At 47.2% G+C, this 71,217-nt stretch overlaps 2 protein-coding genes and 1 long non-coding RNA gene across 4 annotated transcripts; 2 read left to right on the forward strand and 1 right to left on the reverse strand.

Annotated features, from left to right (window-relative positions):
• Positions 1 to 4,716: 4,716 nt before the first annotated feature.
• Positions 4,717 to 24,704, forward strand: SLC25A33 (solute carrier family 25 member 33). Its single transcript, XM_073584995.1, has 7 exons — positions 4,717 to 5,001; positions 19,369 to 19,551; positions 20,547 to 20,624; positions 21,359 to 21,459; positions 22,689 to 22,755; positions 22,837 to 23,120; positions 24,206 to 24,704. The coding sequence occupies exons 1-7, from the start codon at positions 4,958 to 4,960 to the stop codon at positions 24,406 to 24,408; spliced, it is 960 nt and encodes a 319-aa protein (XP_073441096.1). The 5' UTR covers positions 4,717 to 4,957; the 3' UTR covers positions 24,409 to 24,704.
• LOC141097654 (uncharacterized) lies at positions 13,815 to 14,386 on the reverse strand. The gene is made up of 2 exons (XR_012234020.1): positions 14,184 to 14,386; positions 13,815 to 14,084 (listed from the first exon to the last, which is right to left on the reverse strand). It is a non-coding gene; the product is annotated as an uncharacterized lncRNA (long non-coding RNA).
• Positions 24,705 to 38,268: 13,564 nt separating the features above from the next.
• TMEM201 (transmembrane protein 201) lies at positions 38,269 to 60,587 on the forward strand. 2 transcript variants are annotated; one of them, XM_073584996.1, is made up of 11 exons: positions 38,269 to 38,449; positions 39,354 to 39,474; positions 43,334 to 43,528; positions 44,789 to 44,965; positions 45,260 to 45,609; positions 45,982 to 46,185; positions 57,972 to 58,219; positions 58,941 to 59,012; positions 59,132 to 59,389; positions 59,583 to 59,717; positions 60,141 to 60,587. In XM_073584996.1, the coding sequence occupies exons 1-11, from the start codon at positions 38,355 to 38,357 to the stop codon at positions 60,227 to 60,229; spliced, it is 1,944 nt and encodes a 647-aa protein (XP_073441097.1). In that variant the 5' UTR covers positions 38,269 to 38,354; the 3' UTR covers positions 60,230 to 60,587. The 2 variants fall into 2 exon arrangements, with proteins under 2 accessions (XP_073441097.1, XP_073441098.1); XM_073584997.1 differs by having other exon boundaries at positions 38,272 to 38,449; positions 58,002 to 58,219.
• Positions 60,588 to 71,217: the final 10,630 nt, after the last annotated feature.

A 71,217-nucleotide genomic window follows, 5' to 3' on the forward strand; every position in this document is an offset into this window, starting at 1 on the left:
GGCAGGATCAAGGGTGGTCAAGTCAAAAGCAGGGATTTCCTAATAACTACAGGTAGGAAAAGTGGGCTACAACCCCTGGGGCCCCCACTGATGCTGAGAATAAGGGGGCCTTAGTCTTCAGGGGGAGAGCAGAGAACATATGGATCTTGTAAAATGTGCTTCCTCTTTATGCTGATTTCCAGGAACATAATGACTCTTGTGTAATTGAGGAAAATGACTTGTACGAGCATTCACCATTACATAGTTGTGGAACAACTCTGCAATGTGCGGCCCTCTGTTATTTTCCCTGGTATTGTGTGAATAAATTAAATGACAACCAGTATTACCCCTAAACTACTGACAAGGGTCCTAAAGAAGTTTAAAAAAAATAAAACAACTTTTTATAAAATTCCATGAGCCCAAGAGAACTACAGTGTGTACAGAGGGATTTTCTCCTAGAAGCATTGCGGAAGCTGGGGAAGCTGATATTACTTTTTGCCACAAAGTTCTCACCAAGCTTTCCGAGGTCCTGTTACTCACCTGTCCCAGGTCTGGGCTCTGCTCCCTTCACCTCAGTCTCCAATCCGCCTGCGGCTTCCAAGACCTCTGCTACCTGTTCCCGGTCTTGCAGGACCTCTGCTACCTGTTTCCCATCTTCCAGGACCTCTGTTACCTGTTTCTGGTCTTCCAGAACCTCTGTTACCTGTTCCTCATCTTCCAGGACCTCTGTTATCTTTTCCTGGTTTTCCAGGATCTCTGTTACGTGTTCACCGTCTTCCAGTAAATCTTATGTGTTCACCGTATTCTAGGACCTCTTCTACCTGTTTCGCATCTTCCAGGACCTCTGCTACTTGTTTCACGTCTTGTAGGATGCCTGCTACCTGTTTTCCGTCTTCCAGGACTTTTGCTACTAGAGTTGAGCGAATATCTTCGGCTCCCATCTTATTCGGAAAGCTATAGCGCTTGCCAAATAAGCTACAGCGGGAACCCGGCTTCCTGGATCCCGCCTGCTGTAGTGGGTCGCCCTCCCAGGGCTGAGGGGTACTCAGTACCGGGCCGGTCTCTCAGATGAGAATGTCACAGCAGCGGTGACCTGGTCCGTGGCCCTGGGCGCCCAAATAATAGGGGAGATTGAATGGTGGAATGTAGTGGATTAAATGAATAGTTCGTGACGCCACCTGTGGTGTTCGGCAATTGAGGTGTTAAGCCGACGCTGCATGCAGATCCTCTGGGACTGGTGGTGTGGTGCAGCAAAGATGTTAACGCTCCCCACAGGTGGAGCTGTAGTCCCAGGGCAATGTAGTGGTGGTTGGCACGGGGATGTAGCGGTGCCGGCAGGGTAGGAAGCAGACAAGACACAGCGGTGTGCAATTTCTGTACCTTTACTTGATAAATGCAGTCCAGGATCCTGGTTACAGATGGTACCGGAGCAGGTTAGCCTGGAAGCAACTCAGGGATTCTCTCTCAGCAGATGGGCTGTGCAGTCTCCTTCCTAGCGCTTACTTGAGGGATCTCCAATACCGAGTTACACTGGAGTTCCTCCTGTCATATGTTCCCAAGAACTATACTTGTACGGCAGACAGCTGTAGCCTGCTTCGGGGACTCCTTACTCCTAAGTCCCGGCTCGCTATCAAGGTTGCTGTTGTGCCCTCAAGTCTTAGATGGGAGTAGTGCATTTACAGCCTCCTACTCCTCTGGTGTCTGTTGCTGGACCATTAGTATCCATACAACCATGGAGACCAGGCTCCAGATCATGTGCTCTCGATGGAGATGAGCCTTCCCTCGTTGCTCGATCTCTGCGCTTCTTCCTCACGTCTGCACTCTTCACCCTCCTCACTCCTTCCTCTTGGCCCTCAGAGAGCACTCCTCCCCTCAATTCCGGTTCAGAGTCCCCCCTGCTGGCCTCCCAGGAGGAAGGCAATGCCATTGTGGCGACCATACTCCTGGAGGCACCACAGTAGCTTATTCAGCAAGCGCTATAGCTTGCCGAATAAGAGGGGAACTATAGATATTCTCTCACTCTATCTGCTACGTGTCTACAATCGCCGGAATCTCTGCTACCTAACTACAGTCTCGGGAACTCTGCTACCTGTTCCTGGTTTTCCAGGATCTCTGCTACCTGTCTAAGGGCTCCAGTACATCTGCTACCTGTTCACGGTCTTCCAGGACCTCTGCACCCTGCTTCCAGTCTTTCATGGCCTCTGCTACCTGTCTACTATCTTCAGGATCTCTGCTACCTATTCCCAGTCTTCCAGGACCTCTGCTACCTATTCCCAGGCTTCCAGAACCTCTTTTGCCTATTCCCTATGTTTCAGGACCTCTTCTACCTATTTACGGTCTTCCAGGACTTTTAGTATCTGTTCCCAGTCTTCCAGGACCTCTGCTACCTGTTCCCAGTCTCCTGTCCACCTGAGACTTCCAAGGCTTCTGTTACCTGTTCCTTATCTTTCAGGACCTCTGCTACCTATTTCAGTTCTCCTGTCTATCTGCGTTCAATGGTACCTCTGCCTGCTGCAGTGATTGCTGTGGCCTCCGGATTTTGAGCTTTCGAGGACCTAGTGAGCCCGACAGGTCCTGGACGATCCTACAGTAGTTATGTTTCCCCAGCTCCACTAACGTTATATAACTGGCCATGGTCACCCAGCTTTCCCAGAAACAGATCTATCAAGTTTACTCTGGAGGTGGACATGATGTGATGCAGGGTCTGCTGAGCAGTGATACCACAGACAAGGGACAGGAAGGTCCATGAAAACACACAATGTGGACTTGCACCGCGCAGAAGATTCTCTGTCGCTGATCAGTATGGAGTCATCACTACTATTCTAACCATATAACTATTTTATTGTCTCTGTAGAAGGGGAAAATGTGGAGAGAGGGATAAACCGATCAGATCAGCCATGACAATAAAACAGCTGACCGGGGGAGCGATAACACTGATTATATGCAGACTATGGTTGCAAAATGGCTTCTTCTTGCCAGTCTTCTGCAGTGGCCAGATTGGTGCAGTATATGACTAATAGTTTCCCTGTGGACAGATTCTCCCAGCTGAGCTGTGGATCTCTCCAGCTACCCAAGTGACTATAGGCCTCCTGGCTGCTTCTCTCATTAGTGCTCACCTTGCTTGGGATGTCAGGTTAGGTGGATGGCCATGTCTTGGTAGGTTTCAAGTTGTACCATACCCCTAATTCTGGATGATGGATTGAACAGTGCACTGTGAGATATTCAGAGCTTGGGCTATTTTTTATAACCTTGGTTTCCATGATGCTGTTTGATCCCAAATATACCCACACAAACCTCTGAGGCCTTCACAGAATGGCTGTAGTTATACTGAGGAGAGATTACACCCAGGTGGACTCAACTTACTAATCATTTGACTTCTGGAGGGAATTGGCCACTCAGGATTTTATTTAGGGGATCATACTACATGGAGCTCAGTACAAATGCACCTCACAATTATCAGATTGATAAAAATTTAGAGAACCTTGTATCATTTCCTTCAGGCCTCACTCACATCTGCGTGAAAAAAACACATGGCGCTCTGACCAATGTTATTCAATGAGACAGTGCTGATCGCACAGAGGGCAACGCGACTCGGTGACTCTGAGCGTTATCGTTACTGACATCACCGCGGCTCAGAGCTACCGGGTCTTGAGGAGCGCAGCGTGAGCCAGGAGTGGCTGCTGCTAAAAGCCTTTGGAGATTCAGAATAAATCTTCAGAGGCTTTTAACAACAGAATTGGGGAACGTTGTGGGAAGCTCTGGACTATGTTGGACCTGAGTGGGACCCTTAATTTCTTATAAATTGGTGAACGAGGGACAGAGTCTTGTTTTTCCTTCTCATTCTTTATATTTTTCAGGTTTCCATTTGTGGATTATATTGGATTCCCTGGACTATGGCGGACCTGCACAGGTTTTTTTTTAATAAATTAGTGAACCAGAGAAAGTGTTGGGGAATGTTTTTTTTAAATAAAGTATTTTTTTTGTGTGTGCATGTATTTCTATGTAGCTGAGTGCTCCAGTCCCAAGTGTCGGCGGCAGTGCTGGGTATTGATGCGAGAAACTTGCGAGAGTTTCTTGCATCACACTCGCAAGTGTGACCTTGGCCTTAGTAATGGGGGTGTCTGATAGGCATCTATCCATTGCTAACACCAGGGCTTGATGTTAGCTGTGTTTTCGGACAATTCACAGCTGTCATCAACCTCAAGCCTCATTACCCCGATTTGCCACTGCACCAGGGCAATTGGGAAGCACAAAGGCGAAGTGCCAGAATCGGTGCAACTAAGTTGATGCTCCACTTCTGCGGCGGCTACGGGCTGGTATTTTTAGGCTGGGAAGGGTCCAATGATAATATAAGCTCACAGCTATCTGTATATAACATTGCTTTATTAATTTGTAAACTACCTTTAAGTTGCATAGAGAATTACAGTATGTAAAAGATTATGTTAAAAATGCATGTGATACTGATGTCATACTGATGTGATAGGGATGGTAGGTGAGAAAAAAATCACGCACTCCCATAACATACGGAAAGTCTATTACAATGAATGAGATGTTTGAATGAATTCCAGCTCAGGTTCATTTGGACAGATGGATGAGTAGATGGACAGAGCAGACAGAAACTGGAACATGGCAGTAGGCAGCGCTCCTACCTCCCTGCCCCCATCATCTCACTCTCACCATGTGATCTCTCCCTCTTCCTTTTTCAGGATGGTGTAAACTTCTGCAATCGTCTACGTGACGTCACGGACAACGCCCCCGTCGCGCCCCCCAAGTCGCCCGCATTCCAGTGGACACGCCCCCATTACGTCACTATCAGCACACCTCTGCCCCGCCCCCGAGACGGCAACGTCATATCAGCAGCCGGCTGTGAGGAGAAAACCGGCTTTTACCGGCCATCCGGGACACAGAACGGAGAGCGAGCGGGGGGATGAGCGGCTGACCGGACATTACCGCCCCCAACCGTCCAGCTACCGGGGACATGACTCAGAGGAAGGACACGGTTCTGCACCTCCTGGCTGGGGGGTAAGAGCCGAGGGCTTCTGTCATTATACTTCTATTATGGGACGTGACAGCAGATATGACACAGTATTACTTCACAAGGGCATGTCTGTCCTTATAACTGTTGTGGGACTATAACTTCCAGCATGGCCGGTGTCTCTTGGGACTAGTAGTTCCACAGCAAGGAACAGGTGCATAATGTGCGGCGTGTGACAAGGAGCAGATGACCCTGTGGTTGTGTGTGGACCGTGGGGGATAATGTAATAAAGGAGAATGGTAATATAAAGTGTGTGAAGGGTGATGTAACAATCAGATTACTGGGCTGTGTAGTGTGTGTGTGTGTGTGTGTGTGTGTGTGTGTGTGTGTGGGGGGGGGGGGGAATTTGATGTATTAGTGTTGTGTGTGTGTGTGTGTGGGCATCTGATGTATTAGTGTTGTGTGGGGGGGCATCTGATGTAATAGTGTTGTGTGGGGGGGCATCTGATGTAATAGTGTTGTGTGGGGTGGGCATCTGATGTATTAGTGTTGTGTGTGTGTGTGTGTGTGTGTGGGGGGGGCATCTGATGTATTAGTGGTGGGTGTGTGTGTGGGGGGGCATCTGATGTAATAGTGTCATGTGTGGGGGGGGGCATCTGATGTAATAGTGTCATGTGTGGGGGGGGGGGCATCTGATGTAATAGTGTCATGTGTGGGGGGGGGCATCTGATGTAATAGTGTCATGTGTGGGGGGGGGGCATCTGATGTAATAGTGTCATGTGTGGGGGGGGGCATCTGATGTAATAGTGTCATGTGTGGGGGGGGGGGCATCTGATGTAATAGTGTCATGTGTGGGGGGGGGGCATCTGATGTAATAGTGTCATGTGTGGGGGGGGGGCATCTGATGTAATAGTGTCATGTGTGGGGGGGGGGCATCTGATGTAATAGTGTCATGTGTGGGGGGGGGGGGGGCATCTGATGTAATAGTGTCATGTGTGGGGGGGGGGGGCATCTGATGTAATAGTGTCATGTGTGGGGGGGGGGGGGGGCATCTGATGTAATAGTGTCATGTGTGGGGGGGGGGGGGCATCTGATGTAATAGTGTCATGTGTGGGGGGGGGGGGCATCTGATGTAATAGTGTCATGTGTGGGGGGGGGGGGCATCTGATGTAATAGTGTCATGTGTGTGGGGGGGGGCATCTGATGTAATAGTGTCATGTGTGGGGGGGGGGCATCTGATGTAATAGTGTCATGTGTGGGGGGGGGGCATCTGATGTAATAGTGTCATGTGTGGGGGGGGGGCATCTGATGTAATAGTGTCATGTGTGGGGGGGGGGGCATCTGATGTAATAGTGTCATGTGTGGGGGGGGGGGCATCTGATGTAATAGTGTCATGTGTGGGGGGGGGGGCATCTGATGTAATAGTGTCATGTGTGGGGGGGGGGCATCTGATGTAATAGTGTCATGTGTGGGGGGGGGGCATCTGATGTAATAGTGTCATGTGTGGGGGGGGGGGCATCTGATGTAATAGTGTCATGTGTGGGGGGGGGGGCATCTGATGTAATAGTGTCATGTGTGGGGGGGGGGGCATCTGATGTAATAGTGTCATGTGTGGGGGGGGGGGCATCTGATGTAATAGTGTCATGTGTGGGGGGGGGGCATCTGATGTAATAGTGTCATGTGGGGGGGGGCATCTGATGTAATAGTGTCATGTGTGGGGGGGGGGGGCATCTGATGTACAGTCATGGCCAAAAGTTTAGAGAATGACACAAATGTTAATTTTTACAAAGTCTACTGCTTCATTTTTTCTAATGGCAATTTGCATATACTCCAGAATGTTATAAAGAGTGATCAGCTTAAAAGCGATAACTTGCAAAGTCAATATTTGCCTAGAAAATGAACTTTATCCCCCAAAACACATTTCAACATCATTGCAGCCCTGCCTTAAAAGGACCAGCTAACATCGCTTCAGTGATTGCTCCATTAACACAGGTGTGGGTGTTGATGAGGACAGGGCTGGAGATCAATCTGTCATGATTAAGTAAGAATGACACCACTGGACACTTTAAAAGGAGGCTGGTGCTTGGCATCATTGTTTCTCTTCTGTTAACCATGGTTATCTCTAAAGAAACACGTGCAGTCATCATTGCACTGCACAAAAATGGCCCAACAGGGAAGAGTATCGCAGCTAGAAAGATTGCACCTCAGTCAACAATCTATCGCATCATCAAGAACTTCAAGGAGAGAGGTTCCCTTGTTGCCAAAAAGGCTCCAGGGCGCCCAAGAAAGACCAGCAAGCGCCAGGACCGTCTCTTAAAAGTGTTTCAGCTGCGGGATCGGGCTACCAGCAGTGCAGAGCTTGCTCAGGAATGGCAGCAGGCAGGTGTGAGTGCATCTGCACGCACTGTGAGGCGGAGACTCTTGGAGCAAGGCCTGGTCTCAAGGAGGGCAGCAAAGAAGCCACTTCTCTCCAGAAAAAACATCATGGACAGACTGATATTCTGCAAGAGGTACAGGGAGTGGACTGCTGAGGACTAGGGTAAAGTCATTTTCTCTGATGAATCCCCTTTTCGATTGTTTGGGACATCTGGAAAACGGCTTATTCGGAGAAGACCAGGTGAGCGCTACCACCAGTCTTGTCCCATGCCAACTGTCAAGCATCCTGAAACCATTCATGTGTGGGGTTGCTTCTCAGCCAAGGGAATGGGCTCTCTCAGTCTTGCCTAAAAACACAGCCATGAATCAAGAATGGTACCAGAATGTCCTCCAAGAGCAACTTCTCCCAACCGTCCAAGAGCAGTTTGGCGATCATCAATGCCTTTTTCAACATGATGGAGCACCTTGCCATAAAGCAAAGGTGATAACTAAATGGCTCAGGGAACAAAACATAGAGATTTTGGGACCATGGCCTGGAAACTCCCCAGATCTTAATCCCATTGAGAACTTGTGGTCAATCATCAAGAGACGGGTGGACAAACAAAAACCTTCAAATTCAGACAAAATAAAAGCATTGATTTTGCAAGAATGGACTGCTATCAGTCAGGATTTGATCCAGAAGTTGATTGAGAGCATGCCAGGGAGAATTTCTGAGGTCCTGAAGAAGGGTCAACACTGCAAATATTGACTTGCTGTCAATATAACCTTTTGTTACTCATAATATTGTTGCAATTATATTTCTGTATGTGATAAAAACATCTGACAAACACACATAAAAACCAGAGGGCAGCAGATCATGTGAAAATATAATATTTGTGTCATTCTCTAAACTTTTGGCCATGACTAAGTGTCATGTGTGTGTGGGGGGCATCTGATGTAATAGTGTCGTGTGTGTGGGGGGCATCTGGTGTCATGTGTAATAGTGTCATGTGTGTGGGGGGCATCTGGTGTCATGTGAGGTGATGATCGACCAGAGAAGAGCGGAGTATATTGTGTGTAGGACGGTGAGATGTAGTAATCCAGAGTGATGTCATGTTGCCTATAATATAACCTAACATATTTCCCATAAGGATGGGGGCATTGCTCTAGAATCACTGCGTTGAGAAACATGTGATGGTGTCTCCGCAGTGTTGGATGTTTATCTCCATGAGTTCATTCATCCTCATTTTTCACAGTCTTCTACTAGGCATTGCTCCTACTAGCCAGTTTCCTACTCCACACTGATGAGGGGCAATACCCCGAAACAGCTGTCTGTGGATGGATACCATGTTTTGGCATAGGTGGTTTCCTTCATTGGAGACTGCCCTTCCCGTGGTTGTTCCTTCCCGGGGAAAGACCTGGCTAGTCATTGCTTGCGTTGAGAAACGTGATGGTGTCTCCGCGGCTTGTGCTTTGCATATTTTTATAATATAATCTATATGACCTGACGTATTGTGTGTAAGATATATTGGGTAGATGTCATAATGTACTGCGTGTGTATGATAGATATATCTATCTCTCATGCGGTGTTCTGTGTACAGGGCCGGGTACATAAGTGATGTATAGTCTATATTGTCAGGTTGTCTGATATACTAATCCATATCGGATAACGTGTGTATAATATAAGGTGATGTACTGTGTGTGAAATATATATATATATATATTGTTTTTAGTAGATGATGTCATGTATATAGTGTTGGGTGGGTGATATAATAATCTGTGGTGTGTAAGGCTATATAATATACTGCATATGCTGTATAGTATAATAATGTATGATGCATAATATACTGTAGATATTGTCAGGTCGTCTGATATAATAGAACATAGTGTAATATAAAGTCATGTATTGTTATAAAACCAAGTGTGAGCAGTGTGATACAATAATGTGATTTCATGAGGTCTATAAGGCTGTGTACTGTGTGTATATATCTGATGTGTGTGTATATATGGTGTGTGCCATATGAAGTCCTGTATATACAGTGTTGGTAGATATAATCTGGTGTGTGATTATATAGTCAGTGTACATAGTGTCAGGGATCTGATGTATTCCAGCCTGGCTGGCGCACTCCCATGTAAGAGTTCCTGGTATAGCGCCCCCACATGGCTGTATTGGGCTGGCTGCGGTCAGGGGCATCAGGCTGCTGGTTTCTCTGTACCTCCACTTTACATGTTCTGACGTTTAACCCTTTGCTGCTGTCCCCTACACATTTCTTTACCATCAGGGCAGTCTCAGGGTGACAGGAAGGAAGTTGGATCCTCACAAGGTCACACAACATGGCTGGGGGATGGGGGTCTGCCATAGTAAGGCCTGGATGGGTGTAACATGGGGTATAACACTCCTGATATTCTGTTACTCTGTGTCCTCCATGGATTATTCATTAGTGGGCTTGCTGTGTGGATCTTGTTACCTGTTAGTTCTCTGATTGTGGTGGGTTTGCTGCATGGAAGTCAACAGCCAGTGAAGGGTTAAACAGCCACTTATTACTGTGGTGTAATAAGACCTTAGGTGAAGGCTTACAGGGGTCCTACAGCAGCTCCCGACTCTCCATATTGGTGGTCCCAGTCTGTGGCCCTCTGGTGCCGGCACAACCAAAGCTACCAGCACGTCAATGGTGACAACTGTAGCTCTGGAAACTCCTCAGGGCCACAAGTATGGAGAGTCTGGAGTTGCTGTAGGACCTCCCTAATACATGACCTGCCGCCCGACATCTAGCCATCTTATTGGGGGTGGTGGGGGATATTTTTGCTGTCCACGTTATTATGGAGGGAGGTTTTTCTTGGACCAAGTCATTGGGGGGGGGGGGGAGATTTTTCTTAGACCACGTTATTAGGGGATGGAGGGAGGGATGATTTTTGACCACATTATGGGGGGGGAGGTTTTTCTTAGACCACGTTGTTGGGAGTGGGAGGGAGGGATGATTTTTGACCACGTTAATGGGGTGGTGGGGGGGTGGAGTGAGGTTTTTCTTGGACCACGCTATTGGGGGGGAGGGGGGGTTCTTGGACCACGCTATTGAGGGGAGGCATTATTTTTGACCACGTTATTGAGGGGGGGGATGGAGGTTTTCTCTGGTGCATGCCCTCAGGGAAGACTCTGAAGAAACACCCAGTTGAACTACAAGTAGAGATTTCACATACCGCGCCTAAAACACAACAAAGGTGAATAGCTCTGCAAAGGGGCGACGCAGCACAAAACAGCAAAGAGCGGCAGGATCGGGGGAGCGCAAGTTTTTTTTAAAGTATTGAACGCTACTATTGGGCAGTATATAAATATTGCCGCCTGCTGCAAATTTGTAGTTTTGCAGCCACAAGTTGGGGATCAGTATGCTGGGCTCCCGTGCCAATGGGGTTGTCATCTGTGACTTTGATGCTCCTTTTTTTTTCCATTTGTTTTACTTTCCAGTGACTGGGGTGTAATATCCGGCTGTGCTGCACCTGGTGACCCTTTGTGTGCCGCACTGCTCAGTTATTGCTCTGTTATCTGGTCTTTGCTCTGTTTCCTACCCTGGAAATGGCTCTGCTATTATCTTCTCCTTTATCAGAGTAAATTGGCCCTTCTGTATCCATGGGTGACCTTGGATCTAACTTGTGTCAGCTCTGCCTCTGGTGCCACCTGGGAATCTAGTCCTGGAATGATGTGGGGATGATGATCGTCCAGCTGGCACCTCCATGATGGCATCTTCGATTGAACTCGGCCAAAACTGATTACGACTGAAAATTTTGCATGCCCCCTCTGACTTTCCAGCAAGACTCAATTATTTTTATTTTTTTTTTTTTTTGTCCTAAACAGCGCCACCCCAGTCCACAGGTTGTATGTGTTATTAAAACTGTTAGTTTAGGGCACTGCAATTCCAAACACTATCTGTAGACATGGATGGTACTGTTTTTGGAGGGGGGGGGGGGGGGGGCTGCCGTATTTTTGTAATCCTGGAGAACCCCTTTAAACATCCAGTAAAGTCCAGCCTGACCAATCTATTTTCCTCTTTGGTAACCCTTTGTACTGCTGTTCTCGCCCCTTGCTGGCCAGGGATGGGTGTTCCAGCTGTGCGAGAGGCTATAAATAGCAGCGGACCCTGGAACAGGAGAGTGAGGGGCTTTGGGATGCAGATGTGGCATCGGAGCCAGTGACCACTATGGTGCCTCACTGGGTACCAGTCTGTGATGGCATCCTCTGCACCCTTTACTGTGGCAGCCTTCTCTGTTTGTGCTCCTGGTTTGGTACAATCTTTTTCAGAACTAAAAGTCCCAGCTTGCTTTGACGGTGCAGCAGACACAGGTTGCATATGATGATGCCAGTATTATGTAACGTGCACAGCAATGCCATCCAGTGCCGACCTGCCCGAGCCCTTACGGAAAGGAAGCTTGAGGGTCTGGATGCGTCTCATGCACATTGGGTCCCCGTGATTATATAACCCCCACCCGTCCGGTGTGTGCAGATAGGGCTTACATAACCTGTCTGTGCAGATGATGGGCCATGCGCTGTGACTATTCTGGTCTACAGCCCCGGAGGATGAGCCTGGAACATTCGCAGTGATGATGGCGGCTCCGGTCACGTGCGACCACAGCTGGTCAGGTCCCTGGAAACTGCTGACACCTCTATAATTACATGGCAGAATTGAGGTTTTTTATTATTCCACTGGTCCATAAGATTAAAGCCACCTCCGCACGTTCCAGGAAATTTCCGTTCCGGATTTGGTCTGGAGTCCACAGCCAGAATCCGCGTGTTACTTGTGGACTTCACCCATTAGCTAGCGTGGGATAGAGGGAAACACCACAAGAATGAGCGACGCCGGACTGGAATCCAAACCAGGTTTTCACGTTAATGGAGATCTGTATTCGCAACGTGTGAATTGGATTTAAAAAGAAAACCGTTCACTTGTGTGATATTGGAAATTGCTGCGACAAACGTGCTGTGTGTGAACATAGCGTAAAATCACTGCCGTCGCCTGGACAGAAGGGAGGACGGAGCTCTGCATCCTGTGGATGTTGGCCTGTGCCATAAAAGATCAGCCCTTTAAGACTAGAGCTTGTTATCCCCAGGGGATGAGATTCACATAAAAAAATTATATGTTCTAGTATTAAAGACTTTTTTTTTTTTTTTTTTTCTTTTGCAAACCTTTCTGACCAATGAGGTTTGCAAAAATTCATGCACCTGCTGCAGTAATGACCCCATTCAATTGCATGAACCAGATAGATGTGTGTGTATATTTGTGGTCGGTGGCTTTGGCGCAGGGTGAGGAGGACGGTGTGATCGTGGTGCACTGACGAGCCCTGTAAGTTACTGTACACTGTTGGGCTGCGCTCCTCCCAGAGCTTTCTTCCCTCTGCATTACTGTGGTATATTACAGACAAGGGGTTAATCTCTGTAATCCGGCGTTTGGTAATCCAGCGTTAATTACCTGTCCGAACCCTGTCTACTCCAGCGGGCTCTATGGGGAACAGAAGGAATGACTCTGTCAATAGTCACCTGACCACTGAGGTCAATGATTGCTTGCAGGGTCAGGTGACAGACTAGATTTTCTCTCTTCTGTAGAGAAACGGTGCCACCCCTGATCACAGGTTGTGTGTGGTATTGCAGCTCAGTCCCATTCACTTCCATGAAACTGAGCTGTAGTACCAGAAATAACTCATGGTCAGATGTGAACTTCTGTCTCCTCTACAGTTCCTGCTTCTATATAACTGCAGAGGACGCTGCACCGCATGCTGCTGATCTGTACATTCTGTAACGACCTTGTTTCCTTCTCAGTCGCATCACAAGAGCCGCTGACTTCTCCTTGTCTCGCAGTGTCATACACAACATACAATGTTTATACAAGCACATGAGATTATAGCAGATGATGCCAGCGGAGGGAAGTGATACCAGGAATAGGCTGTGAATGTCAGCTTTACTAATCCTCTGTTACTCTTCCTGTAAATGGATTGTCAGGTGGGTGTTATCAGATGGCAGGTACGGACTGGGGTTGAAATACAGCCCTTGCATTTGAAATCGCACAAGCCCATGTTGTATCCGTCCCCAAGAACCAGATGGGATATATTACTAATATTACCCTGATCGGAGGAAAGGAAGATTTACTACAAGACCAATACTGCTGAAGTAAGTGATGAAGTCAGTGACTTTGTGCTCCGCCACAACTCTAGGCAGTTTGGGTGTCTTGAGAACGCCGATTCTGTTAACAAGTAGCAGACAAGGCAGCCCACGACCAGACAGGCCCTTCTGGCATTTGCCAGATGGCCAGTCCGGCCCTGAGCATGTGCCCCTGCACACTGACACTGTCCACTCAGTGCGGACAATGGGGAAACGCCTATTTAAAGGGGTTGTCCGAGGATTAATATTGAGCTAGGTCATCAATATGAGATTTGTAGGGGGGTTCAACACCTGTCGCACCCCTACTGGCAGACACAGACAGAAGAGGCCCCTGGCAAGAACGGTATATGGGCCCCTGTGTAAGCAGGATTAACAATTTAATAGTGAAGTTACTCCTCGCAGGGAAATAACCAGTTAAATTGTAAATGGAGTAAGGAAAAAGAATGGCAACGTAGCAACAGGTGACTTAATAAACTTGTCGTGTCCTTAGCCACAGATGATCCGTTGGAGGTTGTAGTACCAGCAACGGCCGGGGTAGTGTCCACAGATGGGGTCTCTTGAACGATGATCTGTCTTCTGGCGGCAACAGGCGGTCTCTGGTTTTACCCGTTGAACCCTTAGTCCATGAGCCTGTGCAGCCAAAGCAAAAACGGCCATAGCAATCCCAGGGTTAAGTGTGGGCTGATGTGTAACAGATGGCAGAGAGGACTGCAAGCTATAGTCCTTTACCTGGATCTCGCTTCCCTTCACGTGCGCGGTACTCAGTCACTGTCCCGCTAGTGGTACCGGGAGCCGTAAACTGCAGTCCGTCGGGGCTTGGGGTGCGGCGCGCACTGCTCACCGTCCTGCACTCTCCCTGACAGTGGGAAACTGCCTGCTGCTTCGCACGCTTTTTGCTCTGTTTCCTGTATAAACACGCCTTCTCTTTCTGGGTCATAGGGCCTGTCTGGTCCCCTGTTCCTTCCCCCAGGCAACATGGGACGCAGCCTCAACAGTTCCGGCTCAACACAGGTACCCGCAGCCCAGTCTTCCTCCCTACACAAGAACAGTATATGGGCCCCTGTGCATGAGCAGTATATGGGCCCTGTGCAATCCAATCGCTCCTCATAATGCACAACTCCACCTGCTTTGGAGGGGTTTGTGGCCCCCTGACCTCTTGGGCCCTGGTTGCACCAATGATATGTCTGCACTGATCAGCTGTTACTAACTGCGGCTGGATGTAAGCGATGTGTGGAGCATCACCGCAGCTCTGTGCATTGCGTCGCGTCTTCTGGGCCCTGTAGATCAGCTCTGGAAAATTTCAGAAATGAGACCTATAATTTTAACAAAAAATATCCTGTAAACGTGCTGCGGTGCCATCAGGGCTCAGAGAGATTTTTTTTTCAGCCGCCAGAACAGAGTTTAGGGTTAAATTAGGATGGCCATCCGTCAAGATCCGCTGGGAAAAAAAAAACGGATCCGCCAAGAAAACTATTCATCTAACTACATTCCACTAATCACATCCCCGCCATTGACTTGGGCGCCCAGGGCCACGGTCCGGGTCACCGCTGCTGTGACACGTCCCGCCGATACCGGCCCGGTACCGAGTACCCCACAGCCCTGGGAGGGCGACCACATGAATCTGTGCTGCACTGTATATACACACTCATTAGTGACCGGTGCTGTGGAGTCAACAGTCTAGGAAATGTCAGAATTGGCCGTTTGGCTTACCGACTTCGCAGCCCTGGGTGCGGGGCAGAACGCTGAGTTGGTGCCTCCAGCTCCTATTTTGAATACTTCTGTATTTTTTGTTGGAGTGTTTCGAGTTGTGTTCACCTTCTTCCTGCTGGCAGGTCAGGACAGAAGTGTTTTTTAGCCGGCAGTGAGCTGGTGCAATGTTGCATCATGTCCCCGCAGCTCGGGAGCAATTAACTTTGTGCACACTTGGGCATTGTACCTTAAAGGGACATCACAATGGCAGAAAATAAAGACACAATCCGAGTCCTTAAAGTGCAGAGAGCTGACGCTTAACTATTAAAGGACAATGTCCCATCAGCGTCCGGTCAGTCCCGTGCAGGATGAATGTCGCAGTGGCTGGGGGGATTTCTACCAGCTATATGGCATATTAGACATTGGTATGCATAATGCGGCACAGTTGCTCTTCGGGACCCTGGACAAGCTAGGTTAGTTATTCGGAACCACCCAGCTTTCCCTGTCTCTGGCATCTCGGTGTATTTTCGGTGCCGATACCATGTATAATAGATGTCTCTCTTGTTTTCCTTGTTCTGCTTTTCCGCTTCATCTTTCATCGCCTTCCAATGAAATATTTATTATCTAGGGATTGGGCCTTTGTCCAGAAGGTCATTGCCACAGTATGCCTTGGGATATAAAATAATAGACTTACTGATGGGAAATGTAGATTGTGAGCCCCGATGAGGACACCAATGATGTCTGTAACGCAGTGAGTAATTATAAGAAAATAACACATAAAGAGCGAGCACAGGCTACTGTATATAAATGAGCCTGCAGAGCTGAAATTACAATGGTGCTGGTTCATTAACCTTCCTAAGATCTTTTATCCTGTTCCGTGTCCTGGGCCAGTTTTTTACTTTTCTGCATATCTTTTGATTTCTGATAATATACCCTAATCTTGAATCATAGAATCATAGAATCGTAGAGTTGGAAGGGACCTCCTGGGCCATCTGGTCCAACCCCCTGCTCAAAGCAGGATTCGCTAAATCATCCCAGTTAGATGTCTGTCCAGCCTCTGTTTGAAGACTTCCATTGAAGGAGAACTCACCACTTCTCGTGGCAGCCTGTTCCACTCATTGATCACTCTGTCAAAAAGTTTTTTCTAATATCTAATCTGTGTCTCCTCCCATTCAGCTTCATCCCATTGCTTCTAGTCTTTCCTTTTGCAAATGAGAATAAAGTTGATCCTTCTACAATGTGACAGCCCTTTAGATATTTGTAGACAGCTATTAAGTCTCCTCTCAGTCTTCTCTTTTGCAAACTAAACATTCCCAAATCCTGCAACCTTTCCTCATAAGACAGGGTTTGCAGACCGGTCACCATTCTGGTCGCTCTTTTCTGAACTTGCTCCAGTTTGTTGATGTCTTTTTTAAAATGTGGTGCCCAAAATTGGACACAATATTCCAGATGAGGTCTGACCAAAGAGGAGTAGAGGGAAATAATTACTTCACGTGATCTAGACTGTATGCTTCTGTTAATACATCCTAGAATTGCATTTGCCTTTTTTGCTGCTGCATCACACTGTTGACTCATATTCAGTCTGCGATCTATTAGTATACCCAAGTCTTTTTCACATGTGCTGTCACTTAGCCCTATTCCTCCCATTCTATATATGCTTTTTTCATTTTTATTGCCCAGATGTAGTACTTTGCATTTCTCCCTGTTAAAAAATCTGATTGGGTGCTTGGCTTACTGACAATTATGTCACTGTGTGGCTTATTTAGTGATGTCACCATGTGTCGCTATATGGCAGTATTATTACGGCTCCACTGTATGATGGGGGAGGGGGGAGTAATATTTTACTAGAAAGGCTCTTCATACCAGGTCCCTGACTATATCAAAATCGAGGATGGGGTAGAGGGGTCAGGGGGATTCCCAATATCTTTTTATTTTTGCCCCAGTGGCCACTACGGACCCTAACATGGCCTTGCCACAGACATGCTGTAATGAACCTGCCTGCTGCACAAGTGCAAATCTGCTAGTGACCTGCTACATTGTATCCAGTGTTGAAGGGGGTTCCCATAGCAACCATTCAAACTGTTCTGGAAGAATGACTTTGTGGTTGCCACTGGCAACACAACTATCTAGAAAGTCATCAGCAGGCAAAGTCTAACTCGCTGCTGCCAGTTCTACAACTCCCAGCCTGCGATCAGTATGGGGTTTGGATAGGGTGGATGTTGGGGGGGGGGCTGCAGCCAATTTTGTGCTCAGTCCAGCCGGTCTTGTTTGTGCTGCAGGTCGTCACCTTGGCCGCTCAGCCAGGCGATGCGTTGATGCATATGGTGTCCGTGTTGACAAAACAATTCTTGGAAAGGTTTTTTGGCTCCAGAGGCTCCGCTATGTATTTCACTTGCAAATATGGAAAGTGGCTGCTAATGGAAGATCACCAGCCCCCGTGTCCTCCCCTTGGGAACATACAAGTTGCGGCTTAGCATCTCGCACACTAATGTTCAGGGACTTTACAAATTCTGTGCAGATGCAGCTCTGGATGTAACTAGAGGAGGACAGTGAACAAACTGTATCAAAAGGCATGTAGCTGAACGTTAAATGCAGCTCTGGATGTGACTGGAGTTTAATACCTGATTGGGTAAGAGTTTGAAAATGTCCTCAATATTAAGTGTAAAACATGGTGCACACGATGCTGTGGGGTTACAAGCAAATCTCAGACCCCACACTGCTAACGGCACGCTGCTCTGAAGGGCCCGGGATGAACTTTACCCAGAAGAAGAGGAAACCTGGATTTAAATAGCCGAACATGTGATGTGACAGCTGCCAGGGTTGTGGTGTTACTGCGTCTGTCAGAAGGGTAGCCACGAGCCGCTCATGGACTGCGGTGTGATTCAGCGGCTAATGTCACCAGGGACATGATGGCCAATCTGGAGGCCGTTATGTGGGGTCTGCGTAGAGGTATATACACTTTACAGGCTGGCTCTGTGGCGAGCATTTTACCCAGGTTGGTAAGTTTTCCTTTACGGAAGGTGTGAAAGCAAAACTTAAAAAAAAAAACTCCTGAATGACACGGACATTTCTAAATGCTGACACGTTTCAGTTCTTAAAGGAAGTGGTAAAAAAAGTTTTTTGTTTTTTTTTTAATGGTGCTATTTTTGTTCATGGGTTGTGTCTAGTCTTGCAGTTAGGGAAAGCATGTAAATGAGGTGACCCCAGTGCTATCATTTATGGTGGTCTTCTCGGCAGTCTTCTTTATGAAGCCTAAGGCAGAGGTAATTGCGCTTTCTAACTTAAAGCCAGCTACCTGCAGGAAAAATAAAAGCTGGACACATCAAGATGTTAGTGCAATGGCTGCTGGCTGCGCCCTGACTGGCAGTGCAATGGCTGCGCCCTGACTGGCAGTGCAATGGCTGCACCCTGACTGGCAGTGCCATGGCCGATGTCTCTTCAGGGTTACAGAGCAGATCCCAGTACTAGACTATTAATGAAATCCGGTTATGCATAGAACTCCTCATGTCTGAAAAGTTAAAAGTTCATTGTCAGCCGCCCTGGTGTAAGTAACCATGAAATTCAGATGAAGAGGATCATTTCTTGGAATAAGAATTGAAGCATGAAAGACACAACAAAAACACAAGTGAAACATTGGCGGGTCACCGCAAACACTGGATTAGATGGGGGAGGGTCAACCTCGGCCAGTAGATGACATGACACCCCCTCATCTTCATCAACAAGTCTGCCCCAAATCACTTGTCTTCACATAGAGGCAGGGTTGCTCCTAAAGAAATAAATGTAGGCAGAGGACGTCTTTATATTGTGGCTGTGCTGCAGTTCTTCTCTTACCCCTTTTGGGGGTAGTAAAGTGGGTACTCCCCCTATTTTGTGTGCCCCTGACGCCTGTGCGATGATTTTTCCAGCTCCGTCTCATCACTTTGGGGATGAGGATTTGGTAGCCCTCAGTCTCCGGCTTGTCCTCTGCTCCTCGGTATTTGGCAGATTCCTCGCTAACATTCCTTCTCGCTTGTTCTCTTCCCACTATGATCTGTAAACTGTGCTCCGCATGTGTTTTTCTGACCTTGTGTAAATTCTTTATCACCCTCTGTATCGACTCAGGACTTTGGTAATATCTTAGTGATGGCTGTACAGTAGAGGGAAGCTCGGGAGGATTGGGGTCTTCACCGTCCTGTGACTTTTGACTTTGTTCTGTTCTCCTGATCATCCGCTCTTCTCTCCGCAGGTGCGCAGGTACAGTGGGCGCCATTGTTACGTGTCCCCTGGAGGTGATTAAGACCCGGTTACAGTCCTCAGGAATCGCCCTCCAGCCCGTTTACTATTCTCAGGTTCAGCTTGGGACCCTCAGCGGAGGAGGAGTCGTGAGACCCGCCACGTCCGTCTCCCCCAGTGTCCTACAGGTTCTCAAGTAAGTCCTTTTTGTTGGGGTTTTGCTGAATCCGTTGCGTCCCGGCTGCGGAGCAGCTCTCCTCCTGATAGATGAACTTGTAAAGTGACCTGGCTGCAGTGTATTCCTGTAGATGTACAGATATTTGTAGCTCTTTGTATGGCGGCGCGGACAGATCCTGACATGCAGGGCGCCCCCATGGTCTTATGAGGGGCTCCATCCATTGCAGGATCTGCTGCAATTGCAGTATGAAGGGGAAACTGCATAAATTCCATATCATGTTAATAGTGATACAAACGTATAAAAAAAAAAAAAAAAAAAAGTCTGCAATCTGCTGTATTCTTTGTACCAGTAGTTTCCTGTCAACTACAACTCCCATCATGGTTTTCTACTGGTGGCTTCCCAGTTATTGCAAAACTACAAGTCCAAGCATTCCCAGCAGCCTCTGCTTATGGCACTGGTTTCCAGCTGTTCGAAAATGACCCCCAGCAAGCTGTGGTACTGCTTGGAAACCAGTGCTGGGACTGATGGAGCTGTCTGAGCATGCTGGGAGTTGTAGTGTACAGTCCGACATTTCGCCATGTGTCAGTGACACTGGTCCCCACATAGCCAAAGACGCCTTTTTGGATAGAGGTACAGTTGTACCCTCACCCTGGGGGGCTCCAACATCCCTCTGCCACATATGACATCGCTATTATGAATGAAATGTACCGATTTTGCATTGTGGCCCCATAGCGTCACCTCTGCGTCTTATTCTGCAGCGGCTCTGTGTACACGGAGAGGAAGTCCTCTTATTTTCAGAGAATGACCTCACTTTTGGGGAAGTTTCTTACCCTGCACCTTCCTGGTGTCATTCACAGACCAGATGAAATTGCGACATGAAGTTCTCGTGGAAGTTCATTATGCAAATGACTGTGTGGGAAAACGTCATCTCGGGCGTGAGAGGTTACGCTAGGCAATGCCTTACACAATGGCCTTTTCCACTTTTATATTACAACTTTATTTATTCTTTTCAGATCTATCCTTGAAAAAGAAGGACCAAAATCTCTTTTCCGTGGTCTGGGTCCTAATCTGATCGGTGTGGCCCCTTCTAGGTATGTGATGGCTGATTAATGCTCATCCTGATGGCTGCCTCTCCTGAATCCTCCTCTGTGAACCTCCCACTCCCAGACTTTTCTTCTTGTGCTGCATCAGTTCTCTGGAATGTGCTACCTCCAGATGCCTTCCCAACATTTTTCTCATATTTTGCTTATTATTGGGGTTGGATTGTTTCCATACCTGAGAGCAGGGAATGAGTGCAGCACCTGGGGCTCGTCCTTGCTGCCTGTGGACAGTCATTAGCTTTTAGTTTTTTTTTGTTTTTTTTTTTTTCTTTTTTCTATATGACTTTGGCCTTGGTCGTAGTGCTATCTGTAGGTGAGGAGTGCACAGTCAGCTCCTATGTCATGTCATTGTTATTTTCTGTATAGCAACAAACATCTCCTGAACTCTGACCCATATCTGATAAAGGGTGACTCTGGGAATGGGTTGTTTGTGAAATGCTGAATCCGGGTGCAGCCGATAGAGTGGAAGAAAGCTGCACCTTATGTCTAGGAGTAACAGTCCAATGCTGCAAGTAATGAGGATGTTACAAGGGAGTTGTGGATCACATGTTAATAATAGGTTGGTATCTGTCATGGGCACTGCCTCTTCACGTGTCCCTGGGCAAGGCTGTGCCTCCCTGGCACAGTGTCATGCTGCCTCTGCTACAGCGCATGTCAGCTGCCCGTATTTATATACAGTCTGATCTGCGGTTATTCATCGTTACTTTTCTTCATCTCTCCTGCAGGGCCATCTACTTTGCATCATACTCAAAAGCCAAGGAGCAGTTCAATGCCGTATTTGTTCCCAACAGTAACCTGGTGCACATGTGCTCCGCAGGCTGCGCCGGTAAGTGATCTGCCGGGTGCATCGTATTACCGGAGTGCCGGCACTCCAGGGGCTGGATCCTGTATGATTAATGGCCGCCCGGCTGCTATGTCCTGGCATGACCCTGGATGTTATGGTCGCACCCGGCCACATGTTCAGCCCCTGCACACCATGTTCTGCCGGTCTCCATGTTCCTGCTCAGTTTATGGGCACAGATATTTTTAGCCTTTTATTTTTTAATCAGAATGCAGAAGTTTGGGGGGTATAAATGCGTTATTTACGGACCCCTCCCCCCCCCATCAGTTCTGGGATGCAGAGGGCTGCGCTCACCCCTGCAGAATAGGATTATTTAATTGTGGGGGTGCAGGGATATTCTGGGCCTCAGTGTCGGAGGAGGTCTGCTTGTCTGTTACTGGGTATCCCCTCCTCGGCATTTCCGCTGTGCGGCACAGGCCTCCCCTGTGGTCGGAGCATGCACATTACATCTTAGTTACGAACCAAGCAAAGAATTTTCTATCTTGTAAAGAGAAGGCAGGGATTTTTTTTTTTTTATTTGCACAGATTTTCCTTTTTGCTTGTTGTCCGTCTTGGGATGTAAATGGTCGCAGGCGATGAACCCGCGGCTGCAGTGGAAACTCCATAGAGCAGCATGCAAAGAGCGTAGAAGGGATTATCGCGTCACATGCACTTTTCTGCGCTGCCCCAAGACCCTCCTTCTATATTAGGGAATTGCAGTAGAAGTTGTTTTTGCACGCTGTGGGCACAGTCCGATAGTCTATAGGGAGCGTTGCATCGCTGTGCACTGGTGGATTACAGGCTGCTCTGAACATAGGACAAGTGAGGGATGATATTTGGATTTGGGGAGTTGCTTTTCGTGTATTTGCCTAATGCTCTATAGCACGACTACACAGCCTGCCTACAGATTTTGTTTCCTTATTGCTGCAGCTGAGCCATTACATGACAGCAGCCCACACGGGATCCTGCTCTGTGGCTCTAGATTGCAGTCTGCAGAGGTTCTGCAGCATTGGCAGCATTGCAGGGATGTGCCACTCCGCAGTATGCTTCATTGCAGTGGCGACTGATAACTTGTTTCGTGACTGTGCGCCGCCCCCTGGTGGTGAAATGGGGAACTACAAGTGGTGGCCTGTGTGACTTGTGCATTCTGCAGGTTACAAGGTCTTTTCTAGGCTTGTGCGTGTTATAATGAATGACGCCGTGATCTGACGCCTCGCTCTGCTCTTGTCTCACAGCGTTCGTCACAAACACCATGATGAATCCAATCTGGATGGTGAAGACGCGCATGCAGCTTGAGAGGAGGTATGGTCCACACACGGCTTTGTCTTCTGCCTCGTCCCCCATTCTCCTTATGAGATGCTTACCCTCCTCTTGTGTTATTAGGGTGAGAGGATCCAAGCAGATGAACGGGCTGCAGTGTGCCCGCTACGTGTACCAGACAGAGGGCATCCGGGGCTTCTACAGGGGGCTCACCGCCTCGTACGCCGGCATCTCCGAGACCATTATCTGCTTTGTCATATATGAAGGGTTAAAGAAACGCCTGGAGGAGCTGCACATGTCCACGGGCAATGCCAGCACCGGAGAGAAGACTTCGGCCAACTTCTTGGGGTTAATGTTTGCTGCTGCTTTCTCCAAGGGATGTGCCTCCTGCATCGCATATCCGCATGGTAGGTCAGATTGGCTATGCTGGGAGGAACAGTGATATTGAAAAATATATTAATTTTTTTAGAACCTCGGGACCATCACAATAGAAAATGGGGGCATAATGTGCCTTGAATAGAGGCCGAAGGGTTGGGGTATGGGATTAGGTTTCAAACGATATCAAAGAGGAGGGATCCCTGTGTCATGTCCTGCGCCATCACACAAGGCAGAAAACTGTAAAACAAACCACTGACCAGCTCCTCCCAACAGAATAAAGCAAGTGTGAACGGGTACAAGCTACTATCGCTGCATAATGCACAAACAAAAGTATACAACCGCCCCTGTGAGGGCCAAAATGTCTGCAAACACTGAAGAATATATGTAGAAAATGAAGGGACTGAGCACACAAATTAGACAAATCATGAGAGCCCACCAGCCACAGAGGCAACCTCTCTGTTATGGGACCCTAAACCTAATACTTATCAGACATGTCTCTCCCAGACTTACAGTTGCAAATCTAAAGGTCAGTCAGTATATTCTATATAGCAATAATGCAGTTTTAAATGTCATACATTCAGTATCTGCCTGCATGTGAGAGGTTACAGAGTGCTGCTTTATGCTTTATTTGGTTTAGGGTCCCATCAGAGAGGTCACCTTGTCATGGCTGGTGTGCGCTCATGTATTGGCCAATTTATGCTCTTCCTTTTCAAAGTGTATTCTGTGCAGCAGTAATGCCATCTATATTTCGTAAACTCATTGTTTGCATGCAGCTGCGCGCTCAGAGGCTGCTGCTGTATGTTTTTTTTTTTTTTTTTTTTTTTTTGTGTGTGTACAAGGCAGAACACTGCAGCAATGTGGGGTGTGCACCCAGCCTGAATTGGCATTTAAAGGGCATCTCTTACCAGATACGGCCCTTGTTGTGAGAGATGCCCAAGCACAATTCTCTGGTTTTGCCTGCACCCAAATGGCCTTTCCGAATAGACTCCTTTACGTAAGCACCTAATTAGTGACCCCCCCACCTCCTGGCCAATCCAATGCTCCGATAGGTAATTTGCATGCATAGATGCCCTTTAATGGCTGTCACTAACCTAATCCTGTCTTCTCTTTACAGAGGTCATCCGCACGAGGCTTCGAGAAGAAGGGAGCAAGTACAGGGCGTTCTGCCAGACTGCGCGGCTGGTGGCACGGGAAGAGGGCTACGCGGCCTTTTACAGAGGACTTTTAGCTCAACTTTTCCGGCAAATTCCCAATACGGCCATTGTCCTTTCTACGTACGAACTTCTAGTCTATTTTCTTCGTGATAAACCTAAGTAACGCAGCGACTGTGGAAATCCATATCGGACACTGACCAAACTCAGACTCTTGTACTGTAACGGACGCCGGGCGCCCCCTGCGCCCCTCACCACCTTCACTTTCTGGGAAGTTTTAATTCTCATTACCGTTAGTAGTTAATTTGTATATTTTGTTATTTTAACCCTTACAGCCAGATTTCCCACTGATGCTGCTAGGTAACGACATCCTGCTATTTAATATACAGCCTCGGCTGGCACCGTATTTTTCACAAGTTTCATCTAATTTATATCTATAAAAACCAGAGTGAAAAGCAAAAACGTAATGGTCTTGTGGTGATTTCCTGCCCCCCCGGGAAAGTGAGGATGGACGGTAATGTTGTGTCCCAGGTGCGGAGGGAAGAGGATGCACAGTCTGTGCCCAGTGACCCCATGTGTGTACACAGTGACTGCACCAGCAGAATAGTGAGTGCAGCTCTGGAGTATAATACACGATGTAACTCAGGATCTGTAATGTAATGTATGTATGTACACAGTGACTGCACCAGCAGAATAGTGAGTGCAGCTCTAGAGTATAATACAGGATGTAACTCAGGATCAGTAATGTAATGTATGTACACAGTGGCTGCACCAGCAGAATAGTGAGTGCAGCTCTGGGGTATAATACAGGATGTAACTCAGGATCAGTAATGTATGTACACAGTGACTGCACCAGCAGAATAGTGAGTGCAGCTCTGGAGTATAATACAGGATGTAACTGTCTGTGTACATATCTCAATTATGTATCCTATCTTTATATGTAGGATAATGACCTTTTCCTGTAAACTACATTTATTCCCAGATATGTTGCACTAAGAAACATTTTGTCGATAAATCTTTTTGTCTGAAATTCTCTTCTTGCTAAAAGGATTATAATAACAATTTCCATCAGAAGCAATGAAGCTCGTCAGATAAATTAACAATTCCTTTAACCTGACATCAATCAGTGGGACTGGATATCTGCTGCATTATCTGACCCGTGTATAAATGCTCCTTGGAGGCAGTGGAGAATAGTCTGCAGCTTCTCTTACATTGTGTGCTTTTGCTTGGTGAGCGCTTGGCCTGACCTTCTCTCGGGGCTGTGCGTGTCCCTGAGTCTGCAGCTCTATATGCATCTATCTATATTTACCTCTGCTCTATATCATGTGGTTCAGGAGGTGGAAAGGGCACAGATGTGACCCCCTGCTATGATGTCAGATGTGGCTTTTGTAACTTTGCCCCTTTTTTTGTGTTTGAGCTCCTCTCAGCTGATTTATGACCACGTCAAAGGTGAATGTGCAGGAAAACAAAGTCTGTAAAAGCCAAAGCGGTGCAAAATAATGTCGACAAACCGCTTAAATTTCAATAAGTAACCCCCGAACTGGTCAGTAGCCACTGTCAACAAATCTGCCCCTAGTGGTGGAAGCCCAGAATTACAGGAGAGTTTGTAAGCAGCGCTGCGTACTAGAGACAGGGCGTCTGTCAGCCTCTGGCTTCACACTCGGTTATTCTGGAGGAACCCCACAGTTTCTCTCTTCTGTAGGTTATCACGAACTGCAATGGAGTTTATTTGAAAGACTGTGACACAACAAAAAAAAAACAATTGATCCTCTGTGCAATAATTATAGCTGTATGATGGATTATTGGTAAATTACCTGATAATCTCACAGCATATGTGTGTTTGCATATACAATGGGGAAAATTAAAGTATGTGATACTCTGCAGATTTTGCTAGTTTTCCCCCCTACAAAGAATGGAGAGGTCTGTAATATTTATCACAGATACACTTCACCTGTGAGAGACAGAAACTAAACATAAAAACCAGAAAATCGCATTGCAGGATTTTTACCGAATTAATTGCATTTTATTACATGAAATAAGTATTTGATACAGTAGTAAAACAGAGCTTAATATTTGGTACAGAAACCTTTGTTTGCAATTACAGAGATCAGACGTTTCCTGTAGTTCTTGATCAGGTTTGCACACACTGCAGCAGGGATTTTGGCCCCCTCCTCCATACAGATCTTCTCCAGATCTTGCAGGTTTCAGGGCTGTCGCTGGGAACATTGACTTTTAGCTCCTCCAAAGATTTTCTATTGGGTTCAGGTCTGGAGTCTGGCTAGGCCACTCCAGGACCTTGAAATGCTTCTTACGGAGCCACTCCTTAGGCCTGTTTCACACTTCAGTGTTTTTGTTTCAGTCACAATCTGTCGTTTTGTGGAAAAAAAAAAAAAAAAAAAAACGGATCCAGCATATTTTGCCTGCTGGTTCCGTTTTTTTTCTCATAGACTTGTATTAGCGACAGATTGTGACGGATGGCCGTCCGTTTCATCCGTCACTTGTCCGTTGTCCGGAGACAACGGACAAAGTAACGTTTGTTGTGTATGTCGAAAAGTCAGACAGCGACGGATCCAGCGCTGTCCGTCGATGGCTCTCTCGAATTCTGTTCCTGTAAAACTCCGTAAACTGCTGCTTCGACGGATCGGTTAAAGAAAAACGAATCCGGTGCATCAGTTTTTCGCAATCTGCACAGGATCAGTTTTTTCGACACTTTGACGGCTTGTGACTGATTTCTAAGGCTGTGTTCACACACAGCGTTTTTTAGCTGGTTTTACCGCGGTTTTCACTATAAAACTGCTAAAAATAAGCTTCACAGTCATTTCTATGCATTTTGCACTTTTTGTGCACATTGATGTGTTTTTTACCACGAAAAAACGCACCGCAGTAAACGCAGCATGCTCATTAATTTTGCGGTTTTTCCGCGGTTTAGGATTTTTCCATGCGGTTTGAAACCGCTGCGGAAAAAAAAACGCGCAAAAACTGCTGCGGAAAAATAGGTGCGTTTTCTGGGAAGGGATTCAGGTTTTTGAGCAGAAACTTTCTGCAACGTGTGCACTTAGCCTAAAAGACTGAAGTGTGAAACAGGCCTTAGTTGCCCTGGCTGTGTGTTTTGGAACATTATCATGCTGGAAGACCCATCTTCAATGCTCTTACTGAGGGACAGAGGTTGTTGGCCAAAATCTAACGATACATTACCCATCCATCCTCCCTTCAATATGGTGCAGTAGTCCTGTCCTTTTTGCAGAAAAGCACCCCCAAGGTATGATTCCTGTCATGCTGCTCTCACCTGCAGCACGGCGCCCGACGCCATCACTTTGGTCAGTGGCGGAAAGCCCAGGGAAAATTGCCCCATTATGATCTGTCACCATAGCGCCACGCCCCCCCCCATGTACTGACCCTTTCCTCACCCTCCCAGACCCACCGGCCACCGCAGCGCCAGCCCCTCACTGATAAATCCCTGCTTTGTGCGCACAGGACCTGTGATGAGGTCACAGGAGGGGAGGAGTCAGGAGTCAGTCGGTGGCACCTTGTCATGTGACCCCCTGACTCCTCCCCTCCTGTGACCTCATCACAGGTCCTGTGCGCACAGCCATCAATGTATTGTATGCGGGACTCTGCTGTATTTGTTGTAATGGTGCTGGATGAGGGAAGTATGTGTGGGGTCAGGAGGGGTTTACAGGATGGATGTAGCTGCATGTGTGCGCGAGGTGTACGGAGCAGAGCTGCGAATGTGCGAGGTGTATGGAGTGGAGCCGTGTGTGTACGAGGTGTACGGAGCGGAGCCGCGAATGTGCAAGGTGTGTGGAGCCGCACGCGTGAGGTTTACGAGTTGTACGGAGCAAAGCCCTCTGTGTACAGAGCTGAGCATGTGCGAGGTGTACGGAGCAGAGCCGCGTGTGTACGAGGTATATGGAGTGGAGCTGCATATGTGTACGGAGCGAAGCCGCGTGTGTGTACGAGGTGTACGGAACGGAGCCCTGTGTGTAAAGACCTGAGCTGCTCGTGTGCGAGGTGTACGGAGCGGAGCCACGTGTGTGTACGAGGTGTACGGAGCGGAGCCGCGTGTGTGTACGAGGTGTACGGAATGGAGCCCTGTGTGTACAGAGATGAGCTGCACGTGTGCAAGGTGTATGGAGCGGGGCTGCGCGTGTGTGTACGGAGCGGAGCCATGTTTGTACAGAGCGGAGCCGCATATGTACAAGGTGTATGGAACAGAGCCCTGTGTGTACAAAGCTGAGCCATGTGTTTACGGAGCAGAGCCGCGTGTGTACGAGGTGTATGGAGCAAAGCCACATGTGTACAAGGTTTACAGAGCAGAGCCATGTGTGTGCAGAGCGTGGCCGCGTGTGTATAAGGTGTACGGAGCAGAGCCGCATGTGTACGAGGTTTACGGATTGGAGCCGTGTGTGTGCGCGAGGTGTACGGAGCGAAGCCATGTGTATGAGGCATACAAAGCGGAACAGTGTGTGAATGAGGTGTGCGGGTGTGCGGAGCCATGCGTGTACAAGGTGTATGATGGGGAGCATTCATACCTCCCAACCGTCCCAGATTTTGAGTGTCTGCCCCACTGCCCCGACCGGAAGCTTACTTTTCCCGCGGACACAGGAGTATATGGCGGAGCCCCGAGGAGCACTAGAAAACTCGCACGTGACATTCCATCGGAAGTGACGTGCTGGAAGCTAAACAGAGGAGATTGTTATGGAACCATGGAGGCACTTCAGGGAATGCTTCAGATCATCACCATATCCTCCTCGGACAGCGGGATCGCCTTGGACTCGGGGATGTCGGCCTTGTGAGTGGATCATAATATGTCCTGGCTCAGGTGGGCACAACAATGTGAGCCGGGCTGGTATAGTATCTTTATAGAATCTTTCTTTTCTTTCTTTCACTTTCTGTTCTTTCTTCCCTTCTTTTTCTCTCTCCCTTTCTGTTCGTTCTTTCCCATTTCTTTCTATTTTTTTCTCTTTGTTCTTTCTTTCACCTCTTTCTTTCTGTTTCTTTCTCTTTGTTCCTTCTTTCCCCTCTTTCTTTCTCTCTCCCTCGCTTTTCTTTCTTTCTTTTTCTCTCTCCTTTCTTTCTCTGTTCTTTCTTTCCCTTTCTTTCTCTGCTCTTTCTTTGCTCTTTCTTTCCCCTCTTTCTTTCTCTCTCCCTCTGTTCTTTCTTCTTTCTTTTTTTTTTTTTTTTCTGTCCCCTCTTTCTTGCTCTCTGTTCTTTTTTTCCTTTCTCTCTCTGTTCTTTCTCTCTGTTCTTTCTTTCTCTGTTCTTTCTTTCTCTCTTTTTTTTTTTTTTTTCTTTTTTCTCTCTGGTACTGAGGAAAAGAAAGAAACAATGTGCCCACAGTACCAGCCACTGTGCCCATAATGCCAGCCACTGTGCCCTCAGTACCAGTCAGTGTGATCAGCAGTGCTAAATGGGTGTGGTTGGGGCTTGGACATGGGTGTGACTAGTTGTGAAATGGGTGTGGTCGGGCAGCTGGTAACCAATCATCATAGTGGCTGTCATCTGTTTCCATCAACTGTTATATGTGGGCAGTGGGCACCTCTAGTAAGGTGGGCACGAGATGGCGGATCTTGTCACCTCTGCCTCACACATAAGTTACTATGAGGTGTACTTTATTCCTGCCACATTTCCTTCTTGGCCTACTGAAAGAAATGTTTTGACCAATTGAAAGTTATACAACCTGAGGATTGTGCATGTGTACGCTGCCCGCATGTAGTAATATGTGTGTGTGTGTATATATATTTACGCCGATCCCTATATAAACCCTGCCCCTCCAACCGCCATCCACTTTCCCATGCTCCTGTTCCAATCCTGGGGTCTTTTTGGTCCCCCCTTGGTCCTCCACATGCTGAACATCAGGGACATGACTAACATTGCGCATTGTGCACTTGTTTGTCGCCAGATGCAGCGTCGTGTCCAGTGTGTGAGGAGACGGCGACTTGTCTGTGGCGTTAACATCTCTGCTGCCATGTTGGGCACAGCCTGTGACGAAGAGCGTCTCTTTCTGTGTATCCGGCCACAGGCTGCACATTGGAGGCTGCTTCTTCTATCTGGGAAGTTCATGAAGCAGAAGCCTCTGTGTGACTCATGTGAAGTAACTTGTCTGACAGGTCATGGGTCCAGGTCAGCAGGTTATTGCAGACTATTAGCTGGTTTCGATGTTAGGTACAGGTGAGTCAGGACTAGATGTTGGGTGGAAGCCTTCCAGTATTTGTAAGGCCTCGTGCACACGCTGAGTATTTGTGTTTTTCACTCAGTATTTGTAAGGCCTCATGGACACACTGAGCATTTGGTGTTTTTTACCTCAGTATTTGTGAGGCCTTGTGCACACGTTGCGTATCTGCAGAGTTTTTTTTACCTCAGTATTTAACCCCTTCCCGCCCCTTGACGCACCGTATGCGTCATGAAAACCAGTGACTTCCCGACCCCGTCACATGATCGGGGGGCCCACAGAGTCTGAACAGCCCGGGGCCCTGACTACCCTTAATCCACCCCTGACTTCGGTGTCGCGGCCGGTCCAGGAGTCCCATCGGGTGCGCAAGTGCACCTCCTGCACTTGATTCTATGGCTGCGCTCTTGGCTCCAAGGCTTTGTCGGGCGCACATGCGCTCACTCCACTGCCCGGACAGTGGCTGCACCATCTCTATGGTCCAGGAGGACCTGACCCGGAAGTCCCAGCACACTTGCCCTATATCAGGCCACCCCTTCCTATAGGCAGCGCCGGATTATTGTTCTGGCTCCCTGGCTTGACCTGCTTGGCCACACTCTGTACTCAGGTCCCCTGCCCTGTGCTCTGGCGTGCTCCTTAGCGCACGCTCTGCTTTGCCTTGTACCCAGGCGTGCTTCCCTGCACGCGCTCTGCTTTGCCTTGTACTCAGGCGTGCTTCCCTGCACACGCTCTGCCTTGCCCTGTACTGAGGCGTGCTTCTCCGCATGCGCCCTGCTTCGCCTGGTATCCATGCGTGCTCCTCAGCACGCACTCTGCTTTGCCTCATACCCGGGCGTGCTTCTCTGTGCACGCTATATGCACTCCTGTACCCACCGCGTACACATTATGCACTACCCTGTACCCAGCGTGCCCCCATGTTCAAGCCCTGCACCATCCTGTACCCTGCGTACCCCCGTGTCCACGCTTTACACACTCTTGTATCCTGTGTTCCCGCCTTTTCCTTGCTGACACGGTCTCTTGCGTCTTCTGTGAGCCGGCCACCTGGTTCCAGCAGTCATGGTACTATACCCCCCCTGGGTCTGCCCCTGACGTTCCCTGTATAAGCTGTGGTCCTCACTAGGTCAGCTCGCCCAGGGTGGGTTGGTATCGTGACCCAGAGGGTCCACTCCAGGAGTCATCACAGCATAATCAGGTCATGGACCCCGCTGGCACCTTGGCCACTGCACAAAAGGAACTAGTGTTTCTATGGGAGACTCAGACTAGGATAATGTCCTCTTTGAAATCTATGGAGTCCTGCTTGTCAGCCTTACAGTCCTCTGATCCTGGGATTGCCTCCCAGTTGGCCAGTCACTCAGCAACGCGACACTCAGGCCCACAGTCTCAACTATATGGCGTCTGTAGATAACGGACTCCTTTCCCTACAATCTGTTGCCTCCCTTTCTGCCCAAGCCTTGGTCTCGCACCAGCTGCCCTGTTTATGCAAACCACCCCGATATAGTGGTGACCCCAAGTTGTGTCGGGGTTTTTTGAACCAATGCCGATTACATTTTGAGCTCCTGCCACAGCAATATCCCACCAATTGCTCTAAAGTGGCCTTTATAGTCTCCCACTTAGAGGGGGAGGCGTTAGCGTGGGTGAATCCCCTTTGTGAGCGTGATGATCCACTCGTCTCTCAGCTCTCCACCTTTTCGGACACCTTCCGCAAGGTGTTCGACAAGTCGGGTCGTCTGGCTTCCACCATCGAGTCCCTCTTCAACCTCCATCAGGGTACTCTATCTATTGGACAATATGCCATCCGTTTTCCCACTTTGTCCTCCGAACTTGGTTGGAACAATGAGGCCCTTTTAGGGGCCTTTTGGTGAGGTCTGTCCGGACGGATTAAAGACGAATTGGCGGGACGGGATACCCCTACCTCTTTGGAGGATCTAATCTCTCTTGCGACACGCATTGATCTGCGCTTCCAAGAGCGTACCCATGAGTCACCCAGAGAGAAAAGACCACCTCGTCTGCTCGCAGTCCTCCTCACTTGCGATCCGTGCTATCTTCTGCGGGCCTTGTATCTGAGCCTATGCAGGTGAACCGACTCAAGATGGCTGAACGGCGTCGTAAGGAGAAGCTTGCACAATGACTGTTTTTACTGTGGGAGTCCTTCTCATCTCCTTCGCTCAGGTTCCGAGAGGCCAGGAAATTCCTCCGCCTAGGACTGGTAGGAGAGGCCTTCCTAGGTGTATGTGATTCCTCTCCCCCCTGACCGTGTCTGTCTTGCTGAATTTTGGTTCCAAACGTTACTCTGAGGAGGCTTATGTGGATTCAGGGGCGGCAGGGAACTTTATCAGGCTCGAGGCGGTTAAAAAATATTGGATTCCTGTCAGATCCCTGGAGACTCCTTGGCTGATAGCTTCTGTTGATGGTAAACACTTGCAGGAGACCGTTAACCAGGTCGCCGAAGAAGTTGAGCTGCAGATTGGAGCCCTTCATCGAGAGATCTCCTTCCATGTCTTGTCGACTTTGTCTCACACGCTTCTTGGTCTCCCTTGGTTACGAGCACATGAGCCAACTCTTGACTGGTGATCCGGCGATGTACTCCGTTGGGGACCATCCTGTCAGAAGTGCCTGCTGCCTGTTCTGCCTATGAGTTCTGTCTGTCCTTTCTCGGTACCTACAGGTCTTTTGCCGATGTCTTCGATAAGGAGGCTGAGACTCTGCCTCCACATCGACCATATGACTGTCCGATTGACCTCGCTCCTGGCTCAGCCCCACCCAGGGGTAGAAAATACCCGCTATCTCCTGCCGAAACCCAAGCTATGTCGGAGTATATCCAGGAGAATCTAGCTAGTAAGTCTTCCTCACCCGCAGGATCGGGGTTTTTCTTTGTCAAAAAGGATGGCTTTCTCCGTACCTGCATAGACTACAGAGGCCTGAACGTCATCACGGTCAAAAAACAAGTATCCGCTGCCACTGATCCCGGAGCTCTTTGACAGGCTAAAGAGGAGCACGAATTTTCACTGGATCTTCATGGGACCTACAATTTGATCTGTATTCGTTCCAGGGACAAGTGGGAGACCGCCTTTAACACCCGAGATGCTCACTACGAGTAATTGGTCATGCCCTTCGGCCTCTGCAACGCTCCAGAGGTATTCCAGGAGTTTGTGAACGTTTTCCGGGATATGCTGTACTTACTGCGTGGTGGTCTACCTGGATGATATCCTCGTGTTTTCTCCAGACCTGTCTGCCCAAAGAACGTGCCCCAAGTACTCCTGCATTTGAGAGAGAACCGCCGTTACGCCAAGATTGAGAAATGTGTCTTCGAACAAACGTCCTTACCCTTCTTTGGATACATTATCTCAGACTTCTGGTCTGTGCAAGGAGCTGGTGAAAGTGTCCACCGTTCTCAATTGGCCATGGCCCCATGGGTTCAAAGCAATCCAATGCTTCCTTGGCTTTGCAAACTACTATCGGCAGTTCGTCCCCCATTTCTCTTCTTTGGTTCGCCCTATCTCATCCCTTATCCCAAAGGAGCAAACCCAAATACTTGGCCTTCTGAGGCAGAGGACGCCTTCCAATCCTTGAAGCAAGCCTTCGCCACTGCTCCAGTGCTTCATCGTCCTGAGGTTAGTAAACCTTTCACGCTGGAGGTGGACGCACCCTCTACCGGGGCTGGTGCTATTCTTTTGCAGAGGTCTTCTTCAGGATGTCTAGTAACCTGCAGCTTCTTTTCCAAAGTATTCTCCCCGTCTGAATGAAATTACTCCATTGGTGACAAAGAATTATTGGCCTTGGAGGAATGGAGGTACTTACTAGAAGGCGCCATACATCCGTTTAAGATCTTCACAGACCATAAGAACCTGGCATACATCCAGTCTGCACAAAGGCTCAATCCCCAGCAAGCCAGGTGGTCTTTGTTCTTCGCCCATTTTGACTTTGAACTCCATTTCTGGCCTGGCGATAAGAACATTAAAGCTGATGCCTTATCTAGGTCATTCCAGTCGACCGATACTGAAGAAGAACCTTCACATATCATCGATCCCACCAAGATAACTACCGTGGCTCCTGTCAACCTGACCTCTTTACCCCTGGGAAGAACCTTTGTGGCAGAGAGCAATCGAAAACGAATCATGCTGGGTACATTCTTCCAAAATTGCCGGCCATGTTGGAGTTAAGAAAACTCTCCCCATGTCAAAGACTTCGTAAACTCGTGTCCATCCTGTGCCAAGAACAAGGTACCCAGACAACCACCCTCCGGTCTTCTGCCTCATCTTCCAGTACCTTCGGCCCATGGCAGCACATAGCCATGGATTTTATCACCGATCTGCCTCGTTCCTCTGGTTGTACGGTGATCCTGGTGGTTGATGAGTGATTCTCGAAAATGGCCCATTTTGTTCCTCTCCCCGATCTACCCTCTACTCACGAATTGGCGAAGATTTTCTTCACTTACATCTTCAGAATTCACGGTTTCCCTCTGCACATCGTATCAGAAAGAAGAGTTCCATTCACCTCCCAGTTCTGGAGAGCTTTTTGTGGGCTTATGAAAATGACACTGGACTTTTCCTCTGCCTACCATTCCCAAACCAACGTCAGGTGGAGCAAACGAATCAGATCCTTACATCTTATCTTCGTCACTTTTCGAATGCTCATCAGAACGACTGGACCAATTTACTTCCGGGGTTGGAGTTTGCATACAATAACCACACCAGCGAATCTTCCTCCAAGTCTCCCTTCTTTATCGTTTTCAGGAAGCATCCCAGTGTTCCTTTACCGGTACCTTCTGTCTCAGGAGTGCCTGCGGCCGACTCTCTGTCCGGGGAGTTCTTCAGGGTATGGCAGGGGACCAAATGTGCTCTTGAAAAAGCATAGGACGGAATTAAGCAACATGCAGCTAAAAGGCGCCTGGACTCTCCTCCTTATCTGCCTGGTGACAAGGTGTGGCTGTCCTCCAAATATATTCGCCTTAAGATACCATCATACAAACTAGGTCCCCGATACATAGGTCCTTTTGAGTTCCTCAGGCGTATTAATGACGTGGCATACAAATTGAAGTTACCCACCTGACTCCGCATTCCCAATTCCTTCCATGTGTCCCCCCACAAGCCCATGTTGCTCAACCGGTTTCATCCTTCCGCAGGCCACACACCCCAGCCTCTTGGCATGGGGAATGAATTTGAGGTGAATGATATCCTGGCCATGAAGAAGGTGAGAGGGAAAATACTCTTCCTAATAGATTGGAAGGGCTTTGGCCCTGAAGAAAGGTCATGGGAATCCAGGGAAAATATTCAAGTACCCCAGATTTTGTCTAAGTTCTTGTCCAGCCTTAGAAAGAGGGGAGTACTGTCATGCTGCTCTCACCCGAAAGCATGGCGCATGACGCCATCACTTCTGGTGTTGCGGCCGGTCCGGGGGTCCTGTCAGGGGTGCACACGCGCACCTCCCGCACTTGATTCTATGGCTGCGCGCTTGGCTCCACGGCTTTGTCGGGCGCACATGCGCTTACTCCAGTGCCCGGACTGTGGCCGCTCCGTCACTGACGTCTCTATGGTCCAGGAGGACCTAACCCGGAAGTCCAAGCACACTTGCCCTATATCAGACCGCCCCTTCCTATAGGCGGCGCCTGATTATCGTTCTGGCTCCCTGGCTTGACCTGCTTGGCCACGCTCTGTACTCAGGTCCCCTGCCCTGTGCTCTGGCATGCTCCTTAGCGCACGCTCTGCTTTGCCTTGTACCCAGGCGTGCTTCCCTGCACACGCTCTGCTTTGCCCTGTACTCAGGCGTGCTTCTCCGCACGTGCCCTGCTTCGCCTGGTACCCAGGCGTGCTCCTCAGCACGCACTCTGCTTCGCCTCATACCCAGGCGTGCTTCTTTGTGCACGCTATACGCACTCCTGTACCCACCGTGTCCTGGTGTACATGCCCTGCACTACCCTGTACCCAGTGTGCCCCCGTGTAAATGCCCTGCACTATCCTGTACCCTGCGTGCCCCCATGTAAGCGCTCTGCACAATCCTGTACCCTGCGTACCCCCGTGTCCACGCTTTACACACTCCTATATCCTGTGTGTTCCCGTCTTTTCCTTGCTGACACGGTCTCTTGCGTCTTCTGTGAGCCGGCCACCTGGTTCCAGCAGTTGTGGTACTTTACCCCCCTGGGTCTGCCCCTGACGCTCCCTGTATAGGGGGTGGTCCTCACTAGGTCAGCTCGCCAGGGTGGGTTGGTATCGCAACCCAGAGGGTCCACTCCAGGAGTTGTCACAATTCCCCCCCACCATTCTTCATGGTTGGGATGGTGTTCCTGGGGTTTTACTCATCCTTCTTTTACCTCCAAACACGGCAAGTGGAATTGTTACCAAAATACAACTTTTTGGTCTCAACTGACCACATGATCTTCTCCCATGCCTTAGCTCGATCATCGGATGGTCATTGGTGAACTTCAAACAGGCCTGGGCCTGTTTTGTTGTGAGCCGGGGGACCTTACGTGCCCTGCAGGATTAATGCTGCAAATACTTCTTTCCCCCACTGTATACAGTTCCTCAGCTGCAGACGCTATGAGCACATTTACAGGAGATTCCCTTTCTCACGAAGACTTCAGCTCAGTAAGAGCTGCCAATACGCTTTTTTTTTTTTAATGACTCCTTTATCAAAACGGCAGAAAGCAAAAAGTCTTTGTTGCCCATAGCAACCAATCAGATCACAGCTTTCATTTTCTAAACTGCTGTGGTAACATGAAAGCTGCGCTTGGTTGCTATAGGTAACCAATTTTTATCAATTAGGCCGCATCCTTATAGCGTTGCACTTCGGGGGTCTGATATTTGGGTTTGTAGTGACGGCTGAGCTCCTGCGCTCATCATTGGCATCAAACAGGGTCTATACCTCCGATTCAAAGTCCTTAGTGGCTGCAGCATCGAGGTGGTCCAGAGAGGCCTGGCCCGGGGCCACTGGTGCCTAGAAACGTGATTGTTTGTGAGGTTGCCATAGTAACCCATTTCAAAGAATTTGGGGGGGGGAAATGTGCCTTTTTGTGGCGACACAACTGTCCTTTTAATTGTCGTCCACACGTCAGAAAATGCCGTTTGCTTTCGCCATGAGCCGGATTTCTGGAGCGCCATACTGTGTGAGCGTCCTCGGTAAATCCCCTGCTCGCTGGTTTTATCTGGGCCATTGTCCACATCTCTGCTTGCTGTCAGTGACTGGAGACATTCTTGTGTCCAATCAGGTTATGAAGACGAATCCTGCCCTCGCTCAGCTGCTGCACACCTCTTCGGCTTGAGGCCTTGGCTTCATTACAAACTACTTAATAATAAAAACAAAAAAAAGACAACATCTTCATTGATCATAATAGATTTGGTTGACTGTATTGTTATGTGTGCTTTCAATATTGAGTAATAAAAACAAACATAAAAAACAGACAAAAAGCAAAACGACCCCTGATCCAGCAGAATGGTGGAAATCGACGCCTCCCAGTGCGGGGCTCACTGACAGCTAGCACGGATCTCCATCACACGATGATAACGCTTTATTTACGAGGAATTCGGACACTGATAATCCGGAGCGATCTGTCCCTTTCATGCCGAAGTAAAGGAACGCAACAGGAAAGACTCATAAACTCCCGTTTATTAACTGTTGCTGTGACTCGAGTCCCTAGCCCAGTAGCCCCGTGGATGAGTCACCGGGCCCGGCACGACCATGTGAGTCACCTCCCCCTCCCTGAAACCCCCCCGCACGATCTCGGCCTTTCACGACTGACGCCCCCCAGAGGATGGCACCGCCCACGTGTGCGCCAAATTCTAAGCCCGCCCACCAACGCCGCTCCCGCCCCTGTGATTGGCGGGGTTTTGAGTGTAGGCGTGGTTTTGCAGCCCGGGTTTGAAGATGTAGTCGTGTTATTGGTCAGCGGGAGGAGGACGGGTCATAGACGGCGCGGAGCACCGGAGAGGAAGGTCCGAATCCTGCGCCTCATGGAGGACGGGACCGCGCTGCTGCTGCTGCCTTTGGCCGGCGTAACCGCTACCGCCGGGGCCACCGGGCTGCTGCTGTACAGGCTGCTACGGAGGTGAGCGCGGGACGGCCGGGGCTTTGTTAGGGGTGAGGGGATATTAACCCGCCCTGTGCTGGAGCGGAATGGTAGGAGGCCCCGGGGTGTGACTGCCGGTAGCTCTGGGGGTTCGGTGTGAGGTGACGGGGGCTGGCACTGCTGTCCTGGGTAATGGGGGGGATAGGGTGTTATGGGGGTCACTCCTGTGGGCAGGACATACACCATTAGCTGTTTGGGGTCTCTGTCTGCTTCTGGGGTCCTCTGTATTATCCCTGTGCCCCCCCCTCCGTGGTCTCCTCCCCAGGTATTTTCTATTCTTATTCTGGCAGCAGTGGTGCCCGATAATCCAGTGCTTCACCCTCACCCCGCTTACAGGCCAGGATGGCAGCTGCGGGCATCGGTGTTTCCAGCTGCTGTGGTGGTCTCTGCCGGGGACGTCCTGACAACATGTCTTTGTTTTCTGCCGGGTGGGGATGGGTCTGACAGGCGCTGCCACACAAGTGTCCAGCAGAGATGAAGGGGCGCTCACCCCCCAGTCTGCAGGAACAGGCTGATTCACCGCTATTTGTTTATATTTTTCCTCTTGTCACATCCACTGCTAGATTCCAATGTCTCCTGGTTTCCTTCAGTTTGAGGCAGAAGCCGATGACGGTTCTTTCTGTCAGACCCTGAGCATGTCCTCTTATAAGAGTCACCTGTCTCACATGTGGCACTAGAAGCCTTGTTTCCTTGCGGGCTGGGTCCTGTCTGGTTCAGGATACTTTCCTCATACTTGGCCGGGCCGCGGGTGCCAGTGTGCCGGGGCCCGAGACATGCGATCAGAGCTTGCCAAATTGACTCTTAGGGATAATCCAGGCTATAATCAATGAACCCCACAGTGAATGGCGAAGATATATGATGAGTTTTGTGTTCTGTTTTGCAGGAAACCTCCGACCCACTTGAATGTGAATTGCTGGTTCTGCAGCCAGAACTCTGTGGTGCCCTATGGAAACCGAAACTGCTGGGATTGCCCCCACTGCGAGCAGTACAACGGCTTCCAAGAGGTGAGAGATGGCCAGCATGTTAGCTGTGCCCCTGTAAGAGGGGCCGTGGAGTCACGCTTTACTGGCCGCCCCTCTTTCTAGCTGTGTTTGGACACACAAGGGCTTCTGCTCCCCTAAGGCCTCTTTCACACATCAGTTTTTTGCCGTCAGGCGCGATCCGGCTTTTTTTTGTAAAACCGGATCCAGCGAAATGCAATGCCGGATCCAGTTTTTCCCCATTGACTTGCATTAGCGCCGGCTCGCACCGGATGGCATTGCGTTTCATCCGTTTTTTTGCCGGATCCGGCTACTTGTCTCATTCCGGCGTCTGGAAAAAACGGCTACTGTAACGTTTTTTGTCTCCGGCGAAAAAGCCGGAAGCGCCAGATCCGACGCTTTCGGCTTTTTGCCACAGTGACAGTCTATGGGCGCCGGAATGCGCCGGATCCAGAAAGACGGCTCCAGCCACCGGATCCGTTTTTTTTGAGTCTGCGCATGCTCAGATCCAATTGGGCAGCCCCCAGGAAACAGATATAACCTGCTAGACGGATCCAGCAGAAAAACGGATCTGTTTCTACAGTTCTCCAAAATTTATGCCGGATCCGTTTTTTCTAAAAATAGCCAGATCCTGCCTGATGGCAAAAAACTGATGTGTGAAAGTAGCCTTATTAATGTGTTGGGCCCATTGCTCGTTACCATAGGTCAGCCAGCACCCTTCACACACCGCTCTGCAAGACCTGATGGGACAAGGGGGTATACGATGCTGGTGCTCTGCACAAGTTTCTGAATTGGGTGCTGCTTTATTCCGGAACCCCCCCTTATTCCAAGTCAGGTGTCGTGTTTTGTTTCTTATAAATATCCCCTTGTCTCTGCAACTGACTTTTTTTTTTTTTTTTCTCCTCCTCCCCTTCTTCCAAGGGCTATAACTTTATTGTCGTTTTTTTGGGACGAGCTATAGTTTCGAAGGACAACATTTATTTTATCACGTAATGGACTGGAAAAAGAAAAATACAAGTGGAATGAAGTGGTTTAAAAACAAAACCCTGGCCTTTTTTTTCCGTCTATTTATGGCTGTTGCCATACAGATTCATTTTAAATTTTGAGCGAAAATGTTTGTTTTTTTTGTAATTGGATTAGTTTGAGTTCTTATTTTATATTTTTTACACTACTTTTAATTTTCCTTAAATCTTGAATCTCTTGTACTATGTATGTAATTCCACAGTATTGCAGTATGTAGGACTAATTGCGATCTTTTATCAAGCTCAGAATGGGCTCCAAAGTAGTAACCAGATTGCTGCGACTGGGACCGTTGGTCGTCCTCCAGCCTCTATACCCATCGGCACCGTGTTGTAGAGGCTGGAGTCAACCGGTACACGCGAGCATTTGCAAATGCGCCATTGAACTGATGCTGTTGGACACGGACAGCTGCATTTAAATGGTTAACAGCAGTGATCAGAGCTCCACGCCAACTGCTGCTGTCAGAGCCAGATGCTGGCTGTATAACACTTCTGGCATTTACTGCTCCTGAGCTCCCTCCACACATGCGGACCCCAGCACTGAAGCACAGTTGCATAAATTTGCGTTAAAAGGAATCTGTCACCCTATTTTTCGCCTATCGGCTGCCGGCACCGCCTTCAGGGACTTATCTACATTCTGTAATGCTGTAGATAAGCCCCCGATGTAACCTGAAAGATAAGAAAAATCAGTTAGATTATACTCACCCAGGGATGGTCCGGTCGCGGTCCGGTCTGGCGCTTCCCTTCTAACAGTGACGTCCTCTTCTTTCCTTCCCGTCGCGGCTCCTGCGCAGGCGCACTGCTCTGTCCTGTTGAGGGCAGAGCAGAGTCCTGCGCATGAGCCACGACAGGCAGCAAAGAAGACGTCACTGTTAGAAGATGGGAGGCGCTGGACTGCAACATCCATCGGACCAAGACCGGAGCGCCCCCAGGTGAGTATAATAAGCCCTTGATGTCTGTGCCGGCAGCTGATAGGTGACAGATTCCCTTTAAGGGGTTAATATTGGTGTTGACGATGTCCGTGAAGCCGCCTACTGGCTTTGTTTTATTTACTTGATGCAGGGAGCAGTGAGGAAGAGGAGAGGTGTAGTGCCTGAGCTGGCAGCTGAGCTGTAAATTGAGGGCCCTGCAGTCACGTGGGCGATGTGTAGTTTTGAGCTTGTGGACCCCAATGCACTACAAGAACCCAAATATTGCAAGCCTCTATTAGTATTGGTCTTGTTTTGGCCACAGGAACTATTTGGGCCCCCTTAGGCTCCAATTCCCTGGTGTGACTCCTGCACCCAATATCGTAACACCCCTGCTCGGATGTTGACACGACTTCTGAGATCAGGCTGTAACCATGGCGATACATAGGTCTGCACAGGGGCTGTATACACAATGATAACAGATGTGTTGTTTTTTTTTTTGTTTTTTTTTCCCCAAGACTATTTGCAGAGTTGCTTCCAGATTATTTTTGTAGTTGCATTGAATCCATACAAGAGAGGGCTGCAGAAGTGTCCAAGCCCTTATCGTGGCCTCTGCGGCGTTTACGAGTCTTTAACCCCTTTTATCTTTCCTGTGAATCATTAAAGAATTTTATGGGTTTAGGTTTCATGCAGACATCACAGAGCAGCCATAGACATTTTATACATGGCGTCTGTTACCTGCAGGTATCGGAACTGCTTGCTGTCAGTAAATAAAGAAATTCTAGTATGTTGAAGATCTAACAACAGATGAGTGTGGCAAAATAGCGGTGGCTAGAATGCTATATATGTTTAGAAAGTTGATAGCACAGCACTGGTTGGATGATCAGACGCCCTCCATTCCGGAATATATTAGTAAGGTGAACTGGGTGATTAACATGGAAAAAGCAATTTACTTGAAGAGAGGCTGTATCGGAAAATTTTAAAAGATTTGGGCATCATGGATAGACAGCTCGGGCCTTGCATCCAGAGAGTTAAGGGCATGTCACACTAAGAGATATCGCTATAACTAGTGACGTTATAGCGATATTGCTAGCGATATCTGTGTCTGATACTTGCCTACAACCCGCTCCCCCGCTGGTTATCGCTGATCGCGCGAGAACGTTCAGGACCGTTTCTCGTCGTCTGCTTCCTGTGGCGCTTCCTGCTGTGAGGACGAGCGACACGTGGAGCCGGGCGGGAGGACGCAGGATCGCCTAGTGTGACAGGTAAGTAGCGACCCCCGACCCCTGCTATGTCACTGGTGAGATCTGCCTGTGTGGCAGTTCACTAGCGACTACTTAGCGATGTACCCGCGATCCTGACCGCGTCATATCACTGGTCGGGATCGCTGGTACATCGCTAAGTGTGACAGTACCTTTAGAGATTCCGATTAGGTCTAATTGAGTCTTGTCTATATGTAGCACATTTGGAGCCTCTCTTGTATCTCTACTTATTGTTATTCAAGGAGACGTGACATTGACGCTATATAATATGTTTATTTTTGTTAAGATGGGGGACAATTCAGGGGGGAGGGGAGTGGGGTAAGGTGACTGCGTTCCCCTGGGTTGTTATACCTGTTTTGTTGGAAAATGTTCAAATAAAAAATATCTGATTTAAAAAAAAAAAAAAAAAAATTCAAAGGCAGGAAACTTGTACAGACCAAAGACTTAACTTCTCACAGCTGAGGGTTTGCTACTATTAGTCTAGACACTCCTCGTGGCACTGGACACTTCTGAGGAAAGCTCTCCTGTCCTAGTAGTTCTGTATCGTGGAGACTAGATAGAATTGTAGCAAACCTCCAGCTCTGAGAACTACTAGTTCTACTTCTTTCCCAGCCTGTAACCACAGTGCTTCTGTTCCCTAACAGCAAGACTTTGTGATAGGATATTGCTGTAATGCGTCTCTATCTGATTGCAGAACGGCGACTACAATAAACCGATTCCGGCACAACACAGCGAACACCTGAACCACCTGGTGTCTGGCGGGAGCACGATTGCCGAATCCGCGAAGCCGCAGCAATGGGTGAACTGCGGCCTCCTGCTGTGCAAAAAGTGCAGCAATAACCAGAGCACCAAGATAAAGCAGCTGGCGTCATTCATGCCCAGAGAGGAGGTGGGTGATGAGAGCAAAACTCGATAAATCCGTGGTAGAGACGCAATTTATTTTACTAAAGACAAAAGATTTTGTTTACACAACAGTTTCTGATAAAAATGGCATAAATAATTCTCTTATGTATTTGTATCTTCTGAAATTAGTAGGTTTTGGAGTAGAAAAACTTTTTTATGAAAGTTGCTGCTATAATTACGATTATAGTGAACTTAGGGGGGTTTTTTTTATTAAAAAAATTGCATACCTGTCATTTTGACAAAATAAGCTGCTGTGTGCAGGTGGAATAACACCATTTCTGATCATTATATGACTTGTATCCTGCATTTGTTTTTTGTTTTTTTCTTCACTCTGCAGGGTTGTTTCTGAGCTTGTGTAGAGACTTGCTACTATAATGTCTCCCATAAACAGACATGAGGGAATCCTGGCTCTATGTAGCTTGTGATCAGAAGCAACAGCAGAGTGAAGATCATTGTACCACAGTACTGCGCAGTGTAACTGTGAATCCAGTTCTGGGTAAAGATAAACATGAGAAAGCAACAGCTCTTCAAGTTTCTTTTCTCCATTTTGATGAGCAGCTGTAACCTGATCCATCAGAGAGGGGACTGGTTTTAGCTGTTCTTCAGATTGTATGATGAGGCAGGGGAAGAGAAGTGGCTCATAAGTGTAGAAAACCATCACCCACTGTCTATAAAGGCGTCACACACCCCTCCGACATGAGTGTACCTTGTGTGTCAGTAAGAAGTTAAAGAACAAAGCTATCTTCATTGTGATTCTTTTGCCGACTACTCACTGATTTGTGTTCGGCGCGACCACCATGTTAACCCCAGGCGCTCTGTAAGAAGGTCTGCATTTAGAGACTAAGCTTCAGGCTGTGTGCACACGATGCAGATTTGCAGCGGTTCCACAGCGGATTTTACCGCGCAGAAACGTTGCATTTCTGCATTGTGATGTACAGTAGCCTTAAAATCAATGTTAAAAAAAAAAAAAACGCTGTGCAGACGCTGCGGATTTTTCCGCGCGGTTTTCCTGCGGTACAAAATCCGCAGCATGTTACTACTTTTGTGCTGTTTTCCATCTCCCTTGTCACCAAATCCGCAGGGGGAAAGCCGCGATGGAAAACCGCATGAAAAATGGAAGAAATCCGCAGGAAAAATGCTGGTCATTTGACCTGCGGATTTCTTCCATTCTGCGCGGAAAAATCCGCAGGGCCAAAAAGTACGTCTGCACTCAGCCTTATGGTGCTTTTTCCCTTATTTTCCCTAGGAGCAATATGACGAGGAGATTGAGGTCTACAAGCACCACCTGGAACAGATGTACAAGCTCTGCCGGCCGTGCCAAACCGCTATAGACAGTTATATCAAGTACCAAAACCGGCAGCTGCGTGCCATAATGCTGAACCAACAGTTTAAGCTGCGGGAGCTGGATAAGGGTTATGTACAGGTAAGTGCAATGGCTGGGTAGTTGACTTTAGAAAATTGCATGAAGATCAATCTCCTAAAGTGTTTGTCATTGGAATCGCTTGCTGTATAGTTTATCTACAGTCCAGCTGTCATGGACGCGGACAAAAAACTGAGGATCCTACAACTTTTCTGCTCTTTCAGCCTGTAGAGACTGAAACCTCGCTAACAGAAGATATTAGGGATTTGCATTATGAGTTCCCATCTTCTTACTGTCCTTGTGTTTTGTTTTTTTTTTTTTTTTTTTTTTTTTGTTATTTTTTGTTTTTTTTTCCAGAGTTCTTCAAATTCTTCATTTATTCGGATTCCTGCCAAGGTCATTCTCCTTCGCTGCTTTGCATTCCTGAGTTGTGTCTTCCTCGTGTCCATGACACGGTTGGGTAAGGGAGACCTTTTCTCTCCCTCCCATAAGGACTCTACAAACTTAACAGCAGAGCCCAGGAACGAGTCTCAGCCAGGAGACTCTGGGAGTCCAACTCTCATCCAGAAGGTCATTGGCATTCTGCCTGAGCATACACTGGAAAACCTGAATGAGGCTTGGCGTTTTGGACACAATCATCAGATTGACTTGGCAGTTCTCGGCCTTCTGACTTGCATCTTTGCCATGTTCCTTGCTGGGCGTCCTAGGTCAGTTCTTTTCATAAACTATAATATTGCAGTAAATACTGTTTCGTTAACCGTTACTTTGTGTCTCAATAGCCAGTTTTATCAGAACCTTCATTGTATAATGATGGACTACGGTGACCTAAGCCGCCTCCCTGGCACAGGTGTCTTTAGTCTCATTGGCAGTCTTAAAAAAATGATAGTGTCATGTTTCCCTGTGCTACATGAATTGGTTAATGAGAATATTTGTCTCTTACTTTTTTGGGTACTGTGATGGGCACGGACATTGGCCCCACATTGTAATGCCAATCTGTTCCTTTAAGAAGCTATAGGTTTTGTAAACTGTTGAATGTCATTTATGCTTCAATAACTTTATCAAATTTATTATGTCTTTAGGATGCGACGTGTTGACGTATTTGCCTCATTCCTCTGGGTCCTAGTGACAGGATTCTACCTATCGGAGTTATTCTTTCTGAAGGACTTTCCGAGCTGGATGAATACAGTGAAGCTCGGCACCACCTCCTTATGTTGCCTGGTCGGTTTCACCTCTGCGATGGCAACAAAGAAAGCGATTGGTCAACGGAGACAGCGTTCTCGAAGGTCAGAGCCAGAAAAATGAGCCGTGGGACCGGAGTGAATGTCCTGTCATTACCATTGAGGACCTGTTAGATGCTGTATGTTTTTATTCTATGCCGTCTACAAGTATAACAGGTCCTGTTCTTTACTACTCGGCCTCTTCCAACTGGCTGCATGATGTGATTGTAGCCAATTGGTAGCCACCAGTAACACTACATGTAGTATCTGCCACTGTAGACATCTTGGTACTTTTGTATAAAAAGTCTGCAGTGTCAGATCATCGCCTAAATAATGAAGTCCTTATGGCTCTGTAAAATGTTGCTCCTAAATTATGTTGGGATTGGGATGTTGAGTTTCCCCTTAGGAAAAAAAAAATTACACTAGTGATGTTTTGGGTGTAATACCCCTTTATGGTACCCTGTGTGCTCATGTTATACACGTGGACCGAAGACCGTAAAGTATTAAACACCAGTCTAACTTTTATGAGAGGTCAAACTGTCTGCCCCAAGGGTGAGGGGATAGTATTAATTTCTAAAAGATGGAATTTTATGGTACTATAGTGAAATGCCCATAGGCTAGTAATGGTTCGGGCAATGGGATGCCAAATTTATTCAATGCCTGGATATAGAAACGGCAATTGTCCAGAAATTTAGACACTAGATGTTCTTTCTTTGGTACTGAAAGTATTGGCTTCATAGGTGCTAGACGTCTAATGATGAAACGATAGCTGCCAATCGGAGACTATTTATAATTGTTCTTTTAGTGTTTAGATTGTAGCACATAATTCACACTGGCAACACTTACTGAGGTACCACCTCTTTACATTGCCTGTAGTTGGCGCCCTTTCGGTTTAGTCACATGGTATATTAGTGTAACTCTTGAACCAGAGTTGGGTGGTGACTTGTGGGCTCTTGATTGGAAAGAAAGGTTCAGTCCTCCATCTGTATAATATTGGGATGATGGGGGTCTGTTTTAGTGCTGACCCTTAAAATTAGGTGGTTCAAATAATTGGGTCCACTTCCTAGAAAATAAGGTCTTTTTCTTATAAGTTTGTTGTGTCGACACTTATTCCTCATGGAAATGTATAAATTGGTGTCAAACGTTTACCACATTTGCACTCATTCTAAGGGTTCAGTCACATGGCCATAAGAGGGTATGTTTCCACGGGCAGAACCCCGCGCGCTTTGGACGCGGCACATGTCCGCTCCTTCCAAAGCGCTGCCGGCTTCTGAACGCCAGTGATTCCGCATGTGTTCACTGAACCGTGCGGAATAGGGTGACCGCAAAAAATCGGTCGGAATTTTGTCCGTCTGGACCCCACAAAACGATTCCCCTTTCCAGATATTGAGAGCCAAAATTTCAGCTCGATCAAACGACGTTAACCCGTGCCGCTCGTCGCTCAAAGTTTATAAAAATCCAAATTGAGGTATTTTAAGACTTAGGTATTTTGCATAGTCTGTTAGACTATAAAGAATGTGACAACAACATTGCAGAAATAGCCCTGACCAAATTTTCGAACCATTTGTGGTATTTGAATGCAGAGTTGGTGGGATTATTGTTTTTTTGATCCCACCATTACAGACAATGAAAAGTTGTTAATGGCTAATAAATTGCTCAGTAGCACAGATGAACCATCAGAGCACGCTAGGGTTGTAAATCCAAAAGTTAGGAAAGAAAAATTAAAAGAGGTAGGAAGTAAACCGACTTTAACGACATTCTGACAAAAGATGAAGAACAAAAGCAATATGTCCTGCAAGTTGTAAGCAAATGCCGAGCATTATATTCTGACGTTTCAAAAACTACTTTAACAAAAGCTCTAGAATAGATTAGATGTAAAATTATCAACTCATGTAGGTTAGCGTGCTCTGATGGTTCATCTGTGCTACTGAGCAATTTATTAGCCATTAACAACTTTTCATTGTCTGTAATGGTGGGATCAAAAAACGATAATCCCACCAACTCTGCATTCAAATACCACAAATGGTTCGAAAATTTGGTCAGGGCTATTTCTGCAATGTTGTTGTCACATTCTTTATAGTCTAACAGATTATGCAAAATACCTAAATCTTAAAATACCTCAATTTGGATTTTTTTAAACTTTGAGCAACGAGCGGCACGGGTTAACGTCGTTTGATCGAGCTCAAATTTTGGCGCTCTCAATATCTGGAAAGGGGAATCGTTTTGTGGGGTCCAGACGAACAAGATTCTGTCTTTTTTTTCCCCCCCCCCCCCCCCCCCCATATGAGATCCGGTCACCCTAGTGCGGAATCACAGCGTCCTATACATTGTATGGGTGACTTTATCTTGCAGAGACAGAGCGTCTCGGCAAGAAAGACATGCTGCGGTCTGGAAAGACATGCCGCATGTCTGGTTACACAGGGAAGCTGGAGGCGTCCCTGCGCGAATAGTGGAGATGGGATTTCATGAAATCACCTCCATTATGCTGTAACATCTGGCCGCTGCAGCTGTATACAGCGTCCAAGCCACGGCGTTTACTGACCATGGAAACATACCCTAAATCGTAGTGAGATTGCAACGCAGTACACGGACTGGCCAGTGGCTCTCCGGCTCTCCCAAGTGTGACCGTTTCATGTATTTCTATGCAGCTGTCACTCGGGTCAGAAGAACCTCCGGCCAGTCCGTCCATTGCATTTTAATCTCACTCCGACTTATACGGCCGTCTGATTTTGCTCTGCCATTGTCTGATCAATCCTGACCGTTTTTGGCCTGTAAGGACACACAAGGAAATGTTGACATCCAGTTATACACTTCCAGGAGGAATAACAGAGGGTCAGTGCAGCAGAGTTCTGGGAAAAGATGATCCGGAATTCAAGAAATATTAGAAATGTTGATGATTTGAAGTTGAAATGCACTTAAATGTTTTATTAAAATTGTCCCTCTAAAGTGTCCCCGCTGTGGCGAGTGTGAGCTCCGGGGCAAGATGTAACATCCTGCTCTTGGCCGCCGTGTTTGCTGCATTAGTTGGTGGTGTGTAGATCTTGGGATTATACAAGTGTGAAGTTTTTACATTAACAGTGTTGTGAATGTGATGGTTTTTGTGTTGATGCGTGCGCACATAAAGCACAACTAATGAGTACTAATCCTCTGGCGCTAGCGAGGTCGGGTCTGTCGCGGGCTGTGTGATTTATTTAATATTTGTGTGTGTTTTTCTATCTTGTGTGCAGCACAGTATAGGTGAGCGGTCGCTCTGCTCTCCTGGTGTCTCTCTCTGCACCGGGCCGCTCCAAATCAAAATTGTAATATCCACCAATAATAAAAGCTCCTGCGCCAGTTATAAAGTCGAAACAAAGGGAACCGTCAATCTGGATGACCCTAAACTGCTATACAGGGGGCTACAGAGCTCTTTTAGGACACGCCCATGAAACGCAGCAGTGCGCTAACTACTGGTGGGTGTGCTTACTGCAGGGGAGGGGTCCTGTCGTCCCGCCTCAAACCCCTCCTACTTAACAACTCTGGAGACATCAGGGAAGTGTCGCAGAAAAAAAGATTCAGTCTTCCCAACGCTAGGTCAGATTACCAATGCACTAGCAGGATGCAGAAGACCCCCCCCCCCATGATAAAGGTGGGGGCAGCACATGGGCAAAATACTGATGCTGACAGCTACTCAGCAACCTCAACTCATGGAGCAGGCGGCAGTGTAGTATGAAACATGCACCAAGATGGAGCTTGCATAGGACACCAGTCACACCGGTACGTTTGGTGCACAGAGAGTGGTGTCACACAGAACAGAAAATACCCAAAAGTGACACCATTCTAAAAACTGCACCCCACAAGGTGCTAAAAACCACTTTCAAGTTTATTAACCCTTCAGTTGCGTCACAAGAACTAAAGCAATGTGGAAGGAAAAAATGAACATTTTACTTTTTCCACAAAAAAAATTCCTGTGGAACAAATTTTTTTTTTTTTTTTTTTGTCAAAGGTATCAGGATAAAATGGACCACAAAATTTCTTGTGCAATTTCTCCTGCGTACGCCAATACCCTGTATATGGGGGGAAAGCCACCATCTGGGTGCATGAAGGGAGCACCATTTGACTTTTTGAACGCAAAATTGGCTGGAATCAATGGTGGGCGCCATGTTGCGTTTGGGGAGACCCCATGATGTAACTAAACAGTAGAACCCCCAATTCTAATCCCAACACAACCCTAACCGTAATCCTAACTGTAGCCCCACCTCCACTCTAATAGAAAAATGGAAATAAAAAAAAAATGGAGTTTTACCTAACTAAAGGGGTGATAAACGGGGTTTGATTTTACTATTTTTTTTTTTTTATTTTTTTTTTTATAGACCCTATCACAGTGATCAATCACAGTGATCAAAATGAATCAATAGAAAAAATTCCCTATTGTTGCCGGGTTCTCGCTGGCAGATCTCTGCAGGCGCACAGCACATGAGCCCCGCCATTTTCTTCCTGGAAGAAGACGCTGGCAGCAGGGGGAATTCACGGGGGGGGGGGGATGCAGTCACATCAAAGGAGAGAAATTAATTGTAAAATCGGATTTTTTTTTTTTTTTGCGGTCGCTGTTACTCGGTGAATAACGGCGATCGCGACACCTGGGTTTGTAAAAACTGACCCGAATCACCATGTTTTCTGGGGTCTCAGCTACCTCCCGGTAGCAGAGACCACAGAGAAATTTCGACGGAGGCGCTATAACCTTATTAGCACCGTTAAAAAGTGTCTCTGAGGAATAAGTACTGTTAAAAGGCGTATCGTGGGTCGTTAATTTTACACAGCCGCCCCCCCTCCATGAATTGGGAGGTTTGTGAGTAGAGTTGAGCGAATTTTTCAAAATTCTGATTACAATCGTTGGCAAATATTGGTTTTTCAATATTCGCCGAACGTCATTGGAGTCAGTGGGAGTAGAAATTAACGAATATGTTTGGGACCGATCGTCAAACATAAATTTGGCACGAATATGGCAAATTCAGATTCGGCCACTGATTGCGAACATATTCGCTCAACTCTGTGTGGCTGTCTGCATCAGTATTATGCCCCTGTGCTGCCCCCGCCTGTATCTTGAGGGTCTGCTGCATCCTGCTGGTGCATTGGTAATCTGACCTGGGGTCTGTAAAACCCCCATCACACACAGCGATCTCACTAGCAAGATCGCTGCTGAGTCACAAGTTTTGTGCCGCAACAGCGATCTCACCAGCAAGATCTCTGTGTGACACCTATCAGCGACCGGCCCCCCTGCCGGGTATCGCTGATCGTGCTTTTTTTTTTTTTTTTTTTTTTTTATCGTTGGTCTCCCGCTGGCCAGCACGCACCACTGCATTTGGCAGGCGGGAGAGCAATGTTCAGTGAGCTCCCAGCTCGTATCCAAGATAAACAGCGGGTTTCTAAGTGCCGCGCAGCGCTTAGAAACCCTCTGTGTACCTTAGATACCAGCGGGCTGGTGCAGGGAGCTGGAAACCAAGGTAAACAGCGGGTTTCTAAGCGTGGCGCTTAGAAACCCGCTGTTTACTTTGGTTACCAGCTCCCTGCACCAGCACACTGGTATCTAAGGTATACAGAGACGCGCGCGCTCGGCGTCACTGGTGCTGATCGCTGGTGAAGCTGCCTGTTTGGCAGCTCACCAGCGATCATGTAGCGACTCACCAGCGATCCTGACAAGGTCATATCGTTGTCGGGATCGCTTGTGAGTCGCTATGTGTGATGGGGCCCTAAAAGTACTGTCACACTTAGCGATGCACCAGCAATCCTGACCAGCGATATGACGCGGTCAGGATCGCTGGTGCATCGCTAAGTGGTCGCTAGTGAGCTGCCACACAGGCAGATCTCACCAGCGACATCGCTGGGGACGGGGGTCACTACTTACCTGTCATACACTAGGCGATCCTGATGTCCTCCCGCCCGGCTCCACGCTCGTCTCTCCACAGGAAGCTGACGACGAGAAATGGTCCAGCCCTGTTCTCCCTCGATCAGCGATAACCAGCGGGGGAGCGGGTCGTAGGTAAGTATCAGACACAGCAATATCGCTATAACATCACAAGTTATAGCGATATTGCTAGCGATATCGCTTAGTGTGACGGACCCTTTAGGCTGGATCTCTTTACTGTGATGTTTTTTTTGAACTCTTGTCCTATGTTACCCTTATCAGACTAGTGTCTGACACAGATAGGCGAGGCTGCAGGACCCTTTCCTGCAGTAAAAAAAAAACACAGCAGACCTGCACCTATCGCAGGAGTGCATGCTTCTTATGTCATTATGACTGTGCTACATGAATGTCCAGCATATATGGTCTGCAGAGTTTGTTTTTTTTCTTTATCTTGTTCTTTGCAAAAGATTTTCTTTTGCGGCATAAAAAAAACCCCTCTGCCATATGCTGTGTGCAATGTGTGTGCTCCATAACATATATATGAGAGGACAGTGAGATATTCTGGTGGTTTAGGGTGTGTGCACACGCTGCGGATTCTGCTGCGGTGTACAGTAGCATTATAACCTATGGAAATCAAAAACCGCAGTGCAGACGGTGCAAATTTTTCTGCGCGGATTTGCTGCGGTTTCTAAACTGCAGAAAGAATTGACATGTCAATTCTTTCTGTGGATTCCGCAGCGGTTTACTATCTCCTCCATTTTAGAGATGATAAACCGCAGATCTTTTGACCTGCGGATTTTGCAAAATCCGTGCGGATCAATCCGCACCGGAATCCGCAGCGTGTGCACGTACCCTCAGAATAACAACCATGTTACTCTCATGATCCTTCCAGTCCTCCAGGTTTTGCCTGGTGGGTCCAGCAGTCAGCACCTCAAAATATAAACGATTTGTTTATCAATGTTTCGGGGTCACTTTATTTTATAGCGGAGGTGCCCAGGTCCCACTGAGGTTATCCGTAAGTGACTTAGATGGCTTTGAGATGACTTCATTACTTATGGACCTGGGCTGCCTGTCTTGGCAGTTTTAGTAGATCTTTAGAACTATGGATGGTTCTTGTGTACAAAGCAGGGCTGTGGAGTCGGTGCTCATTTTGGTGGAGTTGGAGTCGGTATAAAATGGACCGACTCCGACTCCTAAAATATATAATAAATTGGGTACAGTAATTCAATGCAGGATGTGCTGAATATTTTTTCATAGGAGTTTGGTAAAGTTATGAAATGTCCTATAAATGGCTGTTATATTCCTGATCTAAGGCTACATTCACACACAGCGTTTTTCCTGTATTTTTTGAGGATATGTTTTTCAGCTGCAAAAGCAGATCAGCTTTTTAAAAAACTGCATCACCTGAAAGGTTTTTGAGCTCCTAGATAATGTTTTCAATAGCAGAGCAGATTTCTAATCTGCTTTTATCTATCCATTTATCCATATCTGTCTATCCATATCATATCTGTACCAAAAAGAATGAAAACCGGGTAGTACACCAATATATATTCTGTTCTATCTAAATATCTTGATTATTGGATCATAAAAATGATTAAATGTCTGAGGTTCACATTGTACTACAATAAATTTTTCACTTAAATATAAGCAATATGAGTCGGAGTCGCAGGTTTGGCTTACCAACTCCACAGCCCTGGTACTAAGCGGTCTTGTTCTTCTTAGGCCAAGTTCACACTGGGCATTTTTTTACAACAGGTTTTTTTTTTTTTTTTTTTTTTTTTAATGCAAAGTTTCAGCTGCGTTTTACAAAGTCTGAGACTTTAGAAATCTCATGCACGTAGCTTGGTTTTTTTTTGTTTGTTTTAAATCAGGATTTTGTGCTTAGCATGGTTTTTTTTTTTTTTTTTTTATTTTTTCCCAATTGAGCATGTCACTTCTTTCAGCATTTTTTTTTTTTTTTCAGCGGGTTTCACCCATTTAAATGAATGGATGGTTAAAAAAAAAACGCAAGCATCAGGTTTTGCTGCATTTTTTTGTGCCAAAAACTGATAATATAGAATAAGACTTTTTTTTTTTTTTTCCAACACAAAACTTTATCAGCATGCACAAGAGACAAATCGAGCATGCCCACAACTCGAGCTAAAAAAAAATGCCACAAAAAAAGGAAAACATGCTTTTTTTTTTTTTTTTTGCAGCTTTCCTGCGAAGAAATCAGATTTAGCTGCTGAAAAAAACATTGAGAACGCCTAGTGTGGACTTGCCCTTAAAATTAATTGACATCTGGGTGTTGCTTGTTGAGGGCTTATCCCTGCACAGTAAATCGTCCACTGAGTGCCGATGTGTGTGTTGTTGGATGGTCGTTGCCCTTCGCACTGAGAATGGTGACACCCTAGGTGTCAAGTTATTCATAACTTTCTAGGAAGAAGAACTGAGGAAGGAACAACACAATCCAGAGGTATGAGGAAAGAGGCTCCTGAATGGTGTTTCATGGGGGACACAAGTATTTACTAAAATGACAGGAGAGATGAGACCACCTTGAATGTTGTAGATGCCTTTAGTGCCTCCGCATGCAGTCGTCAATCAAGGAAGACAATCTGCCCTTCCATATGTGAGGAGACCATTTTCTATGAGCGACTTTTGCAAAAGGCAAATGATAATGACAATTGTTAGGATCAGCAAGTTTTGATGTCTATCGTTGGCGCCCTTATTTGTAGGGCGCATTCGGGGGGTGACTCTGGTCGAGCCTGGCTGGGGCGTGGCCGGTGGTGACCCTGGTCTCTTTCCGCCCCACTGATCATCGGGCCTTGACGTTTCATTGCTTTTCTGTGATTTTTGTTGCCGTTCTTTTCTGTAAGATCCATGTTGCTTTGTGCCTGGCTTCATCTTGTGATGCTCGTGCTTCTCTCATTGCTGTACACATTATTATTTCCTGTTCTTTATGATGTGAATGCTCTTTGTACTCTTTCCCGCAGCTGATGTTTTGTTAAATAAATGGCCAGCGAGCCGACGACCTGACTCCAGTAGCCGTGCTTTCCTATATGTGGGGGGAGGTGGATGCCGCGCTCTCTGCTCTTGCACTTTTCATGTTTGTCACCGTCCATTCATCTGCACACATCGCACACGTGCTTTCTGTTGAAGTCTGGACGGAGACTTGATGCATTGGAAACACAAATGAGGGCAGCCGTCGGGGTGAGAGCCCTGTGCCCAGTGATTGTGTTACCAAAAATCTGGAAAAAATAAAAAGTAAAATTACAATCAAGTCCCATAATCCAACGGCCTCCCCTGAATGTAATACGGATGTTGGTCATTGCTTTTTCAGAGGAGATCCACTGATCAGTGCAGCGCCCCAGACACCGGCTGTGCAGGGAATGGCATCACCATACTGACTGCTTCCCTGCGTAGCTTATGGGATATTTCCAACTTGCACTGCATCATGTCCCGTTTAAAGTGGTATTCACCCGATGTGGTGTAAGAATATCTCCAACTTTTTCCTGCTGGGCAATGCTCCCGACCACGAGGTCACAACGTTAAATCCACCATAGGGTCACCAGACCTGTCCCCTGTAAGTGCTTTACTCACAGCAGTCACTAAAGCTCCATTCTCCCTACAGTTTAGGGTCTCGAGTGGGGGAGGGGGGGTTCACACTTTTTACACATTATAGTATGAATGTTGGGGTTTGGACCAGGTCTCCTTCCAAGTATGCAGCTTCATGTCTCATCTTTATCATGTTACTTGTGCTGTATCTAGACAGTGATTTGTTCTAGACGAGTATGAACAAGCGAACGACCATGTGGGCTTGTGACGTCCCCGTGATAGGACCTCCATGGATGAATGCAAGGACCACCACTGGCAGAATAGTAAGACGCCATTGAAGCTTTCCATGTTGCTCCTGACATGCCATACTTGTGCCCGATCCTCCTGTGCTGTCCCTCTACAAAGCCCAGCATGAAGCCATTGTCTCCCCTCTCCCACTGATCTTGGCCCTGGCAGTGTAAATGGTCTAAATCCCAGGTTTGCTGAAGATGAATCATATGGAAGGTGGGAGTGCAAAGTGGTGATGTGCAATTGTAGGCCTAAGAGAAAAAAAAATCTCTCTCTCTCTCTATATATATATATATATATATATATATATATATATATATATATATATCTTCGTTCTATTGTCTTCTTTCCCCATCCCAAATATCCTGATCCTCAACAGGGTGAGTGGCCCGTGGATCAACACATGAGGAGTTTCTGGTGTTACTGTATCCTGATCTCTGTAGAATATATTTTTAGATGTATAATTTGGTTTCTAATCTTATTTCAGTTCGTCATCATTTTCAAAATTGCTGTTTTGCTGTCAGTGAATGAAAATAGTTGTTCACAGCCAGAGGCTCTAAACTCGCACTGTGATGAATGCAACATGTTGTTTTTTTTTGGTTTTTTTTCTTCAGACTAAATTTTGCTCTCTTGGCTGCATTTTTCAGGTACATTTGTTCATGCTGATAGTTTAGTGCCCCCCACCCACCCCAAAAAAAGTGGTGCAACCTCCTGAGTTTTCTGCACCAAAACCTGATACCTGCATTTTTGCACTTCCTCATTGCTTCCTATAGGTGAAAAAACACTGAAAAGAAGTGACCTGCTGCTGTTTTCCAGTTCAGTGAGGTGGGGGGGGGATACAAAGTATGTGAGATTTCTGAAAACTCAGCTTTTGCTGGTGCATTAAAACAGTTTAAAACTTTCATAAAAGAGCGCAACGTGTGAATTTGAGCTGTGTGCACAGACTTTCTGCTGAGGCCAAAGAAACAGAAGAAATTCTCCAACTCCTTTTCAAAAACTTGGTTTCCACTCCAGAAACTCTAAAAGACTGTGTGCCCACATTCTGAGGCTTTGTCCCCATGCAAAAAAAAAAAAATTGCCGCAAAATCCCTAGCACACAAGAAGCACAGCGGTCACCGCTTATAAACCCATGATTTGGTCATGATCGAGGAAGATTTTGGCCGTGTAACACCAGATTTATTGCCTTTGAGACCGTATTTCGTGTCTGTAAGGACGTTGCCAGAATCTGAGTCCCGGCCTTACATTTGGACACCGTCTGTCACTGGGTTTCATCCTTACAATGGACTCTATGTAATGAAGCAGCTGCACGTGACAAATGTGCTATATCGATGGGTCTCTGGGGGCAGTGGTCCTCCAGATAATGACACATGTTGGTGTGGCACGTCAGCTGCTATTGGACAGGTGCAGTAGAGGCAGACATGACCTTGTCCGTCTTTCATTTCCTGCTTGCTGTCAGTGAATGGCAACGCGCTGGCCCGGTTCTCATATCTTCTAAAGTTTTGCTTCACTAATATCCAGCCTGACACATCTGTAGCTAAGGAGCGTGATTTCTGCTACAGTACTGGCGACTTGCTGAGTAGATCTCTAGGGTGTATGAAGTTTCCATTCACTGACAAGGGGGTTAAATTATTAAGTTGCAGAACATTATATAAAGCTTTAAGCTGCAGTTATACAAAATCTGGATGCCCATTTAAAGAGTAACTTTTTTTTTTTTTTTTTTTTTTTTTTTCCCATCAATATAATACATGGACAAAAAAAATATAGTATATAAAACGCTACTTTCTCCACCTGGATTGATCTTTCACTCAATTCGGATGTAAAATCTATATTAGGTGAAGCAAGAGATTCTCATTACTGAGAATGAGAGTTGGTGCTTATACGGTTCTATGGAAAACTTGCAGCTGAATGTCTCACCTCCAGCTCCTCGTACATACATAGAACTATACGTGCACTAACTGTCATCACTTATCTCCATAATGAGAACATCGGATTTTACACTTGATTTTGAGAGTGATCAGTCCAGGCAGAGCAAAAAGCCGATATCTCACATTTTAATGTATTACAAAGTTTATTTTCAGGTGTACTATTGATTTATGACATAAGAATTAAGACGATGACTCTTCTAAAGGAAGCTGCCCTCTCCCCGCAGGGCTCAGCCTTGTCCTCCTTCCTTCTACAGGTATCTCTCCGGGGACTCTATGCCTTCGTTTGGACTCATGAATGGCAGTATAGTTCTCCCAGACCAGCCAACTCCATTGCTGTCCACCCCTCCAGGTCTCCTGCACCTTCTCAGCCACCAGTCCTATCGCTCCGAGCGCAAAGCTTCTCCGTCGTCTCTGCCCGGACGGCTGAACAGAGCCTTGTCTCTAGGCACCATCCCCTCCCTGGCGCGGGCAGGTAAGTCAGTCCTTTAGGTTAATTGGTGAAAATGAGATTATTCTGGGGTCTATTGACATGCAGAGAGAATCGTGTCCAGCTTTCTTAGCCTTGATATTGGGGGTGATCATGAGGACGCTGCCGCTATTTTTCTGGACATTGTATCTGTCTGGTTTCGGCTGCACAGTGGTACTGGTCACCTTGTTCTGGCTCCGGGGCCCCTCCAGCTCTTGTTATTGCCACCACATTGTTTGGAATGACTGGAATGTGCAGGGTCTACTAAAACAGGAAATGGTGTGGAATGTTAACCTTGTAGTGTCTGTGCAGCCTGATTAACCCCTTGTGATCTGCATTGCTTTAGTTTCTCTTTTCTCCGATTGGATTGCAGTTATTGGTTGCATTCGTCCTTTTACAGTACAACCCTTGATAGGAATTTGAGTCCTACGTGCTGGCCTCTTTACTGTGGCCGAGATTCTGTACACTATTACCTGATTCGCCTTCTAAAGGGGGAAAAAAAAAAATGACAGTTGGATCAGAAAACATCTCTTAATTCTGGAATAGTTGCTAGAATTGATGCTGGATTATTGGACTTTCTGGACCATCAGTAGGAAGCTCGATCGTACTATGATCCGCGACCGTATTACAGTAACTTTGCACCTAGGCCCCTGCTGGCTCTTGCCGTCACTTCTCTGCGGTATACGGATGCGGCAGACGGTAATGCGCCTTGCACTTTGTCTTGTAGATTCCGGGTATCTCTTCAGCGGCAGCCGCCCGGCCTCTCGAGCTTCGGCATATAAAGAGTCTCCTGGATCAGGTTAGTGAGTCGTGGATTTCTCCAATGTGGCTGCTGCCATGGGCACATGCGTTGCCCAGAAACAATGTTCCTTACCAATATTGCGGTGACTAACAGAAGCCGTCTCTTGTCCTCTCCAGATTATTTCTCGCTCTTGTCTGGGAGCTGCGCGGTTTCGCCTCTGCCGTCTCCTACACCCTCCGTGGCTGGTTCAGCCATCTCCAGCTGTGGGTCCTTGTTCCACAGACGTCCGATTATCAGCCCTGCTCGCCTGAACTTGCAAGGACAAAAACTCGGCCTCTCACTGAACAGGACACCGACTCGGACCAGCTTCGATGATGTGTACCAACCCGACAGCAGCCCCAGCCCTCTCGAGTTCATTCCAAAGTTCTCACCAAGTGCGTTACTGGTTTTTTAATGACAAGAATGGGAACAATTAATCGGTTATTAGCACAAGATGTGTGACGGCAATACTAGCAGAGTAGGGGATGCCATTACGAGGCCACTATCTGATGCCAGCACACCACTCCCCATGAGTACTACTTCAGCATCCTCGCCTCTGTCTGATGCTCATTGTGCTTCACCTTTCAGACACCATGAAGCTGATGACAGAAGCCGGCAGCATCTCCAGCCATCACACCCCCAAGATGGACAAGTCCTCTCATTCCTCCGCCTGTCCGGTGGACTCCACAACAGCGTTCCTGGAATCTCCATCCAAGTGGAAAAGTGAGTGTTGTCTTGTGTCCACTGCTCCGTTATCAAAGGAGCGAGCTAATGATAGTATACACTAAGGTCTCGTCCCCCAGGGTTCCTGGTATGTGTCCCATCTATATAATCCAGCATGTTCCCTACAGGTCCCCTGGATGTCTCCTACAAGCCCTCTAATAGTGGGTTCCCAAAGTCCTATTGAATGGCGCAGGTGTGACCAGCACTCCCATAGACAATGAATTGGGTGGTCACAGTATACATGGGACCCCTGCTGCATATAAGAGATTGTTCTCATTCATTGACAGCAAACAAATACATTGAAAGTTGTGATAAAAATAAAAGGGAATAGTAGAAACTTGCAATAAATCAGCCTAAACCTGGAACATCCCTTTTAATGTTTCCAAGCGGGTTTTTTCCAGACTGCCTCTCTTTTGTCCCCAGATTGTGGCGGGATGTCGCTGACCGGCATCTTCTTGGTTCTGAGCTTCACTATGAACCTGGTGATGATCGTCTTCTTCTACCAAAAATAACAGACCTCACGTACCTTCCTCGCTTCACCTGGTGCTCTGGATGGTGATGCTGCCTGATCTGGACATTCCCCCCCCCCTCCTTGGTGCCCCCATGACTGGTGCACTCTGCTGCCTCCTGAAGGCAGGGTGATGACTCCTCCACCACATCCATTGGTTTTCTCTTCCTGGACTGGGGGTGTTATCGGACAGTTTCTGCTGTGGGGGTGAGATGCAGGTGTCTTGGGGCGTTTCTAATTTCTTCTGTGTGGAGCAGATGGATTTTATTTGTCGCAGTTCAGTGACCTGTAAATATCTTGTTTTTGTGTTTTTACGTCTTATGTCATTGTCTGAATATAAAAAAACAAATCTTGTTTCTGAATATTCTGGTCGTTGTGTGTTTATAGCTTCTCAGCAGAGCGATAATTGGTCATTGTGTCCTTGCCTCTAGTGTTAAAACTTTACTATGTGTCAGTGAAGTCAATGTGAATAAGGGATGAGTAGGACCGAATGGATATCCAGCAATATAAATGTAAGGTGAAGCTCAAAGAAAAGGAAGGCACAGCATTACCTGTACTAAGTGTAGAAGCCTAAAAAATAAAAATGAACTGGCGTGTAAGTCGGTATCCATGCAAAATGGCACCCTACCTTATTTATATGCACTGTTGCTTTTACTTACAGCAAGGTCTATGTTCATTTTGTTTTGCTATATGGATTCATACCAACTTGTACTCCGGTTCATTTTTTTTTTTTTCAGTGAAGTTGCACTAATGATGTGTCTGCCCCTAATCTGACTCGGCAGTATTAAAATAGGATTCCTCACCTTGGAAATTTTCATGAAATAAGAGGAGGCCGAAGAATAAAACATTTCACAAACCTATATACACTGCTCAAAACATAGAGAACACTCAAAACAATCTAAATCTGAGTCAATCAAGTCTGTGAAATCAACCTGTCCAGTTATCAAACACTGATTGTGAATCAATTTCTCCTGCTGCAAATTAGCAAGAAAACCCTTATAAATGAGTAGTTCTGCAGATGGTAACCACAGACCATTTCTCTGTTCTCATACTTTTTTCTGTTTTGGTCACTTTTGCATTTTGTCATTGTTCTGAGATACAGTAGCATGAGCCGGTGACTACAGCCCACAAAAATTACTCAAGTAGTGCAGCTTTTCCAGGGTGGCACATCAATGTGAGTTGTGGCAAGAAGGATAGCTGTGTCCATAAGCACAGTGTCCAGATCATGGACCAGATACTAGGTGCCAGGCCAGTACACAAGTTGATGTTGGAGGGGGCCGAAGTAGGGCAACAACCCAGCAGCAGGACCCGCTACCTCTTCTTTTGTACACATCACAGGAGGGGCTGGGTGGCGTTTATACAGTGCAGGGGGCATTAGGGCTTGGGGCACATACACATCACAAGTGGGGCTGATGGGACAGACATCACAGCAGGGGCTAGTGTGACATACACATCACAGGAGGGGCTGGGGGGAATTTATACAAAACACAGGACATTAGGGCTAGGGACATATACACATCACAGGAGGGGCTGAGGGCATATACACATCACAGGGGACATTAGGGCTGGGAGCACATACACATCACAAGGAAGGGCGGGGGGGGGGTCATTATTCCTCACAAGAGGGCAGGGGACATACACATTAGGGCTAGGGATATATATCACAGGAGGGGCTGGGGCTTCTATACAGCACGGGGGGGGAGGGGGGGCACAGAGCACGGTGACTCCACCCACAAAGTACATAACTGGCTACTACATCCTGGCACGCATCAGGAGGCAATCATTCATGGCGTGCGAGGCAGCGTTCTGTAATGAACACTGGGTGCACTTGCTCGCTGTGACTGAAGCAATTATAGGACCGGCAAAATACGGCCGCTGACATGAGCTGACTGGGAATCTGCCCGGGGATGGCAGAAAAAAGTCCCGTAGCCCTGATTTAAAGGGAATCTGTCACTTTTTTTTTTTTTTTTGGCTTGCAGCTGCCGGCATAGACATCGGGGGCTTATCTACGGCATTCTGTAATGCTGAAGATTAGCCTCTGATGTAGCCTGAAAAATAAGAAAAACACGTTATATTATACCCACTGGGGTTGGCAGTCCGGTCCGGTGGGCGGTCCAGTCCGATGCCTCCCTTCATGCAATGATGTCCTCTTCTCCCGTCCTGTAATGGCTGCGGCGCAAGCGCACTGCTCTCCCAGGTGTCGGGAGAGGTCTGGCGCCTGTGCACTGCATAATTCTGATCTGTCTTCAACAGGGCAGAGCAGTGCGCTTGCGCCGCAGCCATTACAGGACGGGAGAAGAGGATGTCATTGCATGAAGAAGGGAGGCGTTGGACCGGACCACAACGCCCACCCCGGTGAGTATAATATAACGTGTTTTTCTTATCTTTCAGGTTACGTCTGAGGCTTATCTACAGCATTACAGAATGCTGTAGATAAGTCCCCGATGTCCATGCCGGCAGCTGCAAGCTGAAAAAAAAGGGTGACAGATTCCCTTAAGTCAGATTTCCTGAGCAGCATGGAAACACATGAGATCTGTGCTGTCATCTTCATGATGCATGTTATAGATGTGGCCATATGTGATGGGTTCCTCAGTATTGTGAACCAGCTGTAGAGTTAATAAAGATTAACTCTTTAGGAGCTGTTGTTCTCTTTTATCTGGGCTGTATAACACAGTGACATCCTATTACCTGGCTGATAAATAATAATCTAATTTTAGGAGACTGGGCTCCTGTTTGGAAGTGAACATTTTTGCATGATTCATTGCTGTAAGAGTCGTGGAGACCACGCTGCAGGTTCCAGGGGTGATGCGGTCTGGTGGATGCGGCTACCTCCTAGAGATGGAAGTTATCTCTTTTGTACAGGATAGGGGATAAGTAACTGATCTCTCGGACCCTCGCCCATCCTGAGACAGGGTCACTGAAGAGCTCCATCTGAATAGAGCGGAGATTGAGCATGTGCACTTCCGCAGCTTCATGGTATATGGGACCCCCGGACATTGCTGAGTGCAGCACTCTGCTTCTTCAGGATACTGTTCTCTGGATTGGTGGGTTTCCAGTAGTCAGAGCCTTTGTGATTGAGATGTTAGCCCCAACACAAACTTGGTACACCCTTCCTTCTTCCTTGTTTACAAAGCTAAATCACCTGTGTACTAATATTACTGACAACTGGAGCAAATAAGGATGTTTACGAACATCCTAAATAGGCACTGTAAGGGTATGTGTCCACAGTCTGGATATGCAGCGCTTTGGATGCAGCAGAAACCCAGCTCTGCTCAAAGCGCCGCCTGTTATGAATGGGTCACCGAGGAGAAAAAAACCAAAACAAGCTAAGTCACAGAAAACCAGAGAGGTTGGTAACTATGCAGAATCCTGATCCTAACCACACAACTAGCAGCCGTGGTGCGTACCTACGATGGTCCTAGACGCTTCGTCACAGCCGGAGGACTAAATAAGCCTGAAGCAAGAAAAGGGGAAAACTGCCCCAGAGCAGACCCCAAAGGAAAGACAGCCCCCACACATGTATTGACGGTGAAACAAGATGAAAGCACAAACACAGGCAGGAAAATAGGCTGAGCAAACGATGGGGCCCAAACTAACTAGAAAGGATAGGAAAGGAAAGACACTGTCTGCAATCTGCAAAAAAAACCCTACAAAAATAAAGTCCAACACTTCTGATAGCAAAATTAACCCTGAAGTCACTAGACTTCTCCCACTATATCAGCACTCTGAAATATTCTGAGACAGAGCAAAAAGAGGCCAATCTAATAAGGGACAAAAAGCAAATTGGCAAATACAGATAAATAAGAGTGGAAATTTAGCGCAGCCCCAGCCGGGGCTGGCTGACCACACACAAAACTGAATAGACCAACAAAATCAAGTGTGAACATTAGCAGAAAAACTTAGCATTAGATGACTGGAACAGAGCTGAAAACCAAGACCTGACAAGCCAGAAGGAATCACCAACACCAGAATAGGGCGTCGGCTGTCTTAAATCCAGTCTGAGATTCCTGAGGTCCAATCGTCATCCTCATTATCAGGTGGCAGATCTCTACTGATTAAATCAGCCTCACTACCTCCTGTTACCACCAGAGGGAGCCTGGAAGGAGAACTCACAACTGGTGGACCAGAAAATGAACTCACAACAGCCGCCCCCTGTTGTACGTGTGGTGATACCACATGTGTTCATTGAGCACATGCGGAATCACCGCATCCTATACATTAGACTGTGTTATTTATCTTGCAGAGACTGTACGGTCTATAAAAACGCATCGCATGTCTGGTTACGCAGGGAAGCCGGAGGCGGCCTTGCACGCATAGTGGAGATGGGGTTTCATAAAATCCCCTCCACTATGCTGTAACATCTGGACGCTGCGGACTGAATGCTGCGGTTGTACACAGCGTCCAATCAGCAGCATAAACTGAAGGAATACACCCTGTGGAAACATACCCTAAGCGGTTTATACTTTGTGGGAATAAAAGGACAAGAAATAGGAAAAACCCAATGTGGCTAAACAAAGAAGAAAAAGGGGCAATTAACAGTAAAAAGAAAGCATTTAAACTACTAAAGCAGGATGGCACTGTTGAAGCTCTAAAAACTATAGGGAGAAAAATACTTTATTTAAAAAATTAAAAAACTAATTAAGGCTAGGTTCACATTTGCAGTGGAGTCCGCAGCGTATCGTCCGCAACCACAAACGCATGCTAACGCAGCATTTTTTTTAGCCGTATCAGCTTGCGCATGACGTAAAAAAAACGCTGCGTTTGTATGTGTTTGCATGCGTTTGTTTTTTATGCGCATGCGTTTCATAGGGAAAACATTTTCCAGATTTTCCTTGACGCAAGCCACGCCCAATGAGCGTGTCTCATGGGATTTCTGTATATAGACCCTTGTAGATGATATCTTCAGATTTTGCTCCTGTATCCTGCGTCAAGGTGGATCTTCGCATGGAGAGTTTCTATCGGAATCTGGATTTGGATATCAATTTGTTTCTTGCCTTTGCTTGTGAGGAAGAACGGAAAAGACAAAGACGGAGAAGACTGCGTCTGCACATTTGGCAACACCCCATTGTTAAAATCCGGGATAGCCGTGGAGCCTACCACTCTTTATTCAGTGAGCTCTGTGAAAACCCGGATAAATATTTTGAGTACACGAGCATGTCTCGAGAGCTTCCGGGATTTGCTGCTTCGTGTACAGGGAGCCATCAGCAGGCAGGACACCCAGCTCCGTAGAGCGATTCCAGCTGAGGAACGTCTGATGGTGACACTAAGGTAAGTAATATTTAAAAATAAACGCCTGTCATAATTATTATTGTTCTGCAATGTACTTAATTTTTTTTCCCTTTTTTTGTTTTGCAAAACCACTGTCATAAATATTATTGTTCTGAATATTTTTTTTCTTTCTCTGTTAGGCAGATTCCTGGCTACCGGAGAGAGCCTATCATCGCTCCATTTCCAGTTCCGGATTGGCGTTTCTACCCTTTCTGGGATTGTTGCAGACACCTGCCGGGCTTTGTGGGATGTTCTGCGTGAGGAATTTATCCCCCTACCCACCACGGAAATCTGTCAGGAAACTGCAGAAAAATTCTTGGAAGTTTGTAATTTCCCTAACTGTTTGGGAGCAGTGGTTGGAAAACATTTGTATTACCAAACTGGCTCGAACTGGATCCGAGTACTTTAATTATAAAAAATATTATTCCATAGTGCTCATGGCCATTACAGCTGCGGACTGTAGGTTTGTCGCCATGGACATTGGATCTTTTTTCCATGGTAATGACTCGCAGACATTTAAAAACTCGGACATGGGCCAACGTTTGTATGGGAATAATTTTACTTTACCCCTGCCACGACCTCTTCTCAACACTCAAGGACTACCAATGCCATTTGTTGTGGTTGGTGATAAGGCCTTTCAGATGTTTGGAAACCTACTGAAACCATACTCCAGTCGGGACTTCAACCACACAAAAAGGATTTTTAATTACCTACTGACCAGGGCACAAAGAACTGTGGGGTGTGCCTTTGGTATGCTTGTTTCGAAATGGCGCATTTAGGGACAGCAATTAATCTCAAAATTGAGACAGTCGATGAAGTGGTCAAGGCGTGTGTGGTTCTCCACAACTACATAAGGGCTAAAGAGCGACCCACCGTTGAACTTGATGGACCTGTTTGTAACCCGTTGCCAGATTACCATCATCGCCCTCTGAGGACAAGGGAAGTTACCCAAATGAGTGATACATTTGCAGACTATTTTGTTTCTGATATTTGACGTGTGGCATGGCAAGATGACATGGTTTAGTAAAATGTTCTTGTAATTTTATGTAATGTTATGGACCTGGAATGTTAAAATGTACCTTTAATGTTTGCTGACAATAAAAAAACTCTAGTGAAACACCTGTCCACTCCCTGTCTCATGCAGATTGGGTTATGTATGTCACCCATGCTTTACACTACACCTGTTCTCTCTCTGTCAGTGCTATGGTAGGTGACTTCTCATTAGCTCCATCGTCTCTTCAGTCTGCATTAATCTATAGTCCAATAGATTAATGCACACTGAAGAGATGATAGAGCTAATCTACCTCATATCTTTACTCACCTGCCCGTGTGTCAAAACTAGTGCACTCAGGATGCAGAAAACCCAGCATCCTGAGTGCACTAGTGCTGACACCTGGGCAGGTGAGCATTGCTGACCCCTGACTCTTTGTGATGTTTTTTTTTTTTTTGAGTATTTTCAGTCCTCTGTGTTTTTGCCACCTCATAGCTCCATGACAGATACAAGAAGCAAAGCTGCAGTGTAAATCAAAGAAATAAAAGGAGGAGCAGATTGTGTTTCATGGAGCTATGAGGTGGCAAAAACACAGTGTGTGTTGACGGCGACTCAGAGACAAAGAACAAGTAGCGATAGGAAACAACACAATCTTATTTAAAAAAAAAAAAAAAAATTATGGACTTGAGGGGTGTGGAGATGGGAGGATTGGCTATGGGTGGACAATAAAGGGGTTCCAGGGGAAGGGGCAACGAAATGTGTGGGGTCTGGGAGGTCAAGGATGGAAGTAGACACATTAGTAGTGGACACATTGGAAGGAAGAGACAAACTGGACAACACAGACACAGTGGGAGGTGAGGGTGGTGGAGGTAGCCCGACAGTTCTTTTTTCACTTCTCGTCTCCCGTCTCTTCTTCTTGTGTTTTCCATGAGTTGGTTGCTGGTTTCTTTGTCTCCTTAGAAGGGTGGGAGTGGTGGGTTGTGTAACCGGCATGGTGGTGGCGGTGGACGGCCGTGTACTTTCCGTACCCTTCATGGTGGTGGCAGTGGACGGCCGTGTTTCCGTTACCGGCATGGTGGTGGCGGTAGACGGCCGTGCAGGAGCAGGACTCGGCGTATTGGTGGCGGTGGATGCCCGTGCAGAAGCAGGACTCGCGTGGTGGTGGAGTGGCTTTCAACAGCACCCGGCATAGTGGTGGCGTTGTAGAGGTGTGCGGCAGGACTGGGCATGGTGGTGGCCGTACAGTGGTATGCAGCAGAACTCTGTATTTAGGTAAAGCGTGTAAGTGTTGGCACAGTTGGAAATTCCACATGTGGCTGCTGGTAGTACAGAGGCTGCTGCATAGCCTGAACGTAAGCAGCAGTGCAGGCTTGCATCACATTCAGCTGGAGATCTGGCGTAAAGTGTTCCGACATGCCCCGCTCGATCGCAGAAAAATATGGTGTGTCGGTCTCTGGAGGTCACGCTTCCAGATGGTCATGGCGTTGGTTGACAGCCTGGAAAAATGTGTCAACATGGGCCAAACCACTTTCCAGTCTATCTCCCACCGCCTTCAGGCTATTCTGGAAGACCGAGCTCAAGTGAATAAACTCGGGCGTGAGTGTCCTGTCCGAGGCCTTCTGCCACTGGTGGGAACACCCAACAAAAAATGAGGCAGAGGAGACCTGGGACAGGAGAAGACCTGAAGGACCAGCTGCCTGTTCTCCAGCCTGTCACGCCGACCCACTTGCTGCATCGCTAGTGGATGGCTGGGACTGCTATGAGGCTGTTCGCTGAAGCACCGCTCCAGAGAACGATTCAGGTTCGAGGGCGCTGCTCCAGGTTCTGTGAAAAGAAAAGAAAAACATTACTACCAAAAAATAACAATTGTACAAGCACCAACTCCTGTGGAATAGAAAAATTCAGATTAGGGAATACAACACAATGGAAAACAACACAAAAATACTTACTTTCTCTGAGCAAGGACAGGCCTCAGGAAAGCCAGCATCCTGTGGTACTTGTATTTTCTTATCCTTGCTGCAGCACCACTGTGAACTTGGATCTCCTGTCTCAGGTCCTTGTTGAAGCAATCTTTCATTGAACGCCAACGGGTTCTGACTTTGTTCAATTTGATGGGGAAAAAAAAAAGGAATAAACAATGCACTTTAGGCCAGGATCACACAACCGTGTGTGATGCAAGAAACTCGCAGGAGTTTATCACATCACACACGGTTTTGTGATCCCGGCCTTATAGGTTCACTGCCGCATCAGACCACATTGCAATACTTACGAAATTCCTTTCTGACTCGTGGTGTTGTCCCAGTCATCCATCATCGCTAGGGCCACCTCATTCCACAGCCGCCGAATCACCACGTTGTCCGAGTGGTCTCGCTTCCGGGTGTCCCACAACGCAGCTCGCTCCTCCACTAATGTGATCAGGCGGTCCGTAGCCCACCTCGCGTTGTGGAACCTAGAAATGAAAGAAAGACATTAACGTTGGAAAGATAAAATAATTTAAAAAAAAAAAGAGAAAGACAAAACAGTCAAGAAAAATCAAAAACAGTCAAGAAAAAAAAAAAACTTACACGCCGTCTTGCCACCGGAACTTGGGCCTGAGTCTGCTGCTCCTGCTCCGCTGCACTTGTTGAAGTGTTCTGTAAAAGAAAATACATGATTTTGCCACATATGTAAAGTGACAGTGAATACTTACCAATCAGTTGCAAATGTACTCACTTCAGACTCCTGTCCGATGTGCTCTGGACTTGAGACCATGGTGATATGGTGATGAATGCTGCAAGAAAGAGACAGAAATGATTACAGACTGCAGGGAGAAAAACAGACACACAGACATTCGCTTGTATGCTCACATTTTGGTAAATTCTGTGTCTTCAAAGATCTCTTCAACAGTCTGGAGAGTACTGGACTTCCAGTGCCCACACCCTCTTTTTATACATCTTTGTGTGGGGGGTGGCTAAAACAAGTTCCTGGACATGTTTACTCAGGAAAACGCATGCATACGCAAGCGAACGCATGTGCTTGCTTACGCATGCATTACCATAGACTGTAATGCGTTGTTTACACGCATTCCTTCCGCAAGCGTCCGCATATGGCGACGGCAATTTGACGCCTCCAGAATTGCAACATGTTGCGTTAGCCACGCCCCACCACACAGCCCAAAATGACGCATGCGTAAGCAAACGTGGTCGAACGCATACAAACTCCTTTACCTGCGTGCACAACGTAAAAGATAGGAAAACACGACCCATGCGGATGTATGCGTCAGAAACGCTGCGGACACAACCGCAAATGTGAAACCGGCCTAAAGCTGCCAAAAAGGAAACAGAGAAGCACATTGCTAAGGAGAGTAAAACTAATCCCAAACTGTTTTCAACTAAATCAAAAGTGAAAGTGTAGGCCCCTTAAAAAATTGTGAGGAAAGAATGGTTGTACATGAAGAGGAAAATGCTAATATATTAACCCCTTAACGACCGCCAATACGCCTTTTAACGGCGGTAGTTAAGGGTACTTAAACCACAGCGCCGTTAATTAACGGTGCTGTGGAAAAATTGTATAGCGCCCCCCAAAGTCGGATTTTCTCCATGGTCTCAGCTGCCGGGGGTAAACGAGACCACAGAGAACAAGATTCGCGTCAGTTTTGCGGTTGCTGTTATTAACCGTATAACGGCGACCTCAAAAAAAAAGTTTGATGTGCCATTTAATTTCTCTCTCCTCTGATGTGATCGCACATCAGAGTAGAGAAAACTAGGTTCCCCGATCCCCCCGGTACTTCCTGGTGCTCCCTGGCCCGCGTGCTTCTCCCCAGGGGCGCCGCCATCTTCTTCCGGGAAAAACGTGGCAGGCGCATGCGCAGTGCGCCCATCGAGATCTGGCGACCAGCACCCGGCAACAATTGGAAGATTTTTCCTACTGGTTCATTTTGGTCACTGTGATAGACCTTATCACAGTGATCAAAATAAAAAAAATGTAAATAAATCCCCCCTTTATCACCCCCCATAGGTAGGCAAAAATGATGAAATAAAGAAAATATATTTATTTTCATTTTTCCGTTAGGGTTAGGGTTGGGATTAGGGATAGGGGTGTGTTGGGGTTAGGTTTGTGGTTAGGGTTATGGCTAGGGTTGAGGTTAGGGTTGGGATTAAGGTTAGGGTTTCTCTTCACTCATAAACTTGCTAGTGCTGGGATTGCACAAGAGAAGAACTATAAAAAACTTGAGAGATGGTATCATTACCCTTTTAAACTACATGCAATATATCCAGCAGTTTCAGGGGTTTGCTGGAGATGTGAGAGGGAGGTGGGCTCTATGATTCACATTTGGTGGGAATGCTCTAAGATCAAGCCATTCTGGGAGAACGTTTTCGACAATTATCAACGAATCACGGGAAACCATGTAGCAAGGTCCCCTCAAATTGCTCTTCTGCCAATTTTACCTTCTCCAATAGTGACTTAGAAGAGAGATATTCTTCGGTTTTGTCTAACAGCAGCATGAATGGTAATCCCGCGGTTTTGGAAACTTACAAACCCCCCCTGACATATTAGATTTGTATAAGGAAATGGTCAATCTGTGTAGAATGGAGGAGCTGTCTGCAGACGGCAATGGAACAAATGATAAATTTAGAAGGATTTGGAGTGGATGGATTTTGTTTCAGGACTCACCTGATTTCCATAATTTGTTCCGCTGACTTTTTCAGTTACATAGGAATTTGCACATTAATATATATATGATTTTAAGGACC

The sequence above is a fragment of the Dendrobates tinctorius genome, unplaced genomic scaffold, assembly GCF_039654945.1.
Source record: "Dendrobates tinctorius isolate UK_male_01 unplaced genomic scaffold, ASM3965494v1 ptg000086l, whole genome shotgun sequence".
NCBI classification, from domain to species: domain Eukaryota; kingdom Metazoa; phylum Chordata; class Amphibia; order Anura; family Dendrobatidae; genus Dendrobates; species Dendrobates tinctorius.

Bases quoted from the DNA above. Each gene is read 5' to 3' on its own strand.
- TMEM201 (XM_073584996.1), top strand. From the start codon at position 38,355: ATGGAGGACGGGACCGCGCTGCTGCTGCTGCCTTTGGCCGGCGTAACC. The intron at 45,610-45,981 runs GTCAGTTCTTTT...TTATGTCTTTAG, and splicing joins TTCCTTGCTGGGCGTCCTAG to GATGCGACGTGTTGACGTAT. The intron at 46,186-57,971 runs GTCAGAGCCAGA...CTCTCCCCGCAG, and splicing joins CGGAGACAGCGTTCTCGAAG to GGCTCAGCCTTGTCCTCCTT.
- SLC25A33 (XM_073584995.1), top strand. From the start codon at position 4,958: ATGACTCAGAGGAAGGACACGGTTCTGCACCTCCTGGCTGGGGG. The intron at 20,625-21,358 runs GTATGTGATGGC...TCTCTCCTGCAG, and splicing joins ATCGGTGTGGCCCCTTCTAG to GGCCATCTACTTTGCATCAT. The intron at 22,756-22,836 runs GTATGGTCCACA...TTGTGTTATTAG, and splicing joins CGCATGCAGCTTGAGAGGAG to GGTGAGAGGATCCAAGCAGA.